Below are 72,089 nucleotides of genomic sequence, written 5' to 3'. Positions count from 1 at the left end.
TGTTGGTTGGTCCGAAACTGACATAAGGTTCGTATTTCTTTCCGTAGGTTCGTTGATTCGAAAACAGTGGCGTATCTAGGGAAAACGGCGCCCGGGGCAAGCACGAAAATTGCGCCCCTAATTTCTGAAAAAGTGTTCAACCCCAGCCCCATCCCGGTAGGGACTTTAAACAAAGTCCACATGATGCTTTTTCAAGCACTTAAAAGGGATCTTTTGAGGGTGATTTAAATGTAATGAATTTTGATAGATAGTGGCGAGCGAGCGCAGCGAGCGAGCCGAAAATTTTTGTATTTCAGCTTACAAAACATGGAATTCTTGTCATTTTTTGCTTACCAAATCTTACAATTCTAATCATGATATGGTGACAGCCTTATAGATATCGACTTATACAAAAAAAAAAACTGAGGACTTTAAGAAATACTCTAAATTAGTGCGCGCGAGTGAGCCGAAATTTGTAAATGTCCTCGTCATCATCACGTATTGTTCTTATCTTTTTTTATATAAATTTTGGCGAGCGAGCGCAGCGAGCGAGCCGAAAATTTGTGTATTTCAGCTTACAAAACATGGAATTCTTGTCATTTTTTGCTTATTAAATCTCACAATTATAGTGACGACCTTATAAATAACGATTTATACCAACAAACTGAGGACTTGAAAAAATACTCTAAATTAGTACGAGCGAGTGAGCCGAAATTTGTATATTTCTGCGTCATCATTACGGTTTTTTCTTATATTTTTGTTGTTGTTTTTTTGCGCCCCCCTCCCCCGTATGTTCGAAACCGTTGGCGTCCTCTTTTGATCCAATCGCCGATCGCTTCAGAACGAATGAAATTGCAGTCGCTGCTCCGTGTAACATTTTTCCTGCTGAATATAAAATGACATGAGTGAACACAATAGACATTATCATTTTGTCCGCGTCATCGTCACGTTTTGTTCTTATCTTCTTCTCTTTTTTAAACAAATTTTGGCGAGCGAGCGCAGCGAGCGAGCCGAAAATTTGTGTATTGCAGCTTACAAATCATGAAACTCTTGTCATTTTTTGCTTATTAAATCTTACAATTCTAATCAAGATATAGTGACGGTCTTATAGATAACGATTTATACCAACAAACTGAGGACTTGAAAAAATACTCTAAATTAGTACGAGCGAGTGAGCCGAAATTTGTATATTTCCGCGTCATCATTACGTTTTGTTGTTATCTTGTTTGATTTGTTGTTGGTTTTTTTTGCGCCCCCCCCCCCCATATGTTCGAAACCGTTGACGCCCTCTTTTGATCCAATTGGCGATCGCTTCAGAACGAATGAAATTGCAGCCGCTGCTCCGTGAAACATTTTGCCAGCTAAATATAAAATGACATGTGTGAACACAATAGACACTGTCATTTTGTCATCATCACGTTTTGTTCTTACCTTCTTTTTTGTATAAATTTTGGCGAGCGAGCGCAGCGAGCGAGCCGAAAATTTTTGTATTTCAGCTCACAGAACATGGAATTTTTGTGTGAACACAATAAACATTGTCATTTTGTCCGCGTCATCATCATGTTTTGTTTTTATCTTGTTTGATTTGGTTTTCTGCCCCCCCCCCCCCCCCACCATTCTCCCTCCCCCTTCCCCCCTTTTTTTCTTCTTCTTCTTTTTCTTCTTCTTTTCTTTTTTTCTTCTTCTTCTTCGTTTTTTTTTTCGTTTTTTTGCGCCCCCAAGGAGTGGCGCCCGGGGCACGTGCCCCCCTTGCCCCCCCCCCTAGATACGCCACTGTTCGAAAATGAAACAAAGTTTGTTAATCGAAAGGTTCGTTTATCCGAAAACGAAAAGTGTGGTGAATAGGTGAGGAAGGCAAAAAGATCCGAGTGAAAGCACCAAGACAAGGGCGCCATCTGCAGTGCTCTACACGACAATCATACCCCTTTCATGCCTTTAGAACACTCGGTGCTTAGAGGCTATACACCCCGGATTGCAACTGATTGGCAAATTGCCCTACATCGACGTAAATAAGCACTGAATCGATCAGTGTTTTAGTAGTAGCCATGATAAAAAATCAAGGGCGTACATACTCGAGCAGGATTCGAACCAACGACCTCCTGATCACCGGACAGGCGTCATCTCCACTAAACTACCGAGCTTCCGCCCGACAGCAAGTGTTAATTCTAATCCTTATAGTATTCAGCGAGTACTGCGTAATTGTTCAATAAATTCTTCCGTCGAGATGTTTTCATTGCAACTGATTGACAAATTGCCCTATACATCGACGTAAATAAGCACTGAACTGATCAGTGTTTTAGTAGTATATAGCCATGATAAAAAACTTCATGAATTTGAATATCCCCTTATATAACCCCGGATATACTGTATTCATTGCCTTCAGCTCTAGGGTCGGACTGTTCTAGTACGACATATGTGTACATAATAAAGATATGCTCACTAAATAAAGCATCGATAAGGGACATCTCATAACGCTGCATAAAAAAAAAACACACAGTTTCGAATCTATTCTAAGTTTTTTCACCGTGTGGACTATCGAATGTGAACTGTCATCCCCCCTCAAGTTATTACTTGAATACTGACAAATTATGGGTAAGGGTAATATCATTCCCGTATTCTGAAAGAGGTAAGTCAGGTACTATTTCATTATGCTAGATATACAAAAGTGGAAATATCCAGAACTTTCTAGGTATCTTTTGACATCGATCACTCAGACATTCTAAAAACTTTTCAAAATGTCAAATCCTGCATATCTGTGAGTCTTAAGTCTGACATTAATTATTTTTGATGCGAAAAAAGAGCTGTTGTGAATGTTGTTTTTTTTTTTTACTTCATATATACATTTAAGTCCGGTTTGACGATGGAGGGACATTTCATTTAAAAATCACTTAGTAAGTGATTCAAATGAAACGTTCCTCCATCTCCCCATCCTCCATCAGACATTACAAATAAGTTATTTGCATAAGAAGCCACGCCCCCATCTTACCATATCTCGCAGGAGGTTTGTTCAAAGGGCAGACATGACGTGATCTCGTGTTGTATCGATAAACACCTGTAGCTCCAGGGGTTTGGTATCTACACAGAAGTGGGGACACAAAAAGGTCGTCTTCTCATCCTCCTGCCAATCAGGAAGAGAGACAGACAGACAGATGGACAGACATGCAAACAAAACAGACTGTGACATTAAGGAAGAGAGTTTCTTTCTATAATTTGAAATGTTACCCCTCTCTAATGACTCAAAACAATATAATGCTCATGTGTTTGTTCGTATCAGCCTTGACATTGTATTACAATAACATATCGGTTCCATTTGGTAGGCAATGAAACTAGTAGTTGTAAATCGTGGTAAAGAGAGAGCATTCTGTTTTAAAGAGTGTAAAAAAAGAAATATGACAAATACAAGAGAGAGAGGGAGAGAGACTGAGAGCGATCAAGGATGAAGGGGAGAGCGAGAGGGAGAAAGAAAGAGGTGAAACGAAGGAAGGAAGAAAACGAAAGAAAAATGGAGAGGAGCTGAAAGCAACTAAAGCACCAGGGCTATGAAAATGTGAATAACTTAAAATTATGGCACAAAATTTATGGCAATTTCACTGATGTGTTTTACTAATATTGTTGCATTCACTCAATCCACATTAATATGAAGGTGGACTTGCCCTTTAAATCCTGCAGTAGTTATTCTTGACATAGATAAGTATTGGGTGGCACGGGTTTGAATCCCAGGCTGGTTGTTCTTTTTTATGACGGAGCATAAGATCTTATTCACGAAGAGTAACAGCACAAAGATCAATCTCTGTAAATACTATTCCGACAAAACCAAAAAATCGCTTAATTCTTATCACGTCACTTTGTTTTCCTCCCTCATGTACGTCCCCTTTCATTCAGATCTGTGGTGGAAAATTTAAACTTGAACGGTTGCCGTCAGGCTCACCTCCCTGGGCTGATAGAGATCCTTGGGCACTTTGCAGCTTTAATTACCATAACAGGTGCGGGGAGGGGGAAGCGGAGGGATGGAGGGGCAGCCGATCAGAAAGATGTAAATAGGGACCTCGGAAAGTTGCATAACGATTCCAGAGAGGACCTTGGCCATGGCGTTCTGGTAGGATGTATTTGACCCATTTTGGAGATGTAGCTATGTGGGTGAAGTGTCAATAACCGTTTGATAAAAAGAAGGGTTACAATCTTTGAGAGGGCTAATTTTGGTAACGAAACAACTTTAATCGCAGCAGTGAGATTAACACCTGTTTCATTCCAACCAATGTAATAGATAGAAAATATGGTTGTACAGAAGTACAACATGATTAATAGATGTAGGAAATGAGGCTTTATGATTAATGGGACGACGTTTTGTTTGGTCTTATGTAATGAATCAGCCGCTTATCATGCATAATCAACTCATTGAAGTAGATTAATGTTCTAACTCTATATCAGGAGTCATTATTCTTATGACTTATCCCAGGGACATGATACCAATGTGTGCGTAGATTTTAACAGAAATAAGATGACAATTGACACTGATGAAGAGCACTAAATAATTCAGAGCAAAACAGTCTCTGCAAACGGTGTAAAATTCAGTTTTTCTGTTCCTTTGGAGGCTAGGGGCAATAACAGACAAACAAACAAACAAACAAAAGGTCGTGAAGAAGTCTATAAGTAAAGACTGTTTTTCCGACTGACGAAAAGATCAAAATACTATTCCACACCGTTACTGCTGAATCCAAGCTGACATTTACAAGGAAGTCAAATGGGGGGGGGGGGGGGGGAATAGTGTTTGAGCTTTCGCCAAAACTCAAACCAATATTAGACCTATACCTGTCGTCTGAGCTTTGTGGTCATACCTCAAAATTGTCGAAAGTTATTGAGAGCACACAATATTTTGTGTTTAAATCAGGGGAGGGTCATTGACGTTTTAACTTATGGCTCTGTCGGAATTCACTAATATTCGAATTGACAGGCAGGACTCGAACCATTGACCTTATAGGCTACTTTAGTGCGCTGTCCACCCACCCCCTCCCCCCCCCCCCCCCCGGCAGGCACTTCAAAGAAAAAGTTGTCGACCTAATGATAGAGACTTGGAGATATTTTGGTGACAAAATGAGAAACACTGGTAAGTACATTTGAAATTCTTCGTCTACACGTAACAAAACTGATCCAAGTCCTAAAGGTTTTGTTTGGTCCGACAAGTTTTTCGAGGATGAATCTGATGAAACCGATTTAGCAGTTGCTTATTGATGTGGACCACACCTATCATTGCAACATGCGTTTCTCTCAATTAATTAGGTTTAAACTGTGGAAATCTTTAACATAATTTGACGCATCATTAAGTCCAATAAAAGGATTGCCTTTGTTGGTATAAGGTGCATGTTATGCACTTGAAAAGCCTTGTTAATTGCTGATACAACCTTGTTCGTACACGCTTCACTATCTGCTCTAATCTCTGAAGAGGTCTAATATCGTGGTACACTAGGTACACTAGGATTTAATCAGACTTCGGTGATTAGCACCTGTTATATTTCTGTTCGCTATTTGCACACCACACGCCGCTGCAGCGCTGAAGCACGCACATGCATGAATGTACAGTTGTTAAAGGAATGCTGCTGCTTACGAAAAGTACAAAGAGTATCATAACAAATAAAAATGACACAATTAGTAGAAGAAATCATTCTTTCTCTCCATGTGCCCTTTGATGTCACGCTAACACAAATTTTAAGAGGAGTGTAGCAAATGCAAAAAAAAAGCAAAAATCAATTGAAGTTTTGAAACGCAAAGAATGACTAAGATAAAGTGTAATTGTCAATGTCTAATTGTCCAGTCAAATATCGAGCAAATCATCGTCACTCAGGCACACACACACACGCGCACACACACACACCCACACACACACACACACTAAATCCATACAAACCCAAATGAAGCATGCAGCTTCAGGGTATACCAATAGTTAAACACACATCTTATATGCAATTCTATCTCTCACACCCATCACAACCCCTATAATACATCACTTATCGTTACACCAGTCATGTGTGCATTCATAAATTGCCATTATCACTATTTTACCTTTAAACTTATTTCTTGTGGGTGATGACAGTAATCGTCCTCTTCATCCAGATGTGATGTGAAATCTAATACGAATGAATAGAAAATATGGGGTACTGATCATTATGATAAAAGTCAGTAAACTAATTGATAATCAAAATAACCGTTTTTGGTAAAATTCTTCGTATACACGTTCAATGTTTAGACAGAGGACGGAGGTTTTCTACGTATCCGGGCAATTACCCCCAGAGGGCAATTACCCCCCGGCTAAATACTGGTTAGTGGTAAGGTTAGAGTAAGGATCAGGATTAGGGTTAGGTTTAGGGTTAGGAGTTTAGGTTAGGGTTAGGATTAGGTTAAGGATTAGGATTAGGATTAGGGCCAGGGAAAGGGTCCGGGGTAATTGCCCAGGGGGTAATTGCCCTAGACCCGGTTTTCTAACGCTTGTTTGTTGGAGATGAAAGATAGATTAAAGGGACTGTACAGTACTGGTTGAGGTAGGGATTCATGTTTTGAACATTCCTAAGTGAGATAATGAAAAGCCTCCTATGAAATATGAAAGAGCATGTAACTTTAGGAAGGATTCAACGTTTATTATTTTTTAATGAAAATTGGTTTTCAAATGGCTGAGATATCCATAAAAGTGCTAATAATAAAAGGCGACATGCCACAACTTTATTAGGATCTCTTTGTTTCACTTTTTTTTTTTGTTTTTGGATATCTCAGCCATTTCAAAACCGATTTCCATCGAATAAACTTGTGATACTCCTTAGAACTGCATACCTCCTTACATCTCACAGAGTGGTTTCTGAATATCTCGCAAAATGTTAAAAGCTAAATCTACACCTCGACCAGAACTGTACACACCCTTTAAGATAGTTTATTGTTCGCGATTAAAAAGTTACCTGTTCAGAGTTTTCTTGGTTAGATTATTCAAATATTTCCCCAATCGATGAGCAAAAAAAAAAAAAAAAAAATAGAATCAACATCGGAACCAATAGATCCAAAACGGTCTCTATGAAATGAAGAAATATAACAAAACATTGACCGCTGTACCTGATTGCATTCGTACACTTTAATATCATGATATCTCAGTAGAGGCATACACAGAAGCGCCAGTGATATTATCCCACCCCCCCCCCCCTTCCCCCGAAAGAATAGATAATGGACCTAACAAAATTCTACGCCTGCATGTGTACACTACCGTGTATATGATTTGCTTCTCTTGAAACAGTGAATTACTTTATCATCACTTGCAGAAAGCTTCAGGGGGAAATACAGAGACACATTTAAACGTGATCAATTTTATCTGTATACTAAAATCAGCCATCCATCTTCCACAATGCAAAAAAAAAGGACAAAATTGCTTTAAAAATTTATACTGTGGATCCCTAGAATAATGTGCCAGATAAGCTTGACAATTAATTTCAATAATCATAGAAGGTCATGAAATATGCATTTTGATGCAAAATCGAACGATTAACAATGTTAGGTTGTGTTTGCTTTCCCCCTACACCGATAAGCGTATGACTTCAAGAAATTAATAGAGTTGAAGATGTGTACACGAGTTTTTGGTATATTCTTCTTATTAGCGTTGTCTAAATTATACATAAAGTATATGGATATTTCTGTATAGATACCATGATTCCTGTTTAGTTTTAAAAAAAAAAAGTATTTCACATGAATGTTCACTACCGTACTTCTCTTCTGTTATTCCAACACAATAGAAAAAAAAAAAACCACGAAAACTGTAAAACCACAAAGCCGGTCTGTTACTAAGCGCTACGAGTAGGCCTACTATCGATAAATTTCAAGGTCACCCTCCGTTAGTAGGTGATTGTCATTTGTTTAATGATTAATAAATTGAGAGCACGCCATCCCTTGTCGATTCAAGAGTAGTCAGCAAGGTAGCACAGTGCTCAACAAACAATCCTATAAAGAAGGGCATCTTGGTTACAAGACTGTCATAACCCTGGTGTGCAGGCTTTCACTCGCATCTTTTGGACGATTTCGTCGACGACTCAAGAGAAGATGATCACCATCGGTCTTCTGCTTTGCGCTCTCTTCCACGGTGAGTGTAGTTCCGATTCCAGCAAAGAGCCCCGTACCACTGTCATGGTCTGGCAGGGCAGGCGAAGGGCGGCAAAAGCGTGTAGGGATCGGTTGAGCAGCAGCAGCGTTTGAAGAATAGGCTTGGCATTTATTCACATTTCCAAGATTTTTTGCCGATCTTCTCGATCAATATTTCCCCCAGTTAAATCGTAATGCAAGCAGGGACAACGGAGTGACAGCGTAATAAGGTCTTTCTGAGCGTACTGACATAGGCACACAAGGACGGGAAGTAAAGTAGACACCGGTGTGGTTCCGCTGCTGCTCCGCTCTTCCCTGGTCACAGCACGACCCTCCCTCTTTAACTCGGCTCTCACTACGTTCTCCACTCTCGTACAACGCTTTCAGTACGCTCCGTTCCCGCTCTAATGACGCTGATTCCTCTTCAGCTACGCTGTTCCTACGCTTTCCCACACTTATTTACCCACGTCTTTTTTTTTTCGCCGCTGTCTGCTAAAACAGGATCAACTAACATGATTAAAGATCGATAGGCAAAACTGTAGTAGTGGGGGGGGGGGGGACGTTCTCAGAGCGTACTAACATCGTACCGTGTCCAGATCGGATGATTTTATACCCGGCCCTTCCCTGTCTGAAAAAAAAAAGCCAACTCGCGGTGAGAGTGACATATAGTACAGGGGCTTATAACAAATAAGACAAACAAAATTTTATTCTCTTCTGTTAAAATTGTGTAATAGGTGATTTCTTTCTATATTATTCGTATGCCGTACATTCATTGCAATTCCATTTTTCCGTCCAAAAAGAAAGAAAAAAAAAATCTGGAGACTTGTTCTGCTCTTTTGGTTCTGGAAGCCGACTTTTTTTTTTTCGCGCAATTGACTAAACATTATTTTGTTCAAATTGACCGGCGGGGTGCGAGATAAAAGAGGTGTCTTCTTGTGTATCCAGTGTTAAAAATATCTAACAACTGAAGAACAAAGAAAAAGAGATTACTTCAACTCTTTGGTATAAACTCAAAATATCATAATGAATGGTGCGAATTAGGTTTTTATTAACTCGGCTATATTTCACACCTGTAACATGACTTAACAAATCTGAATCTGTAAATCAGACAATCTAATGTACGTACCGTGAGATGTGTGATAACAGTAGATAACGAATTGTTGGTATTATCATTGTCCAGGAGGTCTTGCTGAGTCTGTGACCTATGGCGATCTGGGAACCTTCACCTACGGGAGTGGAACTTCAAACTGTCATCATGACAAGCCAGAAAGTCCTTCAGCCATCGTGATCCGCTACTATCTCTACACGACCAGTAACTGGAACAACAAGCAGACGCTTTCCCGGACCTCCTCTTCCTCCATCTCTGGATCAAACTTCAATGCCAACCGAGACACCAAGTTTATCATCCATGGCTGGACTGACGTCTACACCTCAAGCTGGGTCATGAACATGAAAAATGCGTTCCTTGGAAAGGTAGACCTTCTTTATGGATGTTTCCTCCGTTCGCAAATATTGCCTAGGCAGCCCAATCATGCCAGTAACACCTACTTAATTAGAAATATCTATTAAAATGAAAAGTCAGTAGAAAGATGAATGCATGAATACATTAGAAATAGTTAGCTTCGTCCCGTGAAAGAACAAACAAACTAGAAACCCACAAAAAGCTTCAAAAATTAAACGAATTGGCTATTATCTTTCATCCTCATACAGAGGTACTTTATTTATTGATATATCATAAACCACAAACTAATTCGATTCAAACGCTTTCATCTTTACCTATAATTGTTACAACGAATGTTGCGTTATGCATTAATACATTTTGATTACAGGAGATGTCTGCCTATTAAATCTGATAAACCTTCAGAGCAAGATTAATTTCTGAATGAATCCTTATAGATTGTTTGTTAAATTGAATTGCTTTCATATCAAATGTCATATTTAAGCTTTATCAACATGCATACCAGAACAAAATTAGTTAGCAGATATTTTGGTTCATGCATATGATAATCAAATAAGACAATTTATCATCAATTATTATTTTATACTTAAACAGAATATATACTAATTCTTTATCTTTTCCAAAACTCTTTGACATAATGACAGTGTAACATGATATGGATAAAGGTTTCTTCTTCTTCTTCTTCTCCTTTACAAAATGTGCATTCAGTATCAAATTCTAATTTCCAGCGACATAGATTTATTCTAAAAAGAGTAAAATGTTGCATATCACTTTCAAATGAAATTGCCTGATCTTACTATATTTCACTCCTTTGAAATTAAAGTTTTAAACAGTTTTCCCGTTTGAAGTCTTCAGGGATGTGAAACTAATATTGCCAGTACATTCTTTACCTAACAACAATTAATATCAGCGGTTCTCATTCTTACTAAATGATATCACGAATAAAAGGTTTCGACTTTCATATTTTGCAAAATGAAGGGTTCTCCGATTTTTGCTTCAAAGTGTTAGGATCGTCTCAGAGTCTATTAATCCATAAAATGGCTAGAGCCTGTTTCAATTTAAAGTATGAAAAATTTACTAATAAAGATCTGTTCCTCAAATATATATAAATTAATGGATTAATGGCCTTCCATTTGTTATTAAAGAATAATAGTGTATTGGTGAACAATACGCTATCAAAAACGGGTGATTTGTCTCATAACTGTATGTTAATTATCACTGCTTCCCTTGTCATGACTTTTTTTTTTCGTTTTAGGGTCCCTATCTGACGGTAATATGGGAGAAATATCAAAGTCTTTAGATTTCCCGATATATTTTCTACCTACCCAGGACAATTTTATCGTAAGTAAGGAAGCTATAGAACTAACATAATCTATCAATTATGGTCGGTTGTTTCGCTTAAAGAATTTCAACGTCATCCTGGTAGACTGGGAGGAAGGGGCAAGCCGAGCCAACTACGCCCAGAGTCGCGCCAACACCCGAGTGGTTGGCAAAGATATTGCCAAGATGATGGAAAAGCTCAAGTCAGTAACTGGTGCCTCGTATGGCAGCATGCATATCATTGGCCACAGTCTGGGGGCACACACGGCTGGCTATGCTGGGAAGGCGCGCTCCAACGTGGGAAGAATCACAGGTAAGTGTGAATGCATGTAAAGTCAAAGGATTGAAACTCATTTCCGTTCCAGTCGAATGCAAAGGGACGGGAGAAAATCTTTCAGCTTACGTAAATTTCGACTTACACAATGAAATTAATACATGCTTAAGTCTGTCCGGGGTAGAATTCTTCATTGACAAAACTAATTATCGGCCTGCGGGAAGTCTACGTAGGGGAGGTTGACTGTACAGAATAATATGCATACTTATCAAAGAGATACCCTATCACAGTAAAGGAGGCAATTATGTGACCAATCATAAAATGGTTATATGGACCCTAATCATATGATTGGCTGAAAGCAAGCACGTGGCCAGTCTTTTACTGTATTTAAATTCAAAATTCAAATGAAATTTCATTTCCAATTACTGTACTCATTTTTATTTTACAGACACAGATTCAGATACAGATTCAAAGAAAACAAAACTTGCAATGTATTACAACAATTAATATAAATACACTAATGAAACTATTTTGTTCAAAATAATTGCGTTACTTGGAAAAGAGACATCCACGTAAAAGTCATGCACCTATTTGCCCAAGTTCAGTACCTTATTAATATTATTATGCTTAAGGACGTTCCTCAGTTAAAGAGAAGTCCATGTCATTTTCTTCAAACTTTCCATACCGTAACTTTGACCCATCCGAAGCCCAAATATGTAAATAAACCCATTGGTTCATGTGCTTGTTTTTCTTCTACGGGACTTTGAAGAATATGACTAATCTGCCGTCCTGTACGAAAATGATAGCGTTACAGGATCAAGACCATGACTGGCAACAAAAGCTGGAATGACAAACTTAAATCCCCACATTCTTTCAAAATCCACGTTATTTTCTCAAAATGTGTAAGAATTGCAAAAAAAAAAAAAAAAAAAAAAAAAAAAAAGGTACCCAAAACGAGGAAAAGGTTTTAAAGTTAGGGTTTACACTCTCATTCTTGAGCAAGCAGCGCCCTCACGCGGCAGAAATCTCTCAAATCCTTCTCATCGACGTTTTCTGTTAGGGGTGAGCAAATGGACAAGGTTCATAAAAGTTATGCTGTACATTCAAAACCCGTGTCATTTTCACGAAACTTGACCAAATTGTAGAAGAAGGCTTACTAATTCCAGAAAAATAATAGAAAGTGAGGGTTCATGTACTCGTTTTGTGCTAGCAGCGCCCCCATGCGACATATATCATCGTAAGTCCCCGAAATCTGGTCAGGAACCTATGCAGGGATGCCCTGACAGGGTGGGTCCACAAAACTTATGCTGTACATTCGAAACCCATGTCAATTTCACGAAACTTGACCAAATTGTAGAAGAAGGCTTACTAATTCCAGAAAAGTAATAGAAAGTGAGGGTTCATGTGCTCGTTTTTGTGCTAGCAGCGCCCCCATGCGACATATATCATCGTAAGTCCCCAAAATCTGGTCAGGAACCTATGCAGGGATGCCCTGACAGAGTGGTTCATAAAACTTATGCTGTACATTCAAAACCCACGTAAATTTCACAAAATTTGACCAAATTGTAGAAAGAGGCTTACTAAATCCAGAAAAACAATACAAAGTGGGGTTCATGTGCTCGTTTTGTGCTAGCAGCGCCCCCATGCGACATATATCATCGTAAGTCCCCAAAATCTGGTCAGGAACCTATGCAGGGATGCCCTGACAGGGTGGGTTCACAAAACTTATGCTGTACATTCGAAACCCATGTCAATTTCACGAAATTTGACCAAATTGTAGAAGAAGGCTTACTAATTCCAGAAAAACAATCAAAAGTGGGGGTTCATGTGCTAGTTTTTGTGCTAGCAGCGCCCCCATGCGACATATAACATCGTATTAAAAGTCCCCCAAATCTGGTCAGGAACCTATGCAAGGATGCCCTGGCAGGGTGCGTTATTAAATCTCACACTTTACATTCAGAACCCATGTCATTTTCACGAAACTTGACCAAATTGTAGAAGAAGGCTTACCTATTCCAGAAAAACAATAAAAAGTGGGGGTTCATGTGCTAGTTGTTTTTTTTTTTGTGTGTGTGTGCTGGTAGCTCCCCCATATGATTATGAAATTATCCTAGGACCCCCAAATCTGGTTATAAACCTAACGTGGATGCCCTGATTAGGTTGGGTTCATGAATGTCATGCTGTACATTCAAAACCCATGTCATTTTTACGAATCTTTATCAAATTGTAGAAGAAGGGTCACTTAATGCAGAACAATTGTAAAAATGGGGGGTTCATGTGCTCGCTTTTGTGCTAGCAGAGCCTCCTTGCGACAGAAATCATCGTAAGACCCCCAAATCTGGTCAGGAACCAATGCAGGGATATACCCTGCTAGGATGCATGAATCTCATTCGGTTCACTCAAAACCCCATTTTCTTTTCTTTCTTTTTTCAAAAACAAAAAACAAAAAAAAAAAAAAGGTGTCACAATTGCAGTGATATGGTGGAAAAATATTCAGAAAGGAAGGTCCATGTGCGTTTTTGTTATTATTTCCCTTACACAGCCATAATGATATCGTGTGGACGCAAGCGTGGAAAACTCCGCATTGACATGCTTGTTTGTTTGTTTGTTTGTTTTACCCACTTGCTGTAACCATGTGCAGAAAGTTATAATGAAGGAAATTTATGAGAAAATGGGAGTTTTGCATTAGTCTGACGGCCCTCCAAAGGAAAAACAAATCTTAATACTATTAAATGACGTGATTGTAGATTGCATGTGTTGGTTGTTCCAGTGGTTGGTAAAGCGCGTGTTGTGATCTATGGATATGTACCTTGAGTACGGTACCCACCCCCCCCCCCGAAAAAAAACCAACAATTCTTTGATTCTCCTTTTCTTAGACCAGATTTGGTAATCCAAAATTAATATCTGAATGGCGAAAGTGATAAATACATATTTGGTAATATTTTCGTGACCTTGTATTTTGTAACCAAAAATTAAAAAACACACCAATATTTTGTATTAGTAATAACAAGTTTAGATCTAATTTAGATATTCAGATTGTTTTAGTTGTTAGACCCAAATATGAAATGTATGTCATACAATATGTTTGTTGTTGTTGTTGTTTTAACACCTAGTCTAGTAGACTAGTAGTCCCCGACTAGGGCCTATAGGCCCTACGTACCTTAGCACTCGATTTGACCATCTTAATGAACAGATAATGAACTGCATGTCACAAAACAGATCTATGGATTGAAAATGTAAACAGCTCAGTTCCACTTCCAAGCTTCCCGATTCCGTCGATCAGTGTTGTGCTACCATGACCATGTATATGCGGCTCGAACCGCTGAACTTTGCATAGCATGTACAGATTGTAAAGCGTACAGTCGGCATGCGAGCCGAGCGAGGCCGCCCAGGGCGGCCGCGGTGGGGAGCTGTCGTGTATCCGTACGTACCACACTCTAGCTCGATCTACTACATTAGCAGCTGCTTAGCTCAGCTAGCTCAGCTCATCACTCTGCGTGCGCTTCTACGCTCTTTGTTACGTCACTGAAACCGTACTAATGACAGTAACGACAGTAATGACAGTAATGACAGTAATTTTATTCTCATGTCACCCCATTAGGGTATTGGAGAACGCAATTTCAACATAATTATTAACATGAAACATATTTACACTTTGATGCAGATTTTTTTAAACACTTTTACACTATTACACACACACACACACACACACACAGTTTGAAACTAATTTACACAGTAATACAATTGTATGATGAATGATGACCGCAAAGAAATACGCGCGTGCCTTACCGGAATCACGCTCAATGACGTCACAACTGTATTTTGTAGCAATGCGCACAGTTGCGTCAGTTACAAGCGCGCGCTCAATCATCACCTATTACCGTAATCAAGTTCGTGTTCAGTACCAGTGCGTTTGGAACATTAATTTTTCTTCGGACATCTCGGCCTTTTCACTAAACACGTCCTATATATATATATTATATTGTGGCTGACTAGTATTTACCCAAAAAGGTGAATGAAAAATAGTTCATAGAACAATTTTATAAATCAAATAATGCACAGGTTTAAGGTTGTGACGTTAGTGGAGATGCAGCTCACTCACGGGTATTCTTATCATGTTTCACCATTGTAAATACCGTCGAATGCGTGGCATCTCCACTAACGCCCTCTAACCTGTGCATTATTCATAATTGACATAGCTTTTCATCTGTCAGGCCTACTTTGTGATAATTTTAATGATCTGAATTTGATTTGAGAAAAGAAAAAGAATGCTGCAATGACTGTCACCGACTGTGTCAACTCTTAATAGGTCTCGATCCTGCTGGACCAGAGTTCACCGGATGTGAAAATTACTGCAAGCTAAGTAAGTCAGACGCTACCTTTGTTGACGTCATCCACAGTGATGGAGAGTTAACTGGGGCGGGACTTCTTGATCAGGTAAATCACATGACTTGTCAGATTACACACGACGGCAATAAGGGGTTGTCTCCATTGTCAGGGACGGATCCAGAGGGGGCGCCCTGGGCGCGCGCTCCCCAGTGCCGTATACGGCACTGGCGCTCCCTAGCCTTGATTTCATTTTTTTTTTTAAACAAAAGAAATAAAAAGAAAAAATGGGGAAGGGGGCGTGCGCCCACTTTAATTTTGTAATGGCGCCTCCGTTTTACGGAATTCCTGGATCCGCCTCTGGTTGTGATCATACATTCTGCCTGCAAAATGTAGAACATAAATTTGCCTTACACCTTCGGTTATTCTATTTCCAATTTTCGAGTGACTGATTTTAAAGTTGTCATACATAGTTATCCGCAATAATAAGAACGTGATGTGCGAGAGGAATTTTTGTCACTGTCGGGCATTGCGTTGTCATGATAAGACGGCATTTTTTTTCAATAAACCATTATATATATATATATATATATATATATATATATATATATATATATATTAGAATATGCCTACGCCCCCAGTTTTTGAACATTCAAATCTAGATTTAGCATATGTATAGCTAAAAACATATCTTTTGTTATTTTTCATTGAAAAATCTCCTCCCACATTTCGCACCTGATCGTTGAATTTCAATTGTTAAAATGCAAAAGCTGTGTCTAGTGTTCAATGTTCTCTACCGAGACGCTTATAGGATTCTATCATACTGCTGGAAATATTTCAAGTTATTGTTGTTCATGTTAATGCAAATCTCGAGTATGGTGATCCATCCACTACCATAGGACTATCTAAAGTTAAATTGATCAATTATAATGAATGTTACCCTGTGTTTTGCTGCCACTGGCATCACCAAAGCACGGTAGATGTGGGCAATCTTAATATGATCACATGATTTCATACAGATATCTTGATTCAAATTCTAAACTCCCTTGTTTTTTAGGAAGAAGAAAAGAAAATGTAGACAGCAATTGTAACGCTGTCTAATTGATTGCATTTCTAGTTTCAAAAACACAATTAGAATCATCATACCCCCCCCCCCTGGTCGGGGTCAACATATACGAGCCCGACAACCGCGAGTCATACAGCCCGTGAACTCGACACTAGGCAAAGAAAGGCCCTGGAGACCGACACTGCGTAAACATTATAGTCCCGTGACGTCATGAGTGTCGGACCCGTGGGCCTTATATGCCTATAGTGTCGAGCTCGTGTGCTGTATGACTCGTGGGTGTTTGACTAATGACGTGCACCCAATAATGCTCCTGCAGACATTTTGTTTGCAGATCTCTGATCAAAGAGTGCAATGCAGTGTGACAAACTGTATGACCATAAATTCTGTCCCTTTCATGACAAGGCGCATCCACATTTTGATAAGTATCATACCACTGAAATTGTTGGTACCGTTCTAACTGGCGAAATACCACGGTAGTAGACAATTATGGTAATAAGAGTTTCAACCTTTCTCATTCACTAAACACCGTGGTACTTTGGTAAGTATTTGAGTATATCTCCGGCGGGAAAGACACGAAATGTGTCAGGTCATGGGGAAAATACATCGCTGTACGATCAGTGTTATTCTTTGGCAGGATTCACATTCAAATTTTGCATAGTATTTCGTGCGAAGTTTGAATTACCTCCCTATGTACAGTGCACTCCAGTTGTAGCAGAATGCTCGCGAAAGGCAGTTTTCTTTCGTTATAACGAAATTTCATCATAACCGAACAAATACAGTATGAACACACGCAAACTATGCGTACATTGTATATTGTATGTTATTTATCAATGCATGTATTCATCATAATCTAGTAATCTATCTTGAATGGGATCCTATTTCATTACTGCGTTTAAATGTTGCATTAAGAGAGAGCATACAGTTGTTTGGCAAATATAATTTGCAATATTAGGATTCGGTTACAGATCGTTATTCGAAATGTACGTTATTACTAAACTTTGTATTTCCAAAGACTCCTTATTTCTAACCTTCACCTTTGGCAGGATTTGTTATGGGTTCGTTATTCTAAAGTCTCGTTCTTCCGAAGATTCGTTATTCCGAAAGTTCGTAATTCCGGAACTGAAATAAGGTACATTCTTCCTAAGGTTCGTTGACCCGAAAATAAAGTAAGGCGCGTTATTCCGTGTTTCAGTGCCAGATTAACGAACCTTACAAATAAAGAAACCTTCGAAATAACGCCACAGTGTTCTTTATAGTAAACCATATTTTATTTTTGAATTAACGAACACCTAGGTATATCAGAATGTGTTTGTTTCTCAATAACGAAACTTCGGGACAACGAATCTTACTTCATTTCGGATTAACGTATTATAATAACGCAAGAACCCTCAGAAACGTGCGTGACACAGGAAGCGAACGCAGAGACGATCTGTAAATGCCTGATGCAATATGTATTTTCTTAAGCGATCCGCCCTTTGTCATAAAGCCCCAGTCACATATTGTCGCCGGATTACCGCGGATCTGACCCGGGATGATCCGGGGAGAGATCCGTGTAGACGCTTGACCATCCGTGGAGGGTCCGTGTAGATCCGTGGACGTCCGGGAGGGCAACACGGCAGGTTTTTTTTTTTTTTTTTTGTTTGTTTTTGTTTTTTTTTTTTTTTTTATAGGTAGAAAACATACGGCGCCATCAGTGGACTACCGTGTTGGCAGAGTGATACCGGATGGTCCGTGTGGCTGCCGTGTAGTTACCATGAAGGTCCGTGTGGGTGCCTGGAACGATCGTGTAGGGGCCGTGAGTATCATTTGACGGTTTTTGTCACATCAAGGATCATCAAGGCAACTTCACGGACCTACACGGCAGCCACACGGCAACCACACGGACCATCACATTAAAACACGGTCTGAACACTAATGAATACGGATCACGGAAAAGACTTTGTTATAACGAAGATTTCATTATGACTGCGTTCGTCATAAATTTGGTACCATAGACTTTAATGACGGTAATTTTACAACCTGAATCTGTACTTCGTTATTAAGAAATTTCGTTATAACCATGTACGTTGTAGAAGGGGAGTTCAGTGTACCGCGGTAGTACGCAATGTATTTTACGGTGTATTACCATTCACATTACGAAATACCGCGGTATTTCACCTCGTCCAATTACGTTCCAGCAGTTGATGATAACCACTTGTGTGTGCTTTGGGCGGCGGTCAAGACACTCTGCTGCACAACGACGGTAAAGGCGGTCTGATGCTATCTAGCAATATACAATAAACGTACTTTTGATACGCAAAATGATGAGTATAGTCTGCCATGATTATTCCCCTTTCTTTCCAAACCATTTCCCTTCGTATTTCGGAAAACGACATTGTTTCAATTACATCGCAGTCCGTCGCGAAAAAAAAAATATGATCGTAAGGAATTTCAATAGTTTGTTTTTTTCTCTCTCTCTATTTTCAGCTTGGACACCAAGATTTCTACCCCAACGGCGGGGAGAATATGCCCGGATGTTCGGGAACACCAGTCACTGACGCGTGCGATCACTTCCGGGCTGTGCTGTACTTCACTGAAAGCATCAGCAGTAGCTGCAACTTCTCCCCCTCCAAGAAGTGTTCAGATTGGGACTCGTACCCAAACTGCAACAGCTGTGGCACGTGTCCCGAGATGGGATACGGTGCTCTCAAGAGCAAGGGCTCTGGGGCATATTACGTGCAGACTAACAGCAAAAGCCCTTACTGCAAGTAGGGACTACTGTTAGACTCTTCTGAATAGATTGCAAGGCATTAACGACACATTCCACGATAATACAATGTACAATCTTCACTAACTTCAGGTTACTATCTTCATCCACATAATACAGGAGTATTAGTTTACTTTACAGAATGTAGAATATACACATAAGACGATCGAAGAGAACAGAGTAACATAATCAGATTTACACTTAATTGCCTGTCATTCAAATATGGTAGAAAACAAACAAAAATCCGCTTTGCCGATAAATGTCAAATTTTGCTGAACGCAGCAAATGAGCTTATATGATTTATCACTCTCGTTCAAAACCATCAATTCCATTGTTTGATGAAGATAATTTACCAGGTATTCTCTAGTTCCTGGCACAATTATTGTTTCAATAAGTATTGCACTGTATCGAAATCAAAGTAATTTCGCTCTAAACGTCGTCTGATTGAATGGTACATGCAGTAAGCTAGCGACATCTGTCATTTTTTCCTTTCTCTTGTCATAACTTAATCGGTAGTTTGAATTTATCAAAAGTTAACATTAACCAAAATGACATCCGCAGACGATCACAATACTTGATGCATTTGCGCGATTACTCATTTCATGGGGTAGTAAATAATAGATAAAATTTGGAGAAATAAAACGTAAGTTACAACATCCTAAACATTCGTGAGCGTGTTATGTGTATACAGTTCCCAAGTTTAAGAGCAATTTTGACGTTTGATGTCAAATAACGACAGTACACCAGGGGCGTAGTGTTCATATGATTTAGTAAAGATTTGCTACAGGGTACACAATGTCACGTTTGATATCAGATGAAATATATTACTCATACTTCTGATAATAAGGTTGGTCTAATCTGCAAAGAGTAACCTCATCATTTTAAGCACTGCTCGTTATAGAGAAAGCCCTGCCATTATCATTACTCAAACTCCAGGGGCGGATCCAGGAATTCCGTAACGGTGGGGGGGGGGGGCAAAAAGTATTTCTGTTGCCACTTCCGGGTTTCATCGTCTGACAAGCAAAAAACAAACAAACAAACAAACAAAACAAAAGGCTCAGCGCAATTTTCTGGTGCCACTACAATCGGCTGACAAAAGAGATTAAAGGGGTGCACACGCACCCCTTTTCATTTTTTCTCTTTATTTCTTTTGTTTTAACAACCCCCCCCCCCCCCGGATCCGCCACTGAACTCTGCCAGGCATCCGAATCTATACACACTGATCAAGGGAGAGCACTATCTCATCCAAGGGTGTGAACACGAAACAGGTGAATAGCTTTAAACTCCTCACCTTCGTCACTTCTGCCAAGCCATTGACGTTGTATTCGACCAGGGTGCCTGTGGTACTGACAGACTTAAAATACTGATGACGTAACAATCGGGTTTAACTATTACGGTCACTTTTTATCACATATACCAAAATATACCAGAAAACTGGTGGCCTATCCTCCGTTTCCGATAACACCACTTAATGAGGAGACCGACATCGGCAGAGATTTGACTTTTTTAAAATATTTCTCCAGACCAACCTACGAGACTAGAGGGCATAATCTAGTGTTCATTCCCGCCAACGTCTTTAATAGCACGAGGGGTTAGTAACATTCAGCCAGATAAGCATACTGTTGTAACTAAACCCTTGCTCAATGAACCTCTTATCAACCAAGCAGCTTCGCACATTTCACCGTAAGATATTTCAAAATAAGTAAATAAATCAAATCATTTGTATGTATGTGTGTGTGGGGGGGGGGGGATGGAGGGGAGGGGTATAAAGTCAACACATCTGCTCTCATAGTCATGGTGATATCGGGCTCGGACGAAATATTGTATTTCCATGGGAACTATTTCTGCAAGAGAGAGAGAGATTAGTTATAAAGTGACTTTGGTATGAGTGACATGAATTGCGGTCGACAATGACATTTTACAGAGGCCGAATGGCCAATTTTTTGCAAAAAGACGTCGAAACACATATACATAATGCACACGCATTACACACATTCACATAAATACACTTTGTGTTATATTATATTATTTATATAAGATTTTATATATATATATATATATCTATATATATATATATATATATATATATATATATATATATATATATATATGTGTGTGTGTGTGTGTGTGTGTGTGTATCATTATATATATATACACACACACATTGATGAACAAACTGTGCTTGTTAGAGGGGTAACATTAGTGAGTGGATCATGTGATGTCTCAGAAGATCCTTGTTGGGGAGCGAAGCCACCGATGAAGAAATTTGGGGATATCCTTAATTTTGTCAAATCACTGAGATATTTCCCTCTTCGCGTTAACTCATTATAGGAAATGCCCGTGATACTATACAACGAATTTAATGCATTAAGTAGCTTTAATGACAGCATGATAAGTAAGTGGAAGCATTACGTAAATGTTTATAAACAACGTGGCATTTTTTTCATCCTTTACAGTATTAGATTCATATATTTTTAGCTTGTAGCAACAATTCAACTGCAAGTATAGACTAATTGTGACCCTGCATCACAAAACTATCACAACGTCGCCAGACAAAGAACAAAGAACAGAATCAATAGCTTTAAAATGATGTGTAACTCAATTCAAATAAACTCTCTTATAAGTCTATCTAAATGTTCAAAAGAAAGCATACACTCTGGAAAAGTGTGTACTGCGGAAAGAGGCACTAAAGTACAGGGTCCATTCAAACACTTATAATCTTACTAAACCGACGTAGTGCTCTGTCTGGTGAATGGGACAAAAACGGGATATAGAACTCCTTAGCAATAACAATAAAGGCATTACCATAGATTATATTTAATATACAAACAAAGAAAGGGAAAACTGACCAGAAATAAATGATAAATAGTGAAAACTTTGAGCAAAGAAAATGGGTTTCGAATCCCAATGGAAACCCATTTTCTTTGCCCAAAGTTTTCACTACTTTATTATATACATGTGTGTGTGTGCGTGCTTGTTTGTGTGTGTGTGTGTGTGTGTGTGTGTGTGTGTGTGTGTGTGTGTGTGTGCGTGCGTGTGTGTGTGTGTGTGTGTATGTCTGTGTGTGTGTCTGTGTGTGTGTATCAAGGGGAGCTGGGGTCGCTGAAGGGATACGATTGATGGAACGTATGTTCCCGCCATTCGCCACTTGCTTCCACGGATCCGTTGCGAAGGCTTTGTGAAGACCTTCGATAAACAGCAACCTGATACGGATGGCGTTATATCATTCATTCTGTCCACCTTCTTTCTTTCTTTCTTTTTTCTTTTTTGCCACACAAGTTTTCAGTTCAGTTTTTCATTTGTCCACTTTTGCAAATATACAGACGTACACATAGATACACAATGAAAATGGGAAAAATCAGATACTTTTAATTTCACTCGTAACGTAATCTAGGCATACAGGTACATAAAATGAAATGATATCTCGAGGTAGAAGTGGAGGAGATCACCATCAATAAGCAGTGTGCTTGACTCGGATGAGAGCCTCGGGTAACATGATACATAGGAAAAATCAAAGAATCTAGTTCTAATTGGAAATGAAGGGGAAAGAAAAAACAACCCACTTCAACCTCTAGTTTTGCATGTGGGGTGGATGGTATGCATTAAAGGGACTGTACAGTATTGGTTGAGGTAGGGATTCATGTTTTGAACATGAATCCCTACGAAATGGTTTCGTACCAGAGCAGAGCGGGCTCTGAAAAATTCGAACGAGCCGTTAGTTTGACTCGACGCGGTACCGCGACAGTCAATATACACTTTGTACACGTATTGTACAAAACCATTATTGCATGATTACTAAGACATGAGAGCACTTTGGGGCGAGTAAATCTCACAGTGTTAGTTATATGAAAGGTACTTTAACCTGAAACACAAACTAAGACAAGGAAACTCAGGGAAACTTTTGAGGTACCAAAACTTTATATTTATCTTTAAAGGGAGACAGACCAACTGATTGGCTGCGTGCCCCCCCCCCCCCCCCGCACTCTCTCACTACATTTTATCTAATTTGTGACTGAATTATACTGTTCAATAAAAATTTGTTAAAACCAATTATGTAACTCGTTACTTCATCCTAATTACTTTAGGCTATATTATTACATGATTATTATTTCTTCGTCTTAGACTTGACATTGCATCACTAACGTAGGTACCATTCCATAGCTGATAGTTTTCCTTAAGCACAAAAGGCAACAAAACATTAACTTTGTAGTTTCTGTAAACAGAGACAATTCTTTGTAGAGAGTGACATGATGAGAAAAGGATTTGACAAGATGCGAGAGAGAGAGAGAAGGTGAAAAGAAGGAAGGAAAAAGGAGAGGAAATTATCTATGACAGCAATTAAAGTAACAGAGCTATAAAAATGTTGGTAACTTATTGATATTACGGCAAGAAATCCATGTCAATCCAAACATGAATAAATCCCTACATCAGCTAAATCCTGACCATGTAAATTAGACGTCTGCTGCCCTCTACCAACACAGTCATCGTCTTTACGCAAACACCCAAAGTATTCCCCCGATATTCGAATTCTTCATTCCCTCATCTTTTTCTCACAGTTTTCATCCCCATCCCCCGGCTTCTTGCCGATAGGACTCAAAGATGACCAACCCTGGTCAAAGCAGACAAGTACAAGTACAGTCGTTGTTCTCAACCCGGTCCATTCGGGTCTGGATTGTGAAGGGATCTGAACTTAAAGGAATCCAAACCCAAGAGAAATGTAGATTGAGTGAAATCACCAACATTAGTAGAACACATCAGTGAAAGGTTGAGGAAAATCGGACAATCGATGCAAAAGCTGTGAATTTTTAAAGTTTTGGTGTTGGAACCGCTGAACTACTAGAGGATATGATTTCAAGAGTAGATAACTACATAAAGCAAATATAAAGGGAATTCCACAAAAATTCATTTTTCTAGCATAATGAAAGAGCACTTGACTAACCACTTTCAGAAGCAGGGGGAATACTTGCTACTCTTATTATGTCAGTATCAAGTTGATGGAATGTGTAATTTTCACGAAAAAATGAATTTTTGTAGAATTCCCTTTATATTTTCTTTATATTGTTGTGCACACATGACGCCATGACCCCTTGTAGTCTCCTCATCCAGCGGTTCCAACACCAAAACTTTAAAAGTTCATAACTTTTGCATCGATTGTCCAATTTTCCTCAAACTTTCACTGATGTGTTCTTCTAATGTTGCTGCTTTCAATCAATCCACATTTCCCTTGGGTTTTGGTTTCCTTTAAACAATTTGTTAAAATGTTGTAATCGGGACTGCACGTCTCCTGTTTCATTGCCAAAAAAAAAAGAGTAATTAGTATGTTTCTATGGTCATACTCTGATATGAGATATGTAGTAACTTTATAACTTTGATAATACCATTATACGTGCGGGTTGGAAGGGGCAGCCAATCAGTGAGACCTATGGGGACCTGGAAAACTTGTATAACCGTGTTCCAGTCGATCTTGGTATTTTGGTTGAATGTGTTTACTCACAAAGGGCATATATGGGCAAGTGTTAATAAGAGCTTGACAAACAGACCGACCGCAATCTTTAGAGAAGGTTCATTTGGGTAATGAAATAGGAATTAATGGCAGCAGTGTGATTAACACCTGTTACATTCAACACATTAACCTATTAAAATACAGTTGTGTAGACCGAAGTACAACAAAATTGATGCATTTAGGGAAACATGTTTTATGATCAATAGGGCAATAGTTTTAATTTGTTCTGGTTTTATGAATCAGCTGCTTATCATACATAACCAACTCACAGCAATCTCTACAAACCCGACGAAGACATTTTACACTGCAAAAAGTCCGGTGTTAAATAGTGAACACTGAGCTGGTGTTAAATTTTCGGTGCTCATTTATGGTGTTAAATTAACACCTCCGGGTGTCATTTCCAAATTTTAAACTGTTTTTTGAAGAGTTTCTTAGTAACTGCACTTCTTGTTGATTTTTGATTTAAACAAGACGATCAAGAATTTTACATTAAAATACTAGATATTTGAAAAAATGTGAAAATAAATTTACACCAAAGTAACACCAGCTGGTGTGGTCTCTTATTGAAGCTGGACGGGTGTTAAACCATTGATATCAACACCAACAAATATCAAATCAACACCATGTGGTGTCCTTTTTGAATTAACACCAGTACAGTGTCAAAATAACACCAGGTACAGTGTCAAATTAACGCCACGAAGTGTCAGGTGAACACTTTTCAACACCATCAGAGTGCATTTTTAACACCTGTGGATGTGGTCCTTTATTGAAGTTTGATCGGTGTTAGATTTAACACCCGTGGTGTTAAATCTAACACCGATGTTTTTACAGTGTAGTGTTCTAATTTGATGTCAGAATATATTTTCATTATGTCTAATCCAATGGATATGATCACTTAGTGCTGCATAGGACAAGCACAAGGGGGATGACAATTGACAGTCGTGGAAAGCACCATTTTATTAGACTGAAACAGTGCTTTCCATTTTCATAATCTCTGCAGACGCTAATTAAGAGTTCCATTTCTTTGTTGGGACCAGCAAAATCAAAAGGGCACGAAAAAGAACATTTACAAAAGGGCTTGCTTTTCTGATTGACGCAAAGATAAAAATACTATTATTCTACGCATTCAAGCTAACTTCAACAAACCATGTTAAAAGAGCAACAACAAATGTTTGAGCTTTCATCAAAACTGGGATCAAAATTTAAGTAAGGTGTGAAAATTTAGTGTGTCGAATGTTTTCACTGAATTGAGATAAAATCATATCATTCACGTTACTTGTACATTAGATGCAGGCTTATGGTTATGGCCCATACGTGTCTCATATATCTTTATTTAAATTTTTTCTTATGTTGTTCACTAATTCAAAACTATGAGAAGACGAGACATCATTCCTTGAAGGCGATGGTAACGTTGAGATATCCACACGGTACCATTACATCTGACCTGTCGGCATCCAAATGTTCGGATCGTCCATTTGTGTTATACTGATGGTTATGATTTACTGATATTAGTGAATTATATTTTCTCTACAGCAAATGCCCCTTGGACTGTCAATTAATCAGCACACATCATTAATCGAACCTCATGTCAAGCTTTCTTTGTGACTCTATTTATGCAATTGTATTTCTTTTAATTATGCTCAAATTCTTAACGTGAATGAACACACACATTGTTACATAGACTGATTGCATGTCTGTTTTATTATCTTTTTGGGTGGAGTGGGTTCCATCACGCATTACGTTTCAAGAGAAAATAAAGTTGATTATAATGAAGAAATATAATTCTTCAGATGAACGAGCACATTCATAAGATATATTGAAATATATTGTCGTATTGACAACTACAACACAAGCCCATACATTAATATGTTAATTTCACCTTAAGCATAATGATGACGCAGAACACTTTTATCAGTTGGGGAGATCCACAAGAGGAGATTCAGGGTACCGTTTCATGAAAGTTGTCAGCGCTGACAAATATAGTCACTGACAATCACCTTGGTAACAGTCAGTGACCAGAGCATCTCAGCCAATCATAACCAAGGATTCTGATGAAATTGTCAGAGACTGGCAACTTGTCAGCGCTGACTTAACTGATGAAACACGGACAGGCTTCTACCAAGCTTTGGTAATTTGCTGGCTAGCTTTCATCCACTCCTGGTGGACTTCTTCAGGCAAGCAGGCAGTGCTAGAGAAACGGTAGAAACACTCTGATTGACGAAGTCCACAGGAGTGTATGAAAGCAGGGAGGTGTCTTCCCATCTCCCTGATGAAAGCTAGTCAGCAAATCACTAAAGGTTACTAAGCTTGAATCTTCTATGTAAGCATATCATGTTTCTTTAAGGTAAAGTAAAATGAGCCCATTCGTGATTCCTCCTTTCCTCTTCCCCTGCGTTGCACTCCCCTTTTTTGTGTGCGTGTTAACCATAGAGAGCGGTTTCTAGACGTTTTGTCACAAGTAACGAGCTGTCATGTCATGAAACATTATTTCATAATCTTTATCGTGACGGTCGCTGCAACCTGGAACTTGTCACAGAAGAGAAATTGCAACAATCTTCAACTAACTGCATTTTGTATCTAAATTATCTATTCTTTTTTTTTGTAAAACTTGATATTTCTTGATAAAATCTTACCCTTCCGAAATGTCCATGTTATTGTATTTGCGTTTGTACACTGTATTCTTTTTTAAATAAAAATGATTGAAATTGAAAAAGAGCGAAATGACCACATTCATTTCTCGCCAACTTGATTAACAACTGTGGAATTTTCCATAGTAGTTTGATTGAATCAGACTGAGTATACATGAGTGAATTAGAGATAGTAATTATGGCTCGTGCGCATCGTTAATTGCTGGTACAACCTTGTCCCGCTAAGCCCCATTAATTACCTACTCTAATCTCTTAAAAGGTCCCGGTACCGTAGCCGTGGTGGTACCGCGGGATTTAATCAGTCCTCGGTGATTAACACCTGCTACTTTCCTGTCTTCCACTTCAGCAACACAGGCCGCTGAAACACGCAAACGCATGAATGTAAGCCCTACACTCGTTAGAATGCTTACGAGAAGTTCAAAGAACATTGTATTTTACAAGGACGCAAGCTGCGAAATAAGCTGTACTGTCCCTTCCATAATTTTGTTTTGCTGTCAAAATAATTTTCTAACAGTGATTCACAAATTTATTGACGGTCTTTTGAAATATCAGGGAAAAAAATCTTATTAAAGATTTTAACATAAAGAAAACTATGAAGAAGCAAAAAAATTAAACAAAACAAACCTATGTCCAATTTTATGAATGTCAAGAAAAGAAGATATATCTTGCTAATAATATTCATTGCATCATATTTAATTCAAAGTCTTATTAATAGTTGTACCCGCATCTCATGATGCGCTCGTATTTCACGCACCCATCCCAACCCCTACAATACATCATGTGTGACCTGTACATCCATCATTATGTTCATTCACACACTCTCATTACCGTTATCTTACCTTTAAATCTATTTTTCACTTTGATTGGAAGATGAGAGTAATCGTTCATTTCAGCAAAATATGACACGAATTTGACATGATACGATCATCAACGTATGATGATTTTGACAATAGTATTGATGACGATCATTGAAAGTGGTATGAAAGGTGATTGATAATTAGGACATGTTCACGATAACCATAATTATTTTATAGTCCATATATGTGATTGTTTTCCCACATGTTTGTCATTGCCTCTGATGAAGATTCTACTAGGATCGGAAACTCAGGCCCATTTTACTTCATGGGTTCACCAATATTAGATGAGCAATTTTCGGCAGCTTTTGCGACAATAACCATATTCCGTGAAATTCTCATTTGCAGCGCAGGTTGAATGTAATGACAGGGGGAATGAGGTATCTAACACTTTGAAATGGAAATCTAACACTTTGAAATGGAAATAAAAGTAAATTGTAACTAAAAAATTGTTCAGCATGTTTGTTTGTTTGTTTGTTTGTTTGTTTGTTTGTTTGGTTGGTTGGTTGGTTTTTGTTTTTGTTTTTGTTTTTGTTTTTGTTTTTGTTGTTTGTTTTTTTTTTTTGGGGGGGGGGGCTGATGATTCTACCTCCCCGATCACTTTGCAAAAGGTCAATAACGAAACAAATACTGGTACTAGTAGGTCCAAAACGGTCGTTTGAATTGAAGAAATGTAACACAAAACACCTGAACTTTATAATACTCGTTTCGATCACTTGTACTTGTATATTTCAATATTATGATGCCATAATTGTACAGACACTCACTGTGAAGCACCATTGATAACCTCTTACCCACCACCCCCCCCCCAAAAAAAAGGACTAAATAATGGATAAAAGTAAACTAGCGGTTGTATGCGCTTTTGCTTTAGTATGTGCCACTCTTTAAACAGTGATTCACTTTATTGTTGCAGAATGCAGAATGATTATCGAGATGGGGGGGCATGGACACCGGCAAGTAGACTTGATCAATTTCGTTTGAATAACGAAGCATTCATCCATCCCATAAAAATGGTAAACAACGACGAAAATGACATAAATTGAGAATTTGTATTGTGAGATTCATGGCAAAGGTATACCTTTCTGATAAGTACGACACTTTGAGTAGTCAAACAAGCATAAACATGACTTTTGACGCAACATCAAACAATTGGCAAATTTGCTTTCCCGCTACACTGATTATACGCAAATGCCATCATGAATATTCATAGGATTACAGATATGTAAACGAGCTGCTGGTACATCCTTCTTTTTTGTTGTTGCTAGCATTGCTTTAAATAATCCTTTGTTATCACAGAAGAATGAAAGCCTTATAAATCATATGTGAACCGAGGAAATGCAGCCATATCACGTACTAAAACATATAAGCAAAGTTTGAGGAAAATTGCACATTCCTTAAACATGTTAGAGCTCTGCATTTTCACAGTTTGGGTGCAGCCATCGCTGGATGAGTAGACTACAACACTTTGTGATGACATGACCGTATAAAAAATTCTTCAACGAAAATTGTAAAGAATATTTCAATCTTTGTTCACTTTTCAACCATAATGAAAAGCCCTTGACTTACCTCCCTCAGAATACAGTTTAAAATTACCCTGAACATGCCAGTAGCAAGCCGAGGGAATATATTTATCAGAAAAAGTTTGCTTTTGTGGACGTTTTTAAAGATGTTCTTTTTATCTTTTAAAATTTTATTCCAGCACTGTTGAAGTAAAATTATTGTGTAAAACTTTAGAAACACAACGGCAGTAGGTGACCAACTACTGAATAAGCCTACTATCAATAAATTATGAGGTCATTCTCGAGTGCTTAAACCGAGCATATTCGTGCCAGGGGTAATTGTTAATGATTGATAAATTTGAGAGCACCCCCTCACCTGTCGATTCAAAGGTAATCAGAAAGGCAGCGCAGTGCTCAGCAGAACATCCTATAAAAGAGGGGCATCTTGATTAGAAAACTCTCAGAACTCTGGTGTGCAGGCCTTCACTTGCATCTTTTGGACGACTTCGTCGACGACACGAGAAAAGATGATCACCATCTGTCTTCTGCTCTGCGCTCTCTTCCACGGTGAGTGTATTTTGGAGTCCAGCAAAGAGCCTTACAACTAAAACGCTTTAATTGCGTATTAAGACCATTTCTCATACAATTTATTTTGCGTTTGCGGTACTGTAATTACACTATCATCTTCGATCAGTCAGTGAGATGAGAATTAAGTACCCACGGATTGATCGATGATGATAATAAGTTGGACCATTAGAATTTGAAGACTTGTTTCGCTACTTTGGTACGGGTCCGGAGGCCGTGTTTTACTAATTTGTGTTTTTAGGCTCGAAAGATGTGTTTTATTTTATGTTAACAAAAAAAAAAAATACAATGTAAATAAGTACTAAAGTATGAATAGGGCTGTGCTGGAAGAAAATGTCGTTTTGTTTGAAATACTCACGCAATCGAAAATGGTGAATGAATGTTTGTACAGGAGGAGATTCATTCTTCATCCGCGCGCATATAGAGATGTTCTCTTGCGTTTCAATGACGAAAATATCAACTGTTCACCAGCTGAAGCATATGTGCACGTTCAAGAAAGATAGATAAAATGAAGTAGTCAGGGCTGTTGCGGTTGAACAAAGATTAATTATTTTATCGTTTTCTTTAACTTGCACTCGGATATGAAAAAAAAAGAGACATGAATTCAGTTTTAACTGATTCGTCTTTATTCCACACCTGTAACATGATGTCACAAATCTGAATCTGTAAATCAGACAATCCATTATACAATGTCAAGAGTAAGAGCAGTAAATATATAAGAAATGTTGGTATGTCATCTTTCAGGGGGTGTTACTGACTCTGTGACTTACGGCGATCTGGGAACCTTCACCTACGGGAGTGGAACTTCAACATGTCACCACTCAGAACCAGAAAGTCCTGATGACATCGTGATCCGCTATTACCTCTACACGACCAGTAATTGGTACAGCTCGCAAACGCTTTCCCGAACCTCCTCTTCCTCCATCACCGGATCAAACTTCAATGCCAACCGAGACACCAAGTTTATCATCCACGGCTGGACTGACGTCTACACCTCAGACTGGGTCATGAACATGAAAAATGCGTTCCTTTCAGAGGTAGGCCTTCTCTATATTATGGGTGCTTCCTCCTTTCGAAAATATTGGCGGGCAACCTAGTCATGTAAGCTACACATATCTTTATTGCAATGGTTCTATACACACTGCAAAAAGTCCGGTGTTAAATAGTGAACACTGAGCTGGTGTTAAATTTTCGGTGCTCATTTATGGTGTTAAATTAACACCTCCGGGTGTCATTTCCAAATTTTAAACTGCTTTTTGAAGAGTTTCTTAGTAACTGCACTTCTTGTTGATTTTTAATTTAAACAAGACAATCAAGAATTTTACATTAAAATACTAGATTTTTGAAAAAATGTGAAAATAAATTTACACCAAAGTAACACCAGCTGGTGTGGTCTCTTATTGAAGCTGGACGGGTGTTTAACCATTGATATTAACACCAACAAATATCAAATCAACACCATGTGGTGTCATTTTTGAATTAACACCAGTACAGTGTCAAAATAACACCAGATACAGTGTCAAATTAACACCACGAAGTGTCAGGTGAACACTTTTCAACACCATCACAGTGCATTTTGGAACACCTGTGGGTGTGGTCCTTTATTGAAGTTTGATCGGTGTTAGATTTAACACCCGTGGTGTTAAATCAAACAGCGATTTTTTACAGTGTAGGACAACTATACCCTAGACAATTACACCAGACCCTTGGAAGGAGAACCACTAGCCCTAACCCACCCTAATCCTAAACCTGTCTTTTAATCCTCATGATTACCAAGGCCAACAAGTAGGCCCTATTATTATGTCAAGATAGCAGTGTGGGCGAAATTTCAAAAAGTCAGAAGATTTTCCAGAACATCTCCTACGTCGTTAGTAAATCAATTTTGTTTTTAATCCCGAAGACAATTTTAATGGTAAGGAAGATCTCATAAATCTATCAATGATGATTAAATGTCTCTCTTTATAAACTTAAAGAATTACAATGTCATCCTGGTAGACTGGGAGGAAGGAGCAAGCCGAGCCAACTACGCCCAGAGTCGTGCCAACACCCGAGTGGTCGGCAAAGATCTTGCCAAGATGATGGAAAAGCTAAACTCAGCCGCTGGTGCCTCGTATGGCAGCATGCATATCATTGGCCACAGTCTGGGGGCACACACGGCTGGCTATGCTGGAAAGGCGCGCTCCAACGTGGGAAGAATCACAGGTAGGCGTAAATGAATGCACATTGAAGGATTGAAGTTTATGCACGTTCTGTAACTTGTATAATAGTTCCTGCAAAGCTTAAAACTTGTATATGTCATTAATTTTTGGACACACTTATAGAGAATTAAAGGGAAACAATGTATTCACACCTTCCAGATCAGCGGGGCACAGACATGAACAACTTACCCCTTCTGCGTTTTCATACATGCAATAATATCGTATGATAGGCTTACAGGCCTAATGCTGAAAGACTCATTTTGCACCAAGCTTCCTTCAAGTTTTCACAATAGCTCGGCACCAAACGTTCAATATGCCAGACCATCATACCTGTGCCATCCGAAATAATTATAGTAAAAAGGAAGAATATACATAGGTATGCCTAAAATTTACCAAGATTAGGAACATGTGCAGCTAAATGCGATAAAACATATACAGTACTCTCCGCATAATCGGGTTGGCTCGAGCAGAGCGTTTCTTAACCGATTAAGCGGAGTACCCGATAAACAGAAGAACACGTCTCACTCACAATTGACACACACAATGTGTATGTACATGCATTGTACACTGCACCAAACACCTACACTGTATGCTTTATACGGTAACACGCGTGCTTCCACGGCACATTATACATACCTTACATTTGCTCAGTCACGAGCAATAATTTGCACTCTTTTTTTTTTTGACAAAATATATGTCTTCCGAAAACTTTGTCTTTTGACTATAGACTACTATAGTCAAAATGATCGGTCTTCTCTGCAAATTAAGCAGAGAATGTGATTAGCCGTGTAAAATTGGACATTCATGATTTCTGTAGGGTTATATCTGCGATAAAATGTGGGTAAAAATTAGATAAGAAGAAAATTATTAACCCATTTATGCGGAGAGGCAACCCGATTATCAGGTAATTTTAATGTGCATTGGAACTGTTTTTGACATTACTACCCAATTAAACGGAGTACCCGTTTAAGCGATACCCGATTACGCGGAGAGTATACTGTAACTTGATATGAAAAGAAAGGCACTCGCAACGGACGGAATCAACACTGAACAAAGCGTAGAAATCAATAATCATTGTCATATTTCATTTAATTTCATTTATTTTCACTTAATAAAACATGCATACATAAAAATGTGACAATGGTATGACAAGTCTAACATGACAATGTGACAAAAAAAAAAAAACCCAAAAGAACCAACAACCAAAGATATCAAGTGAAGGGGTTAGTGAGAAGGCAATGGGCCTTATTTAAAACTAACCCCGGAAAAGTAAATACAGTGTTATGTCTCTTCTTTCTATAAACTATAACTGAGAAAAACGTTGGCACACATACACACACTCACACACACACACGCATGCATACATAGACAAAAAACGTACACCAGCACATTAACAATACACGCCCCTAAAACATGCTAATCTCTTAAAAATTCTGCAAATCATATTGGTAACTTCCACAATACCTTTCAAGTAAAATGTTACGGTTTTCTTACATTTCACATCAGAGTGGATAGAATTCCAGATTTGAGGGCCTTGAAAAAATATTGACTTTTTTGTAGGATGTTCGAATCTGAAGTAAGTAAAAATTTCTACAATTTCTTGTGCCATAACTATGATTATCTTTGTTTAGTTTAAAATAACCAAGTAATGATACAGGTAAAATACCATTATAACATAAGAACATATATACTGCACTTTGTAATTATATCATGCACATTTAAAATGGACAAAGTAGAAAATATTGGCAAAGAAGGCGCCCTATACGGTGAATGCGAGACTATTCTGATACCTCGCTTTTGCAATTCATTCATTCATTCATCATGTTCATTCATTTATTTCCACATTAAAAAACAACAATCATTACATTTCAAGTCCTAGTATAGACATATTCATTGTGGGGGACTAATAAAAGCCTTTCAGGCTTGTTGGGAATAGGCCCCAAAGTAAATACAAGACTTTCTCAACTTATACAATATATAGATACAAAATATTATAGAACACAAATGGTGCACAATCGAAGCAGGATGAAGAAGGAAAAAAGAAAAGAGTAAGATATTTGCAGAATATACAAAACCATGTTGCTACGTGTATTACATACGGAAAGTGCCTCTAAAATTGTTTCTGAACTGCTGTAATGATTTGCAGTTTTTCAGTTCCTTTGGTAAAGTATTCCACAAAATGGGACCTTGATAAAAAATTGTTGACTTGGCTAATTCGGTTCGATAAAGGGTAGGATGAAAATTTTGTTAGTTTCTTGTATTATAAGAATGAATACTGCTGTTGAGATGAAAACATAGTTGTAAGGGGGCTGGTAATGCGCTAAATAAATACTGTTGCATAAAAATTCCTGTTTAGAAGGAGATTATATCTTGAATTGGTATATATTCATTTTTTGGAATAATGCAGAAGTTTGTGACAAATAATGTGAATGAGTTATGATACGAATAGCTTTCTTTTGCAACAAATGAATACGTTTCACATTCTTTTTAGTTGAATGGCCCCAGACGAGAGTACAATAAATCAAATGAAATGAAATGAAAGAATGATATAACAATTTCAACACATGCTTAGGTAAAAATTTCAGTTTTCGCAATATACCAATATTTCTCGACAGTGTGTTGCAGAGCATATTAACATGACTACTCCAAGCCAGTTTATCATCCAACATAATACCCAGAAACTTTATATTTGTTACACGTTTGATCATATCACTATTATAATATAAAACGAAGTTATCAGTACACTCACGAGTCCCAAATATCATAAAATTAGTTTTTCCTGCATTCAAAATTAACTTATTTGCCTGCATCCATGCATCTAATTTCTTCAATTCTGTATTCATATTGTCAAATAATAATGATATATCATTATTACGCATAAAGATATTTGTATCGTCAGCAAACAATATACAATTTAACAACTGAAACAATTGAAACAGTCTCTGCATAGTATACTCACAAGATTTCCCCCATGATAAAATACAGTAATTCAAATGTGGTAAAATAAGGGTGTTATATAATAGAAATAACAAAAATCTGGAGTATGACCGTAGTCTGTTTAAACTCCCGATATTATGCGACAGTATCAGATTTATATCATGGGACATGCATACATCTCGTTCATAAATGAATATATAAAGAGAGATTAAAAATCAATAGCATATAAAGCCTAATATAACGCACGCATGTATATCTTACAAACGGGCAAAAAGGATTGTATATAGAGACAAAGGGGCACACGCAAACACGCATGCATTCAACACCAAAAACCACGAAATCCTTGAAAGTATAAATGAACGAATCCATGATTTCAAACTGAAATTCGAAAGATGGAACTGAATGCCCAAACAGGCTCATCTGAGAAACTTTCTTATAATGAAATGTGAATGCACGAACATTGCAATCTAATGCACGAATTGTGAAACCGTTAGTACTACAACAAACTCGCAAGAACGATCGCTAATTTCAATGTCGTGAAAATAAATCGAGTGCGGTTAAAGGATTGTGAAATACTCTTATTGAAATAATTTTGTCCATTAATGAATTTCGATGTTCCTATAGATAAATTCTCGTGTCTAGAAATCAATTTTAATGCCTTTATACACACAAAGTAAATACACTTAACTAACAAACTGGTAAACAAGCATTTCTGTCGTTATTTGTGAACGTAACATTGATAAAAATTGATATAGATGTGTTTTTCTCTTTCGTATCATTCCCCCTCTTCTTCCCGTTCTCCGCCTGCTCCTCCTCCCTTTCCCCTCCCCTCCTTCTCCCCTCCTGTCCTCCTCTTTATCATCATCAGATTGGAACATGAATAACGTAACAATAATTCTAAGAGGACACTCAGAGGCCAAACAAGTCTGTTTGTTTGTTTGTTTGTTCATTTTTCCATCTGAGAAGATGGCTGGATAGTCCATATTCAGCTACGTTAAGCTGGTCTTCCATGGGGTCCAGTTGGGTGTGAGGTGGGACCACTTCATCGGGTTAAACACCCTGCTCTTTGCGATGAATGAATGAAGCGGGATCTTTTACGTGCATGAGTTGTTGCTCTCTCATACACGGGACCTCCATTTAATGTCCCATCCGAGGATAGAGTGTTTTGCCTCTTGCTAGAGGGGACGGTATGCTTACACACAACATTGCTCAGTCCAGACTCGGGTTCGAACCCGGGCCGCGTGATCGTGAGGCAGACGAGCTATCGACTGAGCCAACTCACCGCCCTTCAGTCTGAAGATGAAATGTGCTAAAGGCAAAAACCAAACAACCAGAAAAAAGTCTAAATACACTGAACGGCCGATCTCTTGTGTGATATTTTGTATTCGGAAGAGCAAACCTTATTCACTTTCGGATTTAACGATCCCTATCTCATTTTCAGAAAATAGGAACAATGAAAGCTTGGATTAATGAGACAAATATTTTGGGAAACAAGGTCAAATTCCTAGAAATAGTAATTTGTAAAATTGCTACAACGAACTTTCGGAATGACAAATTTTCGGGATAACGAACTTCTGGAATTACACGAGTTATGACCATCAACCGAGAATAGAATATGACGTTATTTAAAGGTTTTCGGTAACTTCAAACACATTAAAGCAGGGGTCGCTGAGCCGTTCACACTTATTGCTAAAAAGAAAAAAAAAATTGAATGAAAACCGCAAAGTTGTTATGTAGGCCTATTATCATTGACATGTTAGACAGTTAGGCAGGTTAATAATTATCAAGGTCTGTCATCATAAAGGGGCTTAGTTGCAAAGGAGACTAACAAGTCTTTAACGTAAAAGATAATCAGGATGATATTTTGCGAGGGTTATAAAGAACGACAGCAATTGAATTTGTGACGGGAATTGATATTTTGATGCACAGCAACTCTATATACTGCCGCTTCCATTATATTCAGTTCACCTCAGAACAACAGATTCACAAGCATTAGAAACCTGAAGCAGAACGCTTCCACCTACTTTGCATGTTTTTGCATTTTGCATTTTTTTATGTTGTTGAAATTACATGAAACCAATACATTGCATAAGGCAGGTTGATAATGAAGAAAAATGTTTTCAAAGTATTTTTGCATCCAGTGAATCCACATGAATATTTCGGGAAACTTCCTTTTTGAGGTTGCTAATTTGCACTTTGGGTCGTCGACTTTCGTTGAGTAAAATCACATAGGGAATTGTTTTGTAAGCTTTTCGCAATATTGTTCAGTAGCCCGAGACCTGAAACTTTTTTTTAATCACAGAATTATTCAGTCATAGACAAAATAATGCATACAAAAACGATACAATTTTACATTTATTTATTTATTATGTAAATAGACGGTAGGATGAAATGTTTGATTTTTATTCATTTTCATCGGCTGTTACACTGGTTATTATGATTTGTTTTCGTAATCTGATTAGGCTCTTTAGTTAACAAGCAGATTACACAGCTAATCATAAGATATCATTTTAAAATCTTACAAGATTTCAAAACCTGGTAGACCTTTAGTAATTTGATGTCTTCCATATAATTTGTATACAATTATAATAATTATGTTTCGCATGTTTTATTCACTTCTCAATTCTTTGACCTTGGTGCCTGAGTTATTTTGACTACCAACACACCATTATCACATTGCTCCCTTCCGCAGAAAATGAAAAAGAAAGGCAATTTATTATTGTGCCATATTATACATGGCGGCTAATAATCAAATTCACCCAATAATTTGCATGTTCATATTGCAGGGATGCCAAGTTCAAAAAAAAAAAATATGAGTGAGATTTTCTTGACTCGGCATCTCGGCATGCGAATGTGCGCGCGAGCGAGGGTGTGGGAGGGGTTCCCCCCCCCCCCCCTGTGGCCTCCCACGGTAGGGAGCTTTTTCAATTTTTAGCTCTTAATGGTGAGATCTGGTGCATACTTAAGTGACTGTTTTTTACTTATTTTGAAAGACAAAAGGGAAATATACCTTCAATTGCAACTATCACTTTAATTTTTGAGCTATGCTCATTATCATAGGCCCAAGTTGCAGAATTTGCCCGATGCGTGAGAAAAATGGGTGTCATGCGTGAGATCGTGAGATGGCTCCTAAATGCTTGAGTCTCACGCAGAATGAGTGAGACTTCGTAGCTCTGATATTGTGTGATTATAATTGTGTTAACCTTTTTTCTGTCACCGCAGCTTCTCAAAGTCGGATATTTCATGTCAGTTGAGGACTTATGAGAAGTACTATCCTTAAAAAAATCAAAAATATTACGTTACATTTTAGGTGGTAAGCATTTTGTTTACGCCATAGATTGTCTTGCACGACCCAAGAATTTCGCTTGGGAACTGGGTACTTTATTGAATACAGCGTACTAGAATCTGCGGGTCAAAAAGGTTTACTCAAATAATATGTCTCTGGCATTAACATTTTTTTTTCTCGAAAAACACATTAAGGTTCTATAATATCATCGCCATCATCATCACTGACAATGAATGTGTCAACTCTTAAAGGTCCAGTTTACCTTTGGGAACAGTGATTTAAATTTTTTTCAAGATATGATATTTAATGCATCTGTTGTACCACAGAACATCCTATCATATAAAATTTTCGCAATAAAGCCTGAAATATAAGGACATATCTGCATTTTTCTCAATAAAACGTAACTGTACACGGTTTAGTCTGGAAACATTTTTATTATAACTATTGTTCACATTTTGTATATTTAACAATACTTGACATCGATTTTACCGATTCAAATTTTTACAGTGGTTGTTGCCATCCCTAACTCACATTTTAGAACTATTTTAAAGTACTAATGCTGGCTTTTTGTTTTATCTGTAAATGGTAAATTATGCCTTTAACAGGTCTCGATCCTGCTGGACCAGAGTTCACGGGGTGTGAAACTTACTGCACACTCTACAACTCAGACGCTACCTTTGTTGACGTTATCCACAGTGATGGAGAGCTCACTGGGGCGGGACTTCTTGATCAGGTAAATCACATGACTTGTCACCTGACACATGATGAAGGTAGTTCTTCTCTTGTCACAATATGATACAATACAAAGGGTAACCTCATACCAACACTGACCAAGTTGCTAAGCCAGTCCAGGGCGGCATCACTTGGTTTGGCAAATTCTGTGAAGCCCTCCTGGACATTTCCGACGGTGGCTGTTCTCCACGATGTGGCGCAGTATTTGGACGGGATGGCAGCTGTCATACGCTGGACCAGAAGGAATCTATCCATGAATCTCCATTTACGTTGACGGTGGCCTGTCCTTGCATGGAGGGTTTTGATGCGGTTCAGCCAGGGTGAGCCGCTACTTGGAAAGTCGGCTTCGTTGTGGGTCGGTGATGGTGTTAAGCCCTTACACTTGTGTTTCTTAACCCCGGACTTTCTCTGACCAAGGACTATCGTTAGTCCCGTACCAATTTTTTTCAGCTTTTTACACTGGCCAATTAGTCCCATACTATCTCTTGTCCGGGGCTAAGGAGAAAACTGACCTTTTTACACTCGTATTTCTTAGCCCCGGACTTTCCAAACCACATGAATATTCATGATTACGCTGTGCACTGTACACGTACACGCACGCACCGGCACCACTTGATTACCTCGTTTCTGATTGGTCAGTGGGGATCGGACTTCGTCTCCATCGCTTAGCCCCGGATTATTTTTTCGTTCTGTTTACACTCACTTGCTTGGCACCGCAATTGCGGTGCTAACCCTCCTATTTTGCAGGGCCAGATAGTACCGGACTATCGGTGGGGCTAGTCCACTTTGGCAAAAACGAGTGTAAACAGAAAGTGGGCTAAGGATAGTCCCGTACCAACAATGGGGCTAAGCCCCCCCCCCCCCTCCCCTTAGCCCCACCATTGGTACGGGACTAAGCAAAATTTACAAGTGTAAAAAGCCCTTTACAGGCTACTTGAGTGGTAACACAGGAGGCATCAGATCAGCATCTGCGAAATTTTGTTTTGGAGTCGAAGTTTTCTAGTGACGGAAGGGACATCCAGGCTGGCTTGCGGGATTTGAGGTGATGGGAAGTAATGTTCAGGTCATCATGACTTTCAAGGAATAGTTGTTGTTTTTTTTTTCGGCCTCCAAAGTCACTGGTGATAGGAAACGTGTATAGCGGTCGCAATACATGTACTTCCACTAGGTTACGTACACAGTTAGTTGGTAATTCCGAAGATTCGTTAATCCGAAAATGATATGAGGTTCGTTATTCCGAGTTTGTTAATCCGAACATGAAAAAAAAAGGTCCTTTATTCCGAGGGCTCGTTTACCTGTAAACGAAATACGGTGTGTAATTCCGAATGTCCGTTAGTACGCACCTTCCGTTTATTTTCGGATTAGCAACGGATTAACGAATGTTAAAATATCTTGAAATTGACCAAATATCGGGATCAAATTTTGAAAATTCATGCTAGTCTGAAAAGTCATTCCTCATTCTGGATTTACGTTGGAAAGTAAAAACATTTGGCCCCTAGGTAAGCCTCTCGGCTCGATAGTCAGAAAGAATGTAAGACGCTAGACATCTGTTTTCTTCCTTCCTTTTTCATCTATGCGCATACTTTTCATCATAATGGTATACCTCACACCTGCTGTGAAGGGGGGCTGTCTCTGTCTTGAGATTGTTTGTTGTTGTTGTTGTTGTTGTTGTTGTTTTTTTTTTTTTGTTTTTTTTTTTTTTGGGGGGGGGGGGTCCAAGGCAGGACAACCCGCGAAGGAGGTTCAGACATTTGGCAATCCGGAGAAAAGGGATGCTTTCAAAGGGAAGGAACGAGCATGTATGCTTACCCTATATAATACTCAGTTAAGGGGAGGCAAATTTTCCTTTAAAGGGATCGTATGGTTTTTTGCCGAGATCTATCTTCAGGTTTCTAACATTTTTGTTTTTTGTTTCTTGTGAGACGATGAGAAAACTCTTAGCAAATGTGAGAGAGTACGTAACTCCAAGAGGAATTCAATGTTTATCATTTTGATGAAAATTTGAAATGGCTGAGATATCCAAACAGATCGAGCAATCCTAATAAAAGTTGGTGGGACCCACCATTTATTACCATCGCTTTGTTTTACTTTGTTTTTGGATGTCTCAGCCATTCTTAAACCGAGTCTCGTTAATAAACTTTAGATTCCTCCTAGAATGGTATGCTCTGTACTATTTAATAAGTAGTGTCTTGGTATCTCACAAAACGTTAAAAGCCCAATCCTTATCTCTACCCATGCTATACCATCTATTTAACATTGTTCCAGTGCCTGTATCACGCAATCCGTCTCGAAAAATGTGAGAAATGCAATCATAAAGAATTTCATTTGATTTTTCTCTATTTCCAGCTCGGAGACCAAGATTTCTACCCCAACGGCGGGGAAGATATGCCAGGATGCTCAGGAACATCAGTCACCGAAGCATGCGATCACTTCCGGGCTGTGCTCTACTTCACTGAAAGCATCAGCAGTAGCTGTAACTTCTCCCCCTCCAAGAAGTGTTCAGATTGGGACTCGTACCCAAACTGCAACAGCTGTGGCACGTGTCCCGAGATGGGATACGGTGCTCTCAAGAGCAAGGGCTCCGGGGCATTTTACGTGGAGACTAACAGCAACAGCCCTTACTGCCAGTAAGGACTATATACTGTTAGACTCTTCTGGATAGATCTAAAGGCATACACGACACCACGCTACATCCCACGATGACATCAAGGAGGTTCAAGAATTGGAGCAAAAACAGCTAGTCTTATCCCCTTTGATCCCATGTTTGATGCCGAAAAAGTATTACTTTGAAGTATGTGCGAAACAAACTACAGGTGTACTATCCTACAGAAAGGAAGACGATTGATTCATGTGGCATTGGAGTTACTTTTGTTTTATATGATTTCTCATTTTGTGAAATTCTTTTTCATTTTATTACTAAACAGGCAAAATATACCAGACATTACTTCAGCGTTCAAAATGAATCCTCAGATTGCTCAGAAAGACGGTGGCATCAAACCCCGATCATCAAAGGCACAAAATATGCACTTGTAGAATTTTTTGCGCATCCATAGAAAATTGACAGTGTTTTCCGAATGATTACCAGATGCAGCCACATGGAACTCCACTTCTTGAACCTCCATCATATCTAAACTTATGCGCCATCCATATAGAGTAGAAAACAAAATCATTTGCTGGTAAATGGCAAATCTTGTGGAACACAATTACAAATCAGCGTAATTCATGATTCAAGTTCCAAATAATTGTCATCATTGTTTGATGATAGATGATTTATGTATGTGTTTGATGATAGATGATTTATGTATACCTCCTTTATGACTCAGTGATATCAACAATATAACACTGTATTGAAATCAATGTGATTATGTCATGTAGTCTTATTGATCCACGTCGTAAGCTAAGGTCATCTCTCATTTTTTTTTTCTCTCTCTCTTGACATAACTTAATTGGTAGTTTGAATAGAACAAAAGATAACAATGATGACACCACGAGACAATCTGTATTTACAACTATAGCAGAGTCAGAATAATTCGATGCATCAACACCTACCTGCATTCCCACTGCCATACATTGTAATATGTCGTCCAATATGATTTGAAAGAACACTGCGTCAAGCGTCAAATAAAATGTATACACTTTGCGTGATTTTGTTAAAAGGAGCAGGGGCAGGGGGAACCTGACCACGTGTGGCTAGCAGGATATAATTTTCGAAGCCTTTACATCGGTTGTCTCGTTATGAAATCAGTCATTTCAAATGTTTACCATAATGGACATTTTGCACACATAAATCCATTGGGGATAAAAAAGACAGTTGTTTCTTGAACTCATTCAAATTGTGAAACCAATTGAGAATTCTAACGCAAATGTGGGAATACTACAATGCAATCAAAGTAGACACCGTGTTGGAGAACTTTGCGAAATATCAACAATTTTGATATTTCTCAGCTTGTGCCTTACTGTGCTCTGCACCTACTTCCTTCTCCATCTCTAACTTTGATTTCACGCGCAATATTCAACTTTTAATTTCCTTTGGGGGTAAAGGCAGTGAAATAGAACGTATTTGGTCGATTTATAAAACCTTGAGGTATACTTTGCATTTGGTTTTATTCTGATTATCACCAAGAACGTAAGAATGATGCATGTTCTGTAATTAAAAAAAAATACATATATCTTTTTGTTCTTGTATTAAACCGAAATTTTGTCATCTCCGCAAACGATGGGTTTTGTATTTTGAAGGATGTGTTTTCTGTGTAATTCAAGTCATTTCTCACATGTATTCGTTAGAAATTTCTTAAGATTGCAGTGTGTATGTGTGTGTGAGGGGGTGCTGTGTTGCCCGCGCGTGTGTGTTTGTTTTGTGGGTGTGCGTGTGTGTGTGAGAGAGAGAGTGTGTGTTTGTACGAGAAAATATTTTTCAACCAAGACTGGATGAGGATTTTAAAAATTTAATGCAATAGCTCACATCGTACATGCAGCCTTCTATGTAAATTTGCTTCTTCAAGTCCACGATCAAAGGACAATGTACTTTGCTCCCACGCAGTCAAATTCGACAAAGTTGAAGAAACAAACGGCAAACATAGAACTGTGTAAATATAAAAACATGAAGACAGAATCACCGATTTCAGTAGGGCCTATGTGTACACACTTGCGGTCGATTTTTTTATTCATTTGTGAAGAAATCGTATGAAAGTTTACTAGAATTTCAAGTACATGTAGATTTAGTGAGGAATACATGTAGGCCTTTATTCTTTGTCCCTTTGAATGTTAAGGCCGTGTCACACTTTTCCGGGCAAGCTACTCGGGCTTGTTACGAGGAGGGATTTTCCAGCACACAGGAGAATTTCCCCGGGCGGACAAGAATGTTTGCGAGTTTCGCACTTGTTTCTAACCTATTAGACGCGTGCTGCTTATCTTCTACTTGCGTGTATTCCGTGTGATCTGCTTGAGAGCTTTGAAACCGATCCGTTTTCTGTTACGAACGACTTACAGGTACTGAGAAGTACCTGCGTTAGAGTTGCCTGAGATCCACGCGCTGCCGGCAAGGGTCTCCTACTGGTGTTCTGCGTGTACCTCTGCGAGCAAACCCCCACGACTCACTCGGAACAAGTTTTGAGCATGCTCAAGGCCTTGTCATACCGTATCTGAGGAAGTTTTGCGGCTTGACTTGCGGGGAAACAAATTTGCTACCCGAAACTCTCCGCAGTTGGTCCGCATCTGATCATCTAGCTAGCGCGTATCTCGCCTGTAGTTGCCCGGAGATGCGCACGCAAGTCCCATTTAACCGCAGCCAAGTTTTGAGCGTGATCAAAACTTTTTCCGGGTGAGTCGCGGGGATGCCCGGAGAGGTCGAAGCAGAACGCCAGTAGGAGGCCCGTAGCGGCAGCACCTCGCAGGCAACTCCCACGCAGGTACTTCGCAGTCCCCATATGCAGCCAAGATAATAACATTCTGTGGGACTTCAGCCATTCCTTCAGAATAATTCCTTCACTGAGTTGTCAGCACCCAAGTGACTGGTACACAGGTCACGTGGCCGTAAGTAGAATTTAAGTAGAACGCGTCCAGCAAGTTAGACACATGCTCTGACTCGCCCAAATCCTTGTCCGCCCTCAGAAATTGTCCGGTATGCTGGAAAATCCCCCCACACAACAAGCCAGCAGCGTAGCATGCCCGGAAAGGTGTGACAGGGCCTAAACATGGTTGCGGGTAAAAAGATTTGCGTGCGCACCTCCGGGCGACTACGGGTGAGATACGTGCTAGGTACTATCATGTGCGGGTCATCCGCGGGGACCTCCGGGTAGTAAAAATTGTTCTTCACAAGTCGCACGCAAGGCTTGCCCGGAAAGGTGTGACACGGCCTTTAAGCGAGTCTTCCAGATTGGAGCGGCATATATTTGTGGGTAAAAGAGATGAAATAATGCATTAATTATTGCTCGGAGCAAAGAACGGGTCCTTTCACAGCCAAGACTGGCCTGCTTATCTTTGGGAAAAATTGAATTAATCTGCACAATTAGTGATTTTGAAGATAAACTGATGGCGATTGACAAATAAGTGGAACCAAGTTTGATTTAGAGATTGAATTCTTGTCTTAATTGGATGTTAAATACCCTCCCTTGTTTCCTACCAGAAATGGGAGTGGTACAACAGTTGCGATGATAAAACGGGTCACAAAATGTGTATAATCTGATTGGTCGATTGTCATAGTGTCAAAATTAACTTATGCGCTAATAAGCCATGCGGCAGTAAATTTTTCTTTTTGTAAAATTCTTCCGTTAACCCTATTTAGCGGGGGAGGGCTTCGTTTAACAGCCCCGCTCCCCCGACATTTATCGCGACAATTTTTATTTTCGCTGAAATGTCATGACTTTTTCCACTTCTTGCACACATTTTGAGACCCTACATAGTATTTGCGAAAATCGGAGTACACTTGCGGAGGTACGCTGTGTAGCGCATTTTCGCGACCAACTTCACCGAAAATGGCAGTTTCCAAAGACAATGTATGGGTTTTGCAAGAAGTGTGGGATCAATGTTTTCCCTGGTTCATCTAAGACGACATTCTTTTTGGTTATCATCAACTATTCTAGGTAAAGAGAAACAATTAAAAACAAAAAGCAAAGAAATACAAAGATCTACTGCCGAGATGGGACGGGGGGGGGGGGGGGGGGGGAATTAAGGTTCCTGCGGTAAATTTGTGCATGGCCATGCATCAATAAAATTCTTTTGGGAAATCTTTGCGCTGGAGGCATGACTCACTCTTTTGGGCATGTGATGAAGGATTTGGCCATGTCATTAGTTTTTGTATTCAAGAGTCTTATAAATAAGGTGAAACATATTTTAATACATGTATGTACAAAAATTAAAATATACATACTGTAGTACATAGGCGTATTTTGCAAATCAGTGAAATAAGATGTACATTTGTATCTTTTGAGTTTAGAAGCAGTCTCCATGACAACCTGTGCATCCTTGATTTGCATAATACATGTACATGTTATACTTTACAATCATGTACAATGTACATTATTATAGTTTCAGATTCTGTCCGCTCCATCTGTGTCTTAAATAAGTTAACTTTGAAGTGGGTGATATGATTTACAGTATATTTTAGGTAGTGGATAAAAGAACATCTGTAGTGTCATATCCCCCAAACACACACACACACACACACACACACACACCCAAACGAACAAAAAAGAAACAAGTCAAAACAATTTAAAAAAAAAACATGTCAAAATGAACAACCCAAGCAGGACAAAAGAGCTGGAAATTACTTTTGTATCTTTATTTTATACATGTACATATGATTGCTTGAAGCTCATTTATCATGCTCATTGGGAACTTCAAAATGGAAGTTCACCTCTACGATAAGTTACATGTACTTTGAATGAAATGTGGGCACAAATCGGTAGGGCCTACATGACTAAGCTCCTTCATGATTAACAAGAATTACATTAGTTTAAAGGTTACTAGACAATCAAAAAAGCACCAGTAAGATGCAAGACCAACTGAGTGGAGTCTATGTATGGTGTCTGTGATATCCTATCTTGCATCTGTGACGTCATTTTGCATCTGTGATGTCATTCTACGTCTGTGATACTATCTTTTGTCTAGTGTGTCGTCTTGTGACTAAAATGCAGGGGGCTGGGGTGGATCCAGGAATTCTGTAAAGGGGAGGCGCCTTTACAAATTCAAAGGGGGGGGGGGGGGCACATCCCCCTCCCATTTTCTGTCTTTTTATTTCTTTTAACAAAAAATAAACACTGAAGATCTTGACTACTAGTATGTGATGTCATTCTGTGACGCCATCTTGAGTCTGCTCATTAGACACTTGTGTCGATACGAAGAAGTTCAACAGAAAAGTAGTTTTCCTAAATAAAATCATACTCAAATGACTGATGCTGACACCAATTGTCTTGTTTCATTAATCACGTACAAAAGTGTACATGTTTATGTACAGCTATAGTGCATGTACCTTCTTAATAAACTATTGAAAAAAGAAAAAGAAAGATTGAATGGAAACTTAAAGGGAATTATTTACGCAGAAAAGAGGCTAGATGTTTGTTCCAGATTTTCTTTCAACATATTTATTTTAGGATAAGTGATATCACAGTCCACCAAAAACAGTATTCAATAGGAAGCATTTTCTACCCCCGATTGTTCTGTTTTTGTGAATACATGTAGTTACTGAGTACGTTCACCCTCTAATATGGCTACCTGCAGAAGAAGATATGAAACATGACAGACATATTATGTCTGTTACCTAAATACAGTGGACTCTCATTATAAAGAAGTCCTCGAAAATTTGTGACCCGCTACAACAAAAGGATCCTAAAGTCGCTGACGGGTGAGCCGAGAAAATCAAGTTTGAAAGTCAGATCACCAAAATCTGTCAAAACGTTCGGATTTCTGTTTTTAACATAATTTTGTAGTCTAATGTATCTTCTATCATCGGCCAAAATTTCGAAGCTAAATGATCAAAGGAAAGGCCTGAAAATAGCATTTTTCTGGGCCATGCTTGGCTCGCCCGTCAGCGACTTTAGGATCCATTTGTTGTAGCGGGTCATATTTCATTATAACCAAACAAATTGACAATTATAAAACACAGAGCCGATAATACTGCAGCCTGAATTTTTATTTCATTGTAACCGGATTTTTCTTAAATGCCTGTTCATTATAACGGGAGTGCACTGCAGTGTATTGTGGTATCAAATGGCACATTTCTGAAACAAAGCTGTGTGTAAAAGGCTCTACACTTTAGGAGGTCAACATTTATTTTATTTACTTTTAGAAAGATGGCCTCTGATTGGTAGGTTGCCAAAGCAGGAAACTAACCTCCCCCTCAAAAAAAAAAATCAAAAAAAATAGAGAGAACAAAAGAAATTTGAATTTGAAAAAGATAAAGAAATTAATATAAAAGTGTAAATAATGCAATAAAATCACATTCTAACAATCACTGACATAAAAATGGCATCCCTGGAGAAACACTCCTAAGCCTACTGAGAGATGCTATAGTGAAAATGTTCTTCTTGTTGCTTGTATGCAGTACATCCACTGTATTGCTTCGTGTGAGACTTGCTGTGTGTGTGTGTCTATGGTCCTAGCTGCCAAGCAATTGGAAAGATTAGCATTTATGACGGGTCCTCATGGTAATCATCAGACCATGGAGTGACCGTACCTCCAAGATCAGACCATTTGTGCACTTTATTTTAAATTTCTGAAAGCAATACCATGGGTCGCAAACACAGGGAACCACAAAATATATGTCGGAAAAAGATTTTCTTTTCTTTTCTTTTACCACTGTTGGCGAAGCAGATGAATAGCGCACTGCATTTCTCCAGGTCAAAGTTTCTCAGAAGTGGTCTAACGAGACCTTCCATGGCATCTGAAATCGCACTCAAATGAGCATTTGATGTGTGATGTCCCGATGTACATGGTGAATTCAGTTCAGTACATTCTATAAAGTTCCTCTTTAGTCCAAAGATTGGTTTCAATCTTCTCTCATTTCCGTGTCCCTCGATTCACCTTGGCAATCTTTTCTTTTCTCTTTTTCACATGTTTGGGGATCTTGTTTTTCCTGTTTTCTCTCTTCTCTTCTTTAACAGCCCTTTTCCGCTCCTGTATTCAGTAAATAAACAACCAAACAAACAGAAAACAACAAGAGTTTCAATTAAAAACTCAAACATAATATCCCTTGTTATGAAAAGCGTACTCAATTTCCAGAATTCTGTGGTGATAAAATAAATCACACAGAAGTCAGCACCATCTTTTCCCGGAAAATTATAAGAAACAGTTGTCAGTTGTGCACTTATCATTACTCTCAGCATAAACAAAAACATTACTATCATAATCATCAACATCATCACATTTGTTTACAATACACCCACTTTACCTTTCTACTGATGACTTTCATTTATTTGTCACTTCTCTTGTCATCATTACCATGACTAACTAATTTCATCTCCTTTACATAAAGCCAAACCATCCTCATGTCTTCCCTGATCACCACATCTTTGTCTTTCTCCGTCACCAAAGTGACCTCCGCTATGTCATTTTCTTACTCTGATAAAAAGAGGACTGGATGGAAATCACTTTAGTTTACTCTGCAGTTGGAATGTCCAAAAATAGTTAACGTTGCTGGGGTGACAAGGCCTTGTATCTGAAATTTTGGTGAATATGACTTTTTGGATTAATAGTCAGATAATCAGTTAAATAATTGTCCTATCTAAATCCTAGCTGTCTTACCCCCAAAATGAAGCCACCATGGCATGTCAAAGGAAAGGCTCTCCCATTTGATACAGTGCTTTTGCTGCCAAGTTGTTGGTGTTTTTTTTGCTCTCCTAAACATTTGACATTTTATACAAGATCTTGTCATCCCAGCAACACTGTGTTACTGGCTGATAACTTCCACTTACTTTCTTAGATGTTGGCGATTCCTCCCTAGGCCGTTGATGTTTCCCTTGAAGTCGCTCTTCTTCATTCTCCTTCAGCTCATCTTCCTCCTCCTCCTCTTCCTCTTCTTCTTCCTCCTCCTCATCCTCCTCCTCTTCCTCATCTCCACCACCAGCTGTCTTGTTACTGTCCTCGTTTTTAAGTGATTCCTTGGGATGAGCAAGTCTCTCTTCTAAGAGCCTTGGGTCCTTCACAGAAGAAAGAAATGATGTCAGATCAATCAATCACTTGAACCCTGTTTCATAAAACTTCTCTTTGACATGTTGACAAATTACTGAATCATTTTCTCACACTGAATTAGTTGAATGAACAAAGTTTTGAATCAACTCAAACAAACACATTTACACTGATGGCCATCTAAAAGCATCTCAGCTCCAGCACTAGGATAACTTGCATGAGACCAGTTTTCTACATTCCAAGAATGCTTACAGAAGAACCCTCCAGATAGGAAAAGTTGAATGATTTCTTTGAAATGGAAATTACAATCAGTACAAAAAGAAAGACATATATCAAGAAAGGTCAGATAGAGTTACTACCAGTCAGTTTTCTATTCTTTTTTTTTTTGCGGGGGGTGTTTGTTTGTTTTTTTACATGGGGTCAATGGGAATAAAAAGTGTGGTGTTGGTGAAACCACACAAAGAAAGAGAAATACAGTAAACCTCGCATGAGTCGAAGCTCTCGGGACTGACAAAAATGCGTCGACTTAAGTGAAATTCGACTCTCGCGAGAGTCGATTTTTTTTCGACTCACAGTTATGTACATGTATTATAGTACATTTGCATGCGTGTGTGTGTGTGTGTGAGTGCGTGTGTGTGTTTGCATTCAAATTTGTCTGTTCTTGAAGATAATGTTCTTATTTTGTTCTAAATTGAACATGAATTTGTATCAATACAGTGAAACCCCGTTATAACGAGGTCCGTGGGACCGGCGACATTACCTCGTTATAACCTGTACCTCGTTATATCCGTACGCATCAAAAACAAAGAAAAACATAAGCACGACATCATATACCCATAAATGAAACCTAAGGACATCGTTTGCGTTGTTATTACACAATTATGGATCATTATTATTGAGAGAATAAAGGGAAATTATTTGTGAATTAGACGAAAAAGTAGGGGCTGAAATGAGTTAAATCTTTATTGTAATAATTCTTGTTTGTGAAGTTTTTCTAAACACCAGCGCAGATAGAGTAACATACAGGCCTTGTTTACCGTAACTTGCGAAGTATTTTTACGTTTATAGTACCCAGCGGGAATGCGATGATTTAATGAATCATTTCGGCTGTTATCTTGTACAACGTATGATCGTTGCGCCCGAAGGAATTAAAAATGCGTTATTTTCTTCCCAAAAAATAATCTCTTCGCGTTTTGTACATCCGTTCTTCAAAAATATGCGACAGGATTGAATGTGGAAGGTTGTGATCCTTTTTACGCAAATCTTTACCTGGTAGACCTTTCTGTAAGAAAGAAAAATCTTCTTTGTGAAGTGCAGTGTTAAAATTGTAATAATGAACAAACCCAGATCTATTCAAACTAATAAATGAGTTGGTTCCTTTTTCTGATTTAGGTAAACTTGCGTCATTCAACTTTTTGACGCTACTTTCACCTGGCGAGATCGCGATGATTTCAGGGTAACATACATGCGTTGTTTACCGTTAACTTGCGAGGTATTTTACGCTGTTAGTTCCCAGCGGGAATGCGATAATTTCATGAATAATTTCTGCTGTAATTTTATACAATGTATGATCGTTGCGCCCGAAGGGATTAAAAATGAGTTCTTTATTTTCTTCCGAAAAACTATTCGCGATTTGTACGTCGATTCCGTTGTTGAACTGTTAAATGCGTTTGTTTCTATTTCCGAACACCGATTAAGGTATTCAACTATCTTTTACGCTACGGTCATCCGGCGAGATTGCGATGATTTCACCAGTTATTTCGGCTTCAATCATACACACTCATATTTAGATTATCAGATAAATACTAAATACTAGATAGATGCGTTTGTTTCTTTTTCTGAACACCGATTAAGTAGGTTAACATGCGTTATTCAAACATCTTTAGTAATTTTTACGCTACTGTCACTCGGCGGGATCGCGATGATTTCATTAATTATTTCGGCTTTAATCATACACACTCATATTTGCTAACCAGCAAATGAACCGGAATTCGGAACTAAACACGGAAAGGATAGTTTTTGAATGCGTTATCTTTTTTTTCGCCTCTTTACGCACGCGTATCTCACGAAAAAGAAAATCGAATGATTATTGTTTAATAATTCAGTAGGAACATCGGAAGGCATTCTTGTGTCTTATTGCGTGGTTTGGAAGAAAAAATGGAAGGAACGGTTTTCTGCAAAACGGGAAAAGACGGATAGCGTGAATTCGGTTTTCAATGTTTCGTTTGTCGCGTGTTTGAAAGCGACAATTTAGTCATGAAATGGAACCTCGTTATATCCGATCAAATTGCTTATGTTTTTCTTTATCATGATGCACCGAAATTGTCCTCGTTATAACCGGAATCTCGTTATAACCGAACTTGTTATAATCGATTCATTCTGCCATAGGTTTGCATGCAAAGGAAAACGGGACCGACGCGACCACCTCGTTAAAAAGCGGTTCCTCGTTATAACCGAACTCGTTATAACGGGGTTTTACTGTACTAGTTGAACGTAGTTCTGAGAATGTCTGCGCTTATGTGGCAATGTGCATGTGCTATGTCTATGATGCAACACAGGTAGCCATCTCTGTCAACCAACCCTTAGACAAACACTCTCCCAGGCCCATCCCACCTCCATTGAACAAAACTATACAGCCAGCCACGCACAAACAAACTCCGCCCACTTGGCCTGTCACTAAAATATTAAAGCAGCGATTGGTTGACCAAGGAGTTCTGGCTTGACATGGATAAAGTATGGATGTGCTGTGTGTATGGATTAAGTATGGATCGATGTGCTGTGTGTATACATCTATACATGTGTATGTATTCGATATGCGTGCGGAGCGGTACGGTGAGTGTGCATGTATACCTGCAGCAAGTCATGCAGGGACGAGGTTCTGCGACATGCCGATTTTTTTTGTTCTCCTCTAAATGTAATGAGAATGCCAGGCAAAACTTCTTCGGCTCAAGTGATGTAAACTACGTGTATTTTGTACAAAAGGGACTGAATGTTTTACTTCGACACAGCCGAAATTCGACTCTCGTACTTCGGCTTATCCAAATATTTCTTAGAGAAAATACATAGGGAAAAATCGGGACTTTTTATTTTGCTTCGAGTTAAGTGATTTTCGACTCACTCGACGTCGACTTATCCGAGGTTTACTGTACATAATTTGTTTGTCCCTCAGTCATCATGAAAGTATTACATATCACATATAATTCCATCCCTAAAATTTCAAGCAGAGCCACACAAGACAATAAGTCTTTCCAGAAAACATGAAAATATGAAATGATTCAGCAAGACGACAGAGAAGACAACTGCACAGTCACATGCCGTGTCAGCTACAATTAATTGCCTCTTTAAACTGTTGATCTAGGTGACATAGAAATATTCCATTCAGAATGATTTCTGCATATTTTTCTCATTATTTTCCTTGTAATCTTAAGTCAATGCACAATTATGAACAAATGTTTGAATGATATTTAAAAAACGTTTAAAGGATGTTTACAAGATGAAGGATGATATCTTTACCTGTTGCACACCACTCAAATCTCCCTTGAGCCCTGCTATTGTCTTGTAATACATCTAAAAAAAAAGAAGAAAAAGGCAGTCCATAATACATCATATAAATCATGACATTTTCTTTATCCACAATGAAAACAATTGCATGAAACTATGAGAGTGGGACATAGGCACTTTTAAAACTAATGTCCTTCTTTTTCACTCTCACTAAGAAGAGACAGTCCACAATAACGATCATTTTAATGAAAGTAATATTAATGACCATATTCAGAAAACAAACTTAAATCAACTAAACATATTGTGCAGACACACATGCACACAAAAACACACACACATACATATAAATATGTGTGCATGCATCTATGTGGTACATGGAGTACATGTGTATTGGAAACATTAACCCACATGCTGGTTAATTGTTATTTGTTATCATCCACACACAAAGGAGAGGTTTGAGTTGGAATGAGAGGGGCCACACCAAATGGAAGTGGCTTGAGTTGGATTGAAAGGGGTCACACCCGAGGGGAGAGGCAAGTATTGGAATGAACGGAGAACACATCCAAGGGGAGAGGTTTGTGGGGCCACACCCAAGAGAAGAGGCTTGCGTTGGAATGGAATGAGAGAGGGCCACACCTACGGGGAGATGCTTGTGGGGCCACGCCCACGGGGAGAGGCTAGTCTTGGAATAAGAGGAGGCCACACCCAACGGGAGAGGCTTGTGTTGGAATGAGAGGGGCCATTCCCAAGGGGAGAGGTTAGTGGGACCACACACAAGGGAAGAGGCTTGCGTTGGAATGAGAGAGGACCACACCTAAGGGGAGATGCTTGTGGGGCCACACCCAAGGGAAGAGGCTGGTGTTGGAATGAGAGGAGGCCACACCCAATTGGAGAGGTTTGTGTTGGAATGAGAGGGGCCATTCTCAAGGGGAGAGGTTTGTGCTGGAATAAGATAAGGCAATACCCACCTCATGTTTATCATCTCTCTTGGCCTTCATTATTTCACCCTCGTAGTTCACCACCTCCTCTAACTTCTGTGGGATGAAGGACTGTTTGAAGACCTTTAAACAGGAAGTAACAGAATGAAAAGATAACAGCTCAGAGAAAAAAAAAATAATTAATTTCATCTGGTCCATTAGATGAATACTCCTCTTCTATTAACCCAACCTACAGAGAACGTAATACTTATGACATGACATACAAACATAAAACAGCATTGAAGTCATTGCTTCACAAGGCAAGGGACATAAAATAAAATAACCTCTACCCACTCCTTTTACCTTGACATTAAGCTATTCCTTTAATTTCTTGTGTTTGACCAGGAGCATTATTTTCTAAAGTGTAGGCCTGTTCTCAACTTTTAAATTAAAGTAAATTTATGTTTGATCCTGTTGATCAATCTGGAAACCAAACCTCTCAATGATAACACACTCAAAATTTTTATGATCATCTTTTTCCCCCATAATGCACATACACCATTGCTCAACAGTCTACATGCAATTAGAGATGTTACCAAGACAATGGTCTGGCTGGCCAGCTGTAATCTAAAGTTCATGTGTTTTTGCAGGAAAATAGTCTGAATATCGAGTGGCAGTCATGTGATCAAAACGACAAACTTTCTGCAGTGAGGGCTGTAACTGCAAGTTAAGACAGAAAACTTCACTTAATAATTACAACAAAATCACACTCCTGTGTGCAATTCTTCTACGACTAGTCAAGAATTTCATATCTTTTTAGAGACTAGATTTTTCACTTTTACATAGATGAAGGTCAATTTGTCAATAAGATGATATTTCAATTTTAGTGTGAATAGTCTAACTGTTGACTATTCATTAATTTGAATACAATGCAAATGAGATATCAATTGAATTATCAGAAACTACTGAGAATTTGAAACTTCTATGATGGATTTCATCAACTTTCTCACATTAGATGGCAGGAAAAAGTTGGGAGTAAAATATTTCTTGTTTACCTCTTCATCAACTTCATCCTTGGCAGAGATATCCGAGGCTGACCTCTGGGAAGCTATGTCCATTGCCTGATGTGGAAGGAGGAGAACAAAGATGTAAAAGAGGCAACAGTGGAATAAACCAAAATATATTTTAGAGCAGGACTGGGTTGCCCTCTAAGAACTTCATTTTCCTTTCACAGCCATCAACAACCAACACTGACAGTGACGATGACGATACGAACACTGTCATTGTTTCTCTTGTAGCATTATGGGTACTATTGCAGCAGACAGACAAACTGATGGTAACTTTTGATAACATTGACAGCTTTTTGATGACATTGACAATAAAGTGATGATGACAATGATATGCTCCACAGAATTGATGACACAGGATGACAAAGAAAGTAAGAGTGGTGATGGTGATGATGCTAAAGATGATGATGTACCGTAGGAGGATGTGAATAATAAGAGTGCGTTCTCTCACTAAGCATCCTATCAGTGCAATCACCTTGTAACCAAGCATTCTCATCACTCAGAATATAGCTAAACATGTCTACAAGAGGTCTACCATGTCTGGGTTTTAGGGCACAAAAGTTCATACGTGTATTTCCAAAGTGAACATCATAAGCAGACAGACTTTCATTATATTTCCCTCTTCAGATCAATTCTATTGCATTCAAACTTCAAAATATAGAAAAATACCAGAAATCAATAATTTTTCAACAAACAGGCATCACACACCTTGTCCAGATAGTCTTCCATGTTACTCTCTGTGATGGCTGGATCCGTCACAAAGTCAAACAGCTCCCTCACCGTCATGGTGCAGACACCATTTTTCTTGAAGTACTCTAAAAACAGGTCAAGAAATTAACAACTGTGTTAAACTCCATGTGAAATAGCTCTGTATCAGACAGAATAATAGTAAATTGTATCAGATCACTATGACTAGCAGTGAATATGATATCACTCATTATTTGCTGAGAAATATTATGAACAGGAGACTATATAGGCTGCTGCTGGTTGAGTTGGAGAGGAGACTATTTACATGAAGTCTTCAACACATTGTTCTTCTGGGGAGTTTGTAGTGGTTACATGAAGCAGGTGGCTGCTAAAGGCAGGTGGCCTCTAGGACAGGTTGGACTGCAAATGTCTCAAAGGACACTGCTTTTCAAAGTTAATTTCTTTTTCAAAATTTGTTGTGCGGATGAAGTTGTAATTTGGCTAGTCAAATTGACACATCACTTAGTGTTTGCTAAGTTGAGAGTGTTTGCAAATACCTTTCAATCTTCACTGTCCATTGCGAAATTACTTATGTTTGAAGTATCACATATAGACACACTAAAAACATTAAAACAAACAAAACATAATCAAAAGACATTCAATATAAATACAGTTTGTTAAAAATTCAGCATTAAGCCAAACCAGAACCTGATAGCATCAATGCACGCATAGAGAGAGAGAGAGAGAACAAAAAATGTGTTTACCTGTGACATTTGTGCAGTCTTTGCGAAGGAACTCCAGTGCATGAGGATGGTCATGTTCCACTGATTGTGATACGTCTATGATATACAGCTTGTCATGACAGTAGCTGAGAGGGGAAACACATGAAATCATTGGTGAGTTCTTGGGTACACAACAGGAGCAGACAGTCTTACAATCAGCAAATGTAAATTGTTCAGATATTCTCATTTTTCTTTTTTCTTTTTTGGAAAGGGCAACTTAAAAAATGCTCATTTCTCCCTTTCCTCTGTAATACGTAGCTGCAGCAATTATATGTAGCACTTTGATGGGCAAACATCATGCCTTATAGAAGTAGTTGGTTTTCCTCATACAACCAAACAGAGGACACCCATCTGAATGCAAAGCACACAGTAGACATTTCAGGAGGTCTGTAGGTTACTACACTTCAGACTTACAATGAAGAACTGTGAAGAGATTTTACCAAGCTGTTGGACACCTTAGCATTATGCAGAAATTTTGCACGTGATCATGGATACATCACAATCAAATATTAATGAATTGGAGTCACAATAATTATAATAATAGTCTTTGGGGATTACACTTCTTCTTCTTCAAGAGTGTTGAACTGTCTATATGAACCACTATACTCACAGCATGTTGAACTCGCTGAGGTCAGCGTGGACCAGTTTAGCCTGCTGGTAGATCTTCCTGACCTCCTGGATACACTCTAGATACAGCTCTCTAGCTTTGCCTTCACTTAGCATTGCATCCTTTAGGAGAGGGGCCGGCCTGGTGTCAACAAATGAATCATATGCAATTAAATTCATTTCAAATCAATTCAATTCCATTCAATTCAATTCAATTCAATTCAATTCAATTCAATTCAATTCAATTCAATTCAATTCAATTCAATTCAGTTCAATTCAATTCAATTCAAATCCATACGATTCAATTAAATTCAGTTCAATTCAATTCAATTCAATTCAATTCAATTCAATTCAATTCAATTCAATTCAATTCAATTCAATTCAGTTCAGTTCAATTTAATTCAATTCAATTTGATTAAATTTTATTCAACCATTAGTACAAACATACACACATGCAAACAAAAATATGCATGTAATTAAATCGAACAGTGTACATTCACACCAGACATTGAGCCTCTTGCCATTATTCATCCAAAGCTTCGATAACTTTGAACACTTTTTAGCACAAGTGTGATTTTAACCAGTCTTCGAAAATCTTGCGATAATGGCAAGTTCCTTGAACAACCTTTGAACACTAAGTAGACAAAACATAAACAGCAACAAACTGCTATACTTACTTCATGGCATAATTCCGACTGTAGACTTAAGTTTCACTATTTCATACCTTGGAAAAATAATTGAAACTGCCAGCAAGCCTGATAGCAAATTGCTTTAGTTATTACAAAGACAGGAATTGTTATGTAGGTAAGAACTCTGAGGTCATCTCAATGTGCATAGGTTTTATCTGCTGACCACGATGTGTTCTGCTGGGTTGAAATTGTGTATAAGTACTTTACAATACGAAAGAGTACTTCAGTTGAATATGTCATGTTCTTTGCTTTAATCAGTCTGACTGGCAAATCCAGTGCCCACTGAAATAAGAAGGTCTGGGAGACAATCAGTCCAGACATAAATATTATCTCTTTTGTTGGGCCCACTACTGAATGTAATTCTGCTGAATTGAGCTTCACTATTCTTGTTGGGGACATACATGTTTTTTTCTAAAATGGCTAACATCAGCCCTAAGGACTTATCAAATTTGTTATTTTAAGTTTGGCATTGGTGATAGCGTCGCTATACGAGATCTACATTCATCAAGAATGTTCATAGTTTATGCTAATGTAATAGTCCCCCAAGGAAAGTACACAAGCACTCTGAACATGGCCACATAAATCTATCCAAAGGAGCAAAAGTAAGATTGTTATGTTTTTCAAACATGAAGAAATTTGCAGCATTTGTGTTCTACAAAATCACTTGTCTAATACAAAGCATTCGTGGCAGCATCTTTTCATATTTGACTCAAATTATGCATAATCACTTTTTTTCGCCATGGACTTTGTGGTTGGAGATTGCTACTTGTGATCGGTACTGCTTGTGTTAATCTGACTGTCTGTGAAAGAATTCAACTAAAGGCAGTCGTTTGGACGATGAGATCAGTGTCAACTCTAGTGTCAAACTTGAAATTGGTGACAGAATATTTTTTCCTGCGACAATTGCTCCTGTCTTATTTTCTCCAAGGACTTAGGGTTAGGACTGTGTTAGGGTTTAGCTTGATGAAAGAATTAGGTTTAGGGTCAGGGATATATTTTTGTGGGTAGAATTTATGTTTGTGCTAAGCATGCAGATACTTCATGGGAGCAATTGTCGCAGGAGCAAATGTCATGGAACTCTTGAAATCGCCCAATAAGTGTGTGTGTGTGTGTGTGTGTGTGTGTGTGTTTTAGTAACTAGATGCGATATGGCAGAAACTATCCAAAATACTGCTCAATATCATGACATTCCTCTGAGGAGAGATACTCACCATCCGTTAACTCCAACAAAGTCCATGACAAGTACATGGCTCCGCAGAATATGAGGTGCAGGGCAGGATACTCCTGCATTGTGTAACCTGAGGCAGAAGACAGATGTCTTCATGGTTACTACTAAGGTCAAAGTTCATGCTCAGTGCGAAAACTCATTTTACCTTCCTCAAGAAAATGTGCCTCGACTTTAAATTGTGTATTCCTATAACATTCTCCAAAACAGATCATTCAAAATGATAGAGAAATTTCAAGACTTTTTGCAATATGCTTAGAAAGAAATAAAAAGTACATTGTATAGTACAAAGACATTTATTAAAACATAAACAAGCGAAATAAAGGTCTTTGATGATAGTAATCACAAATGACTGCAATCTGCGGACAAGAACATAAAATGTAAGGACTGCATTTTATTATCAAATATAAGTGCTTTGAACTTCCAGTAGACATGGTAGATCTGTAAGACTTTGCTCCAGCAAGCTATTTCACGATTCACAAAACATTCTACAGCAAAAAAATCAGCAGATGGTTGCTAACTAAAATAAAAACCAACCCTCACTTCAGTAAGCTAAAAACTTATTACAGAAGCACAGAAAGAAAATTACTGTACACACCATTTAACATACAATTTTCATGTGTTGCTTCTTTCTTTTATATCTGTACCTGTTGTTTCTTTCTGTCAATATCGCAATGGCTTCATGTAATGTTTCCAGCGATTGTTTTGGACATATAATACCCAATTCAAGTCAACTTTGGCTTAACCATTAGTGACGTTGTTCCATCAAATGTCAATGGAACTTCTGAGAGGTCAAGAGAGCGTCAAGAGAAAATGAAAGAAAGGACTGACCTGAGCAAATTTCTCATCTCCTTCTCGGCCCACGTTCGTACCATCTTACGGGGGTTGCTCTTACAGTAGCCGTGTCGGAAACGAAACTCGCCCGTCACATACTTGTCTCTGTCTTTGAATGTTAAGATTGATGTCTTGTAGATCTGTGGTATTGGTGGAGACAGATTGTAAAACTGAATTGTGAATCACACAAGTTTGAAGCTTGCAATATCACAGTCATGTAAAGTGTAACTAAGACATATCTAGGGCAGCATTGAGGTGGCTCAGCTGGCAGGATGTTTAGTTTACAACTTCAAGATCTTTGGTTTGAGATCTGTGACACCAGCTGAGCAACGTTGTGTGACATTATTCAGTCTGCTACGAAGCAAAACCACTTTGTCCCTCTGACAGGACATAAAATGGAGATCTCATATCCTCAAACGTGAGAGATAAAACCATGTTTTCTTCCATCGCCACACTGAAGATTTTCTGCTCAAATGGGAGGCATCATGGGGTTGTTCTGAGGGTTGTGGTTAACACAATATTTTTGAGATTTTTTTCATACTTGATTTGGCATTCACTCATTTAAGCGTATGACACAGTGTGTGCCTTGTTGATATCGTTTGCTGACTATTGCGTGTCACGGGGGGGGGGGGGGGGGGGGGACCACGAGGGGTCGGCATCATTCGCCCGTTTCTTAATCAATATTACATTTAAGGCAGGAGTTATGTACAACCCAAGATCAACTCATCACTGTTCTAGGTTTGCTTCCCACATATGCCCTGTTGTCTACTTATAAAAACGTCTAGTCCACTTTAAACTAGTGTATGCTTTTCCTTCTCATACAACTGGCAGTTTACATTCACAGTTATTACAAATTGTGTTGTGTCCATCACCTTCAGCTTTGACCCTGAGCTTTGAAATAGTAGTCTAGTCGTACCCATTATCATTTATTCTTCTATCATGATGCATTGTACCTACGTAATCAGCCATTTTTGCTGTCACATGATGTGCAAACTTAGTATTTGTCTGTGACTTTTTGTCTTCGATAGTGCAGGCCAACCCCAAACCAAGATGCTTCTAGCCTTTCTTCAAGGCAGAGGCAGCAGTCCCAATCTTTCACTACCACGACAAGTTGATGACCTTTGACCTTCTCACCTTCACTGCTCTGTGTTCTCCCTTGCTGGTGGTAGCATGGTAGACATTAGCCTCCTTGCCAGTGCTGATGCAGCCATTGATTTCACAGATCACATTCCTGCTCAGCATCTTGAAGAGAATCATGCGTGTCCTTGGGTCCAGGACCTTACAGGGTTAGCAATAAATTGGAAAAACGATCTAAATAACCTTTCGACTCCCAGATATTGCAGTAGCTGTACAGGTTAAAGCATCATTACAGTCCATTTCCTATATGAACAGCAGTGAACAAGAGTTGGTTGTTTCCATAACAGAGTACTAATCAAATCTTGTTTTGTTTTCAGGATTCAAAGAATGTGGGTGCAGGTTCAGAAAAGGCTCTCACACCCACAGAGGGTGGTGATAAAGCCTGCCCTCACTGTCATGCCCCAGAGGAATGTGATGATGGGTGGAGTCTGGATGAGAGCCTTAAAAGGGGAGAAGACCTTCAGTACTAGGTACTAGAAATCAAAGTAAAACCTCAAAACTACTACTGGAGTGTTCTGTGTTCATTACATAAAGAAATTCCTTGCAGCAATTTTAGCAATATACATGTATGTGTGATCATATCAGCCAACTTAAGTCATGCAATCATACAGTATATTGCACTGTAGCTTAAGGGGAAAAAAAAACACTTAGTCAGATTTTCATTGTTAAAGGCGATTGGGGACTACTGAATTTACAAGGTGTCTGCATATATTGGCTACAGTTTGTGGCTGTGCATGACAATACTGTAATACGTAAGAAGACAAACTGAATATAAACACATATAGAATAGAATATCAACTCTCTCTTACCTGTTCCATTGTAGCCCTGTCTGCTTTATCTTTCACACGCACTCTGTAAGATGAGGAATAAAAGACACCACAGCATATCAATCTCCATCAACATAACATTCACTTCTCTACAACCATTTTGGAAGTACAATACATTTGTTTGATTGTTAATTTGCTTGCTTTCATTGTGACTTCATAATTTTCAAGGCACTGGCTACAAACTTTGATGAGAATTGTAAGAAGAGCCCTCTATACATGACCAGGGTCCCGTATCATAAAATCAGTGATAACTGCCACATTTCTATGACAAATTTGCTTCTAGCCAATCAGACGCAAGGATTTCAGTACAGCTGTAGCTTATAACAACTATGACAACTTGTCACTGATAACAAGTTCTATAAAACGGGGCCCTGGACTACAGGGTGACTTTAAAACAGTCCTGTTTCACTGTTCAGGTCACTACAAATTACTAAATGGTATCGAAGAAAAAAAAAAGAGGAACACGTAATACACCTATGCTCCACCTGTTCACCTAGGGTATCAAGGAGCTGATCCTGTCATCACTTTTTGTGTCAATGCTAGTTTAGTACAGCTGACTACTATTTAACATAGCATCCTTGAGCATTTGGCACATTTCAAAGGTCATATACACCTTTTGCATATGCCATGAAATTTTGCATGGCTGAAGTATAATGCCTCCCAACATCATGTATGAAATCAAATGGTAATTCACCTGAGAGTTCTTAAAAAAGAAATGAAAAGCTTATCCTATGTCACTTGAGAATATGCTCCCCTTTTCTACCGAGAGTAAAAGTTGTAATTTTTTCAGGATCCCAATAAATTCACTGGAAATTTATGGTAGTGTTTCCCCCTCCATCATAAAGAAGTTTCCAGTTTTATTATTTTCAGGAAAGGTCTGAATTACCTACCTCTACACTGTACCAGCTTATGAAATGAATCTAATTATCAGGGTTGCAAAAGCCTCTACACAATGACTGTCCAGCTCACTTTGAATACTGTAAAACCAAAGATATTTGCAGCATGAAATTTTCGCAAATTGCCACTGACATTCAATGCATATACAGAGTACAGTGCACTCTCATTATAACAAACACAGTTATAACGAAATTTCGGGTACAACGAAGTAAAAATTCAGGCCACAAAATTATCCATTCTATGTATTTTTATTGTTTATCTGTTCAGTTATAACGAAATTTCGATATAACGAAAGAAAACTGCTGGTCCCGAGGACTTCATTATAACGGGAGTCCACTGTAGCGTAGACAAGAACTTTCATGAATCTTGGCTCTTGCAAAATTTGCAAAATTAAAATGCACATGAAAAAAATGTAAGGTTAATTCAGTATCAAAATTCTACAGAATGGCCAGGATAGTGATCAGAAGCATGTGACTACTCACCTGTCTGCTTCAACTTTCTTGTGAGTCTTGTGAAGGGAGTTGGAGGCAGCATTAGACAAATTCTTGGGTCCAGAGTACTTTTCCACCGTTATCTTATTTGCAAACCTGCTCATGGACTTTTCCTGGGGCTGAGAGAATAGAAAGAGACTCCAGACCCCAGTAAGAATGGAATGATGGAGTGAACAAAAGACATACATACTTCAGCCATTCACACCATCAAAATGGCTGGAGGGGAAAGGACTATGGAACTATTTCATAAAGGGTGGTTTGCGCAGGGAAAATCTTGGATTTTCACCAGTAAAATTGGTTTGGGAGTATTTTCTGAGCATAAATTCTCTTAACAAGCAATAAACAAACAAACAAAAAATTCATCCAAACCAAGCCCCCTACCCTACCCCCCCCCCCCACCCCACCCCACACAAAACAAAAAAATAGTACACCTCGAACAATTTTTACATTTCCATTCATTTCTGATTGATACTCTGCCCTCAGCAAAAAAAGTTGCAGTGCTACTATGTAAGTAATTATTTTGCATAAATGATACACTTTCATCAATGCACAGTCCGCCTTCAGTAATTTCATTAAAATTCTCACATCATGAACATGTAGCTTGTTTGAGCTTTGGTCTCACTCGTGCCACTTTGAAATGAAATTATTTTTGAGGAAAGACTTTTGATTTGATGGACACTGAGAAGGCTTAGAAGTGTAGGCTACTACTTTTTAATCAAATCCTTGATAACTACGTACCAATTTCTACACAGCATATAATATCTGTGGTATTTACATGAAAGGCTCTGAGCAGGCTAGGAATCTCATAGAGTTTGTGAAGGACAAACTGTGAAGAAAGTTTTTTCACGTATCACACGGTAAGATGCATGGGTTTGCAACCTGTCAAAGAGTCACATTTTAGACATAGGATTTGTGTCATCATTCATGATGAGAAGGAAACCAACCTGGTAGGATGAAGTATCTTTGTGACTCCCTGAATTCACACCTGGCTTTGGCTGAGGAAACAATGTCATGGAGAAAGAAAAACTAGTTGTATCACAAATATTAACTATTAAAAAAAACACATCATATTCAACTCTAACAGCAAGCATCTTTCGCTGACATCCTAGTGAATCTTGTATTGACAATCCTACAGCTAAAAATAACAAGTCAGTATTTTTCCAGTTGTATCATTTATTTCTACACAAAAATCCACACCACATTCAGCTTTAAAAGCTAGTATCTTTCACTGACATCACATTCCTATAGATCTGCAGACAAAGAGTCAGTTATTTTTCAAGTACATGATATCTAAAATTCTGGCATTTTTTCACAGGAGGAATGGTAACATGCCAAATTGTACATAAATTTTAACATTTAACACATAAAATAATTAAACTCATTTTCATGCATTTGACATCAAAACAAGAAGAAAACTGACAAAATGAATGCACATATTCACTGTGTGAAGGGGTGGAGCGCTAAGACTTACAAAGAACAGGAGATGGATTTACAGTATTTGTCAATGTTGAATTTATGCATACATTGTAGCCCTAAAACAGATTGAGCACGATCAGGATAATTTAAGATGAATGACAAAATTAGTCATCAAAACAGTAAAAAGGGCCATGATAATGGAGAAAGAGATATCAAACCACTTACCTGAGGGTTGCATGCCCTTACAGCATTATATTTCTTGGTAAAATCTGGTGGAGATATGACAAAATGGGGTCTGAATTTTTTCAAACCTGTAATAATTATCTCCCTTAATCATGTACTACTGATGGACATGAGTCAATAGCCTCGATAGCTTCCAGAATTCATCTTTCCATCTCTATGTGTTGCAAATACTTCCTCTGTAATCAAAATTAAACCATCCATAACGAGACACATGCTAAAGGATCTTATAAATCAACTGCATGGAGACACAGCAAACACAATCTCTAAAATATGATACAAAGAATTGAAAACTGTCTGAGCAGCAGACATATACCAATTCCATTCCTTTTCAGTCAAGCTCTTCATATTTGTGACATATAAAGCTTCTAGGAGGGGAAATCAAAACAGAGAACTTTGTCTTCAAAAAGATAGCATGAGAAATCCTCAGAAATTGTTTTTCTTTTTTAAAAAGAGCATAGTAATTTTACTGACAGAAATTCAAAGCTCTAAAAACATTCTTGACAAGAGAAAATATTTCTATTCCTCTTCTATTTTTCATTTAAAAGTCACTTACCCTTTCAGCATATTCTAAACTACCTAAACTGCGATCTCTTAGTATATTTTGCTACATAGCCACTGATAAAAAACTTTATTTACATCAACCTTGATTACCAACGTGAAAAACAATAAAGCATGTATACAGTCCAAGTGTATTGAGTGTGCATGCATGTACACTAGTGTAAGTGAGAAAGGAGAGTCAAAGGATCGAGTGCATTTGATTTCCTGTTGGTCAAGTCAATCATCCAAACCTGAACTTTCATCCTCCCAGTCAAAGTACTCATCATCCTCTTCTTCCTCCTCCTCCTCCCATTCTGCCTCTTCCAGTGATGCTTCAAGGACTACAAAGAACAACAAGGACAACAATATACTTTGAATGCAAAGGCAGGAAGAATGCACATATGTTTAAAGGGATCGTATAATTTTGGTTGAGACCTAATTTCAGGTTTCTAAGATTTTTTGGTGAGATAATGAGAAACCTCAGAAACCTCTTATGAAATATGAAAGAACATGTAATTCCATGAGGAATTCAACGTTTATTTGATGAAAATTGTTTTTGAAATGGCTGAGATATCCAAAACAGAGCGTTTCCAATAAAGTGTGGGACCCACATTTTATTATGATCGCTTTGTTTCACTTTGTTTTTTGGATGTTTCAGTCATTCCAAACCCGATTTTCACCAAATAAACTTTGAATTCCTCATAAAATGGTATGCTCTGTACTATTTCATAAGTGTTTTCTTGGTATCTCGCAAAGAGTTAAAAACCCAATTCTCCTCTCCACCAAATTTTGAATAAACATTTACAAGCAGTACTGAATGATACTGCCTGCAATAACTTCTAAAAGCCTGTGTCCCCTGGTAAAAGGCAGATTTACTAGCACTTTACATCGATAAGTCATAAGTACTGATTACACTGATAAGTCATAAGCAAGTGTTTTAGCACATAGGAGCGAAGCATGCATGGAAATTAGAAATGATATTGATTTTGTAAATTTTAAACTAGAATACTGCATGACCTCTTAATTTCAATAACACTCGCTCCGAAGGGAATTACAGAAGTTGTCTGACTTGTACACAGGTGGTCATCATAGCCAGGTGGTCATTATAGCCAGGTAGTCCCTTGAGCAAGGCTGATTGGTAGACCTACTGATAAAATGTGTCACATTTATATATGAAATGACAAATTGCATCATTTCTTAAAACTAATGATTAATTTCAATTTTCATCCTCAGATGAGGGGATGTTTGACCAAAGATCTTGATTCTCATGTGACATCAGTAAAGAATAGAAATCCTAGCTGGGGAGGGAAGTCTACACTCCATGAAAAGTATGAGAAATAATAGCACATTGGCATTCAGTTTTCTTTACTCCAAGCTCCCACGCTCCAGGTAGAGTCAATGCAAGGGGTAGAAGGTGACTCTTTATGTATATGTTTCCCTGTGCATTCCATTCTGCATCAATTCAAGGAGAATCTCACCTCTCTGACTGAGATCACCTTGCTCAACATCAGCTGTTGTCATGGAGACAGCGTGCCTTGGTGGGTGAACCCTGAATGAGTGAAACAAGTCATTGAAAGTGAATCACTTCAGTGCTGGGCCCCATTTCAAAAAACTTGTTATCAGTAACAAGTTATGACAGTTCATTACATTTAGTTGTTATAAGCTACTGAAATCCTTCCATCTGATTGGCTGAGAGCAAATTTGTCACAGAAATGTGGCAGACGCTACTGATAACAAGTTTTATATCACCAACAAAGCAAGCAGTATACTTGGATTCCTACAATGTATGGCGTAACCTCACTACAGCTCCTCTTAATGTCAAAGTGCAAGCATATAAGAGTCTAGTCCACCCTCACGTGGAGTACTGTAGCCCTGTTTGGGACCCGCACACTTTGAGGCTTATCCAAAAAGTAGAGGCCATACAAGGGAAAGCTGCCAGCTTTATAACCAACGATTATGATTATGGAAGCTCTGTAAACAACCATGCTCCAGAATATCAAACTACCTACTCTGGAACATAGGTGTCACATGAACAGCATTATATTTATGCATAAAATAATCTATGGCCTGGTTGATTTGCCCTTTGAAAGACATGGTGAATTCAACCCTGAACCACTTAGAAGGACCAGGAGTTGGAAGCCTCTTCAGATTAAGCTCCCTACTTCCAGAACTGATCTCCATCTACATTCATTCTTCCCAAGAACCACCAGATACTGGAATTCCTTACCACAAGCAATAACCAATATAGTTGATCCAAGTTTATTCAAAGATACATTAAACTTTATTCAAACACTTTGTCTTTGAGACGTTGAGTAATGTCCCTCCTAGGATACCATTGTCCATGATGACCTATAATGAACCAAAGTTGAGTGTTGCTCTACCACTACCAGGGCTGATCAACGTACACCATCAAGATCAAGATCAAGGAACCCTGGTGTCGTGATAAGTCAATCAAACTCTACGTAGGTCTAACCATTGACTCAATATAGAAAACAGCACTGAGATGAAGTCAAGCATTCATAAATCGACCAGAAATACTTCCTCGTTTGCAGTTTGGTTCCACACTGCCATTCATCCGGCATGACGTTCACCCAAAGGAAAGCAGATACTACACACCATTAAAACAACAAACAACCAAAGTTAAAACAGACATCTCTAACGTTAAAACTTATCGACATCATTATTGTCTCTATTGAATCATCGGATATTATCGGATTGCCACGGCCGCCGCAATCGACACAGTTACACAACATCGACATGCACACATGGGACTATGAGGCGAATACGAGCTTTTTAAAGTTCATACTTACAATTCAATCTTTAAGCAGTCTTCTTCTGCATCATCAAACTGACCATCTGCCATTATGTACTTTATTCTGATTCTCTCAGATAAGCAACAAGAACGATGTTTTGATGTGACGTTACACAATCCTGAAGCCGTAACGTAAAGTGTGAAATGCTTCGATCAGCCTCGCACTTCGGCTCTGCTCTTTCAACAAACGTGGGCTCACGTTGATCATCTGTAGCTGTATGTACGTACCATGGACCTACATTGTAGGTCCATGGTACGTACCTACGCAATGTTTACACGTGTGTGTCGCAATAATTGCCTATAAGGCTGCGTTCACATAGAAGTATTCGCTATTCGCTATTCGCTATTCGCTATTCGCCATTCGGTATTCGGGCACCGAATACACCGCCACCCGCACCGTCAACTCACCATATCCCATGCAGTGAGGATTTATTCCTCCTACATCCCACCAAATCTTATTAACAATTTCTAAACTGCATCAGAATGTCAATCTACATGCTTATTTTTGCTAAAGGGCAAATCCAGACCAAAAGTGTCATTATTTCATAAACGAGAGACGGTATACGCTGCAAGAAAATCGAACAGGCTCGATTCCCACTTTGCTATACTTTTCGCAGCTATTCGTTACTTTCGAATAGTGCCCTTCTATGTGAACCGGTGTGAGGAAATCCTATCGTTCGATTCAAGCTATTCGCGTGCCCTCGAAAAACGAGCCCGAATAACCGAACAGTATACTTCTATGTGAACGCAGCCTTAAACTCACACATGCACACCGCTCACACACAGACTCAAAAAGCAGGCCCTTGATTTCGTGTTGAAATAGAAATAGATTTGATAAACAAATGAATAAATAAATGAATACTGAGTAAACAAACGAACATATAAAAACCATGGGCCAACATTATAAGAAAAGTCCCTAATCACTTAAGGCCCGGTCCCACTGGCCGACGGACACAAAGCGTATGCAGAAAGGACACAGCGGACGAGCAAAATTTCGGGGATGGCTTCATCCGCTTTCATCCGCTCCAGAAATTGACAAAATTGGCGAAAATTGGCGGTAACAGAACGGACGTGGGTAGTATGTAGCGGGGATGTTAAACGGATGTTCATCGGAAGCCTAGCGGATGAAAGCGGATGGAAGGGGATGACAGCTCCGAAGGGGTTACCGGAGATAATTGCGAAACGGACGCATAGCAGAAAAAGCGGATGCAGAGTGGATGCAGAGCGGATGCAGAGCGGATGCAGAGGGGATGCTTTCGAAATGCTTTATATACGAGATGCATACGCTTACATCCTTTCTATTAACGTGCTATTAACGATGTAAAGACGTTCCACGTACCATATCTTTCCTCCCTCTTTCCGTTTTTAGCTGCAGCGGATGTGAGTTGCGAGGATGCCCAGAGGATGCAGAGAGGATACAGCGGACGTTTAAGGGATGCTGCACGGACATACAACGTTTGTTGCTCGTATGTCGCGGATTTACATCGTACACAGCGGAAAGTTCATCCGTTCTAAAAGTTTTAAGCAGCTTAAAACTTTTTGCGCGGATGAAATCACAGTGGACGGATGCTCGATGGATAGAGCGGATGAAACACGTATGCGATGGGTACGCAGCGGATTCGCAGCGTTTTCCAACGGATGGCAAGATTTTTTGTACGCTTTACATCCTCTTTGCATCCGTAAGTGCAGTGGGACCGGGCCTTTAGATGCAGTGTACTCAGTATTTTATTGCGACATGCATTTGAAAATGCATACCTAATGAAACTCGATCGCGCGAACTATAAATCTTGCATCCGTTTGCAACCAGAAATCTAATGTTCATATATTGAGTGATTATGTCAAAACTTTAATTTATACGAGATGGTAAGACAGAGAGATGGTAGGCCTACAAAATGAAGAACAGTTCAATGTCTATCTTCCGTAGATTTCACATAATCATTAAAAAAAAAACCATGATTTTAAAGTCATCATAAACATGGATGTTCAGTCCTTATTTTTTGTTTTGTAAACCAACTTGTGTTTCATTTTGATCACAGACTACTAGTTATGAGTAGGCCTACTGTGTTTAGGTCTATATTGTTAACAATTCATTTCCGGTAACATCTTACAAATGGTTTACGGCATAAAATATTACAAATGCAGGGCTGCCAACATTGGAAACTAGTTGAGAGTGACTGAGACTCCCATAGGCCAATGCAATAATTTAGGAGTCAAAATGAGTGAGATCAACAGAAGTGCATGCAAATGAAATAAAGTTTTAGAGTGAGAAAGGACCAAAATGAGTGAGTCTCACTCTCAATGAGTGAGAGTTGGCAGCCCTGCAAAGGGCATAGGGGGCCTATGAATACTACAGTATTCAAATCAGTAAGTTGACGATGTCATGCTCTCACAAAAATATTCTTATTCATCTGATATAAAGAAATGACAAAAATCTCATATTTCAGCTGAATAGATATAAAACTTGTCTTAATACCACCAAAAGTAAAAAAAAAATAATAATAACAATAAAAATAAATAAAAAAAACAAAAAATTAAAAAATTAAAAAACCCAAATGTTAACCCTGATATATCTTGGTATGGGAGTATGTTTTTATTTGCATTTATTATAGGGCCCTACATACAAATTACATATTTTCCGAATTTCATATATAACATACATAGGCCCCTAGCCCTATTCACAATGAAAAATTGTTAGGGTATGACATCATCAACTCGCTATTTGAAAATTCACAAGGACTGGTCAAGAAGGTTCTCCGAAAAATGTAAAATAATAATCAAAATGTCAGATCTTCCTATCCGATTTTTGTCATTTTTGTAGCATTCTGTAGGGAATATTTTTGCTTTCTTTTGAAGCTGATTTATTTTGGGGTGGATTTCTTCTTTAGGTCTTACGATTTTCACCATTTAAGATAAACGATAGATTTTTTGTGTTGTCTTTGTTTGTTTGTTTGTTTGTTTGTTTGTTTGTTTGAAGTTTTGGGGTGGGGGTCATACAGCGTAAATACTAGTTTCATTGTCGCTCAGTGTGAGATGTACCGTATAGGGTCTATAGGGTCTAAATATGTCACATCTAAACTATCGATGATTCAAATGTTTAATCACACATTGAAGTAATAAACAACAGTCTGTTCACGCTGCTTGCGCTCGGATCATCAGAATGGTCACTAGTCCCCTCCTCTCTAATCTGTGTCTTGGTGTGTGTCTGTGTAGTAGCCCCGTGTGTATGCATGACCATGGTGTATAGCAAGGGTACTAGGTCTCGCGCAGGGACGTAATGATC

General features: G+C 38.6%; 3 protein-coding genes across 3 annotated transcripts; 2 read left to right on the top strand and 1 right to left on the bottom strand.

Moving 5' to 3' along the window:
* Nucleotides 1-8,046: 8,046 nt before the first annotated feature.
* LOC140234002 (pancreatic triacylglycerol lipase-like) lies at nt 8,047-19,281 on the top strand. Its single transcript, XM_072314088.1, has 5 exons — nt 8,047-8,086; nt 9,266-9,558; nt 10,949-11,177; nt 15,448-15,575; nt 18,997-19,281. Exons 1-5 carry the CDS (start codon nt 8,047-8,049, stop codon nt 19,279-19,281), a joined length of 975 nt encoding a protein of 324 aa, XP_072170189.1.
* A 10,980-nt stretch (nt 19,282-30,261) lies between these two features.
* LOC140234297 (pancreatic triacylglycerol lipase-like) lies at nt 30,262-42,149 on the top strand. The gene is made up of 5 exons (XM_072314360.1): nt 30,262-30,347; nt 31,110-31,402; nt 32,339-32,567; nt 39,392-39,519; nt 41,865-42,149. The coding sequence occupies exons 1-5, from the start codon at nt 30,308-30,310 to the stop codon at nt 42,147-42,149; spliced, it is 975 nt and encodes a 324-aa protein (XP_072170461.1). The 5' UTR covers nt 30,262-30,307.
* A 6,399-nt stretch (nt 42,150-48,548) lies between these two features.
* On the bottom strand, nt 48,549-68,979 carry LOC140233697 (serine/threonine-protein kinase RIO1-like). Its single transcript, XM_072313797.1, has 18 exons — nt 68,808-68,979; nt 67,476-67,546; nt 66,249-66,338; nt 65,443-65,486; nt 64,746-64,796; nt 63,793-63,920; nt 62,396-62,438; nt 61,584-61,727; nt 60,447-60,589; nt 59,602-59,688; nt 57,706-57,843; nt 57,078-57,181; nt 56,335-56,441; nt 55,615-55,680; nt 54,611-54,703; nt 53,655-53,708; nt 49,928-50,152; nt 48,549-49,130 (listed from the first exon to the last, which is right to left on the bottom strand). The coding sequence occupies exons 1-18, from the start codon at nt 68,858-68,860 to the stop codon at nt 49,014-49,016; spliced, it is 1,758 nt and encodes a 585-aa protein (XP_072169898.1). The 5' UTR covers nt 68,861-68,979; the 3' UTR covers nt 48,549-49,013.
* Nucleotides 68,980-72,089: the final 3,110 nt, after the last annotated feature.

The sequence above is a fragment of the Diadema setosum genome, chromosome 10 (genome assembly GCF_964275005.1).
Source record: "Diadema setosum chromosome 10, eeDiaSeto1, whole genome shotgun sequence".
Classification (NCBI taxonomy): Eukaryota; Metazoa; Echinodermata; class Echinoidea; order Diadematoida; family Diadematidae; genus Diadema; species Diadema setosum.
The sequence above is the reverse complement of the archived record's forward strand: the minus strand, read 5'-3'. Positions and strand labels throughout refer to the sequence as shown.

Coding starts and splice junctions, on each gene's coding strand:
- LOC140234002 (XM_072314088.1), top strand. CDS start 8,047: ATGATCACCATCGGTCTTCTGCTTTGCGCTCTCTTCCACG. Junction 8,087..9,265: donor GCTTTGCGCTCTCTTCCACG/GTGAGTGTAGTT, acceptor ATCATTGTCCAG/GAGGTCTTGCTGAGTCTGTG. Junction 11,178..15,447: donor CAACGTGGGAAGAATCACAG/GTAAGTGTGAAT, acceptor AACTCTTAATAG/GTCTCGATCCTGCTGGACCA.
- LOC140234297 (XM_072314360.1), top strand. CDS start 30,308: ATGATCACCATCTGTCTTCTGCTCTGCGCTCTCTTCCACG. Junction 31,403..32,338: donor AAAATGCGTTCCTTTCAGAG/GTAGGCCTTCTC, acceptor ATAAACTTAAAG/AATTACAATGTCATCCTGGT. Junction 32,568..39,391: donor CAACGTGGGAAGAATCACAG/GTAGGCGTAAAT, acceptor TGCCTTTAACAG/GTCTCGATCCTGCTGGACCA.
- LOC140233697 (XM_072313797.1), bottom strand. CDS start 68,860: ATGGCAGATGGTCAGTTTGATGATGCAGAAGAAGACTGCTTAAAGATT. Junction 53,709..54,610: donor AGAGAGATGATAAACATGAG/GTGGGTATTGCC, acceptor CTTTTTTTTTAG/ATGTATTACAAGACAATAGC. Junction 50,153..53,654: donor ATTTGAGTGGTGTGCAACAG/GTAAAGATATCA, acceptor TCTTCTGTGAAG/GACCCAAGGCTCTTAGAAGA.